General features: G+C 39.0%; 1 protein-coding gene across 4 annotated transcripts; it reads left to right on the top strand.

Moving 5' to 3' along the window:
• The first annotated feature begins 10,535 nt into the window (after positions 1 to 10,535).
• On the top strand, positions 10,536 to 61,051 carry LSM14A (LSM14A mRNA processing body assembly factor). 4 transcript variants are annotated; one of them, XM_045442513.1, is made up of 11 exons: positions 10,536 to 10,875; positions 34,376 to 34,539; positions 37,413 to 37,542; positions 42,407 to 42,529; positions 48,225 to 48,401; positions 48,682 to 48,747; positions 51,204 to 51,386; positions 51,491 to 51,662; positions 53,280 to 53,511; positions 58,688 to 58,746; positions 59,948 to 61,051. In XM_045442513.1, exons 1-10 carry the CDS (start codon positions 10,755 to 10,757, stop codon positions 58,709 to 58,711), a joined length of 1,392 nt encoding a protein of 463 aa, XP_045298469.1. In that variant the 5' UTR covers positions 10,536 to 10,754; the 3' UTR covers positions 58,712 to 58,746; positions 59,948 to 61,051. The 4 variants fall into 4 exon arrangements, with proteins under 4 accessions (XP_045298469.1, XP_045298471.1, XP_045298468.1 ...); XM_045442515.1 differs by lacking the exon at positions 48,225 to 48,401; XM_045442512.1 differs by lacking the exon at positions 58,688 to 58,746.
• Positions 61,052 to 61,659: the final 608 nt, after the last annotated feature.

Here is a 61,659-nt window from a genome sequence, read left to right as displayed (position 1 = left end):
CTGCCATTAGGCCACCCCAAGGATGTCTTTGATTTCTGATAATACTCAACTCTGGGCTTACTTTTGGTTTTCTATAAAAAGATTTGGGAGTTCCTCGAGCCCCTCCTACTTGTCAGGACTTGAACTTCAAACTAGTACAGAAATATCTGCCTAAAATTCTACCTAAAACTTTCACTGGGGTCCCTGAGGTCCTGCCCTGTGCATGTTCCCTTTAGGAGTCAGCCAGAGATTTGGGGGAATTTATATGCACATTTTGTAGTATGACTCTCTCCTTCCTGGGAGGTCACCCCTCAATTCCCAACTGTTTTGGCAGCCCCAAAATCTAAGCTCAGTCTCTTCAGCTACTAAAACCACCTCTTTATATCTTAACCCTACTCTACAAGGTGCCGTGTGTTGCTGAAAGGCGGAATGTCCTCAGAGGAAAAGCCTAATAAATTGGCACTAAACCTATTTCCTTCCCTTCTTACAAGACTCATGTTCCCTTCAATTCCTGCCTGCTCTAGATTGTTTACCAGTGCCTTCAAGCAATAACATTAAAAAATGTTTTTCTTCTAGGTTTAGTAATCGTTATAAACAAGTAAGTGGGTCCAATACAAGATACTGTCATTTCCAGAATTAAAACCCCACCTTCTGTCCTTCCATAATTAAAACCCCACATAAAAATAATAAATGTTTATGTATTATTTTTGAGAGAAAGAGAGAGAAGGCGAGTGGGGAGGAGGCAGAGGATCCGAAGCAGGCTCTGCACTGACAGCAGAGAGCCCGAAGCGAGCTCCATGTAGGGCTTGAACTCACAAACCGAGAGATTATGGCCGAAGCCGAAGTGGGACGCTTAACCGACGGAGCCACCCAGGCACCCCCCTTCCGTAGCATTTTAAAGGAGCTACTTTTCCTCTGACGCTCAATTGTAATAGAATTAAATGCAGTGAAGACAGAAGTCTCAATTATCTCCTTTCTTTAAAGCTTTTGTTGTGATAAAGTATACATAAAATTGACCAATTTCACCATTTTTAACTGTATAGTTTGGTGGCTTTGAGTGTATTCAGACTGTTGTACAACCATCACCACCACCTCTCCCCAAACTGAAAACTCTGCACTCATTAAATAATAACTCCCCATGACCCCTGCCACCAGCCCCTGGTAACCACCATGCTACTTTCTGTCTCCGTGAATTTGGCTATTCCAGGTACCTCATACAAGTGCAATCAAACAATATCTGTCCTTTTGTTGGAATGCCCCCTCTTCCAAATAAGTAAACTCTGGTTAAATGGCTGTTTAACCTCACATTTTTATCTCCGTGCCTTCCCACTACCCTACTGAAAGAACAGTAAAAGAGGTAAAAGGTGCAAATCCACAACCAGAGCTGGGAACTTCAGTAGAAATCGAAGAGATAAGAAATTTCAACAGCCTTATTGATGTAAAATGGAGGGTGGACACAAAGAACATATATTGTATGATTCCCCTGATATGAGGTTCCTGGAGTAGTCAAATCATAGAGACAGAGGGTAGAATAGTGGTTGCCAGGGGCTGCGGGGAGGGGAGAACAGGGGGGTATTGTTTACCAGGTACAAAGTTTCAGTTTGAGTAGATGGGAAAGTTCTGAAGGTAGATGGTGGTGATGGTTGCACAACACTGTGAACGTAGTTAATGCCACCAAACCTTATACACAAAAATGGTGAAAATGATCAATTTTATGTCTATTTTACCAGACATACACACAAAAACCGAGAATGGAGGCAACTGGTAAAGGCAAGTACAGGAGGCCAAGGACTGGAATGCACATGGCGGGGAAGGAAACAGCAGCCAAGCAGAGAGCAAATCATCCCTTTGGACTCCCAAGTGGCTTGTGTCATATAAATACCCAGTACAACAAAGGGTAGGAGTAAGACAAGGGGCTGAACCTTGCCCACTCCCCACCACTCGGAACCAGCAGCCATGTGCTGGCTTGACATACACCATCCCCAGAAATAGGGCAAAGGTTCTTCTCTAAAAGAGAATCGAACATCCCCAAACTTCCACAATCTGTCATCTAGAGGTTCACCAGCTAACTGTCTAAGAGAGTGGCTTCCCACCTGATCACCCTAAGTGAATTCCTTCAATTCGTGAGCCCCCTGCAAGCCCAGAGGTCCCATCCAGAGATTCCCTATGATCCTGTTCTCATATGTGCTCCAATAGTCACCAGACTTTGAGGAAAGCCTCCAAAAGGCAGAGTCACACTAAGATAAGCAAAACGAAACATAGCACCAAGAGGCAAGGGCCATCCTCATACCATGGAACTATGGGTAGAGCAAAGGCTGTGCATGGTCAGAACAGGCACCACCCAGACATGACAAGCCCACCTTACAATGCATACAGCCTGGACCTCAGTCCCGCATGAAGGAAATAAAGGCAACTAGGGAATGGAAAAGAACTTTAAAATATCCCTAAGTACTACCCCTGTAAGATAAACCTTCATTTAACATAGCTAGAAATTAAGATAATGTCTAAAATGGATGAATCAAGAACTGGTGATGTAAGCATATTATTTAGAGAAACCACCAAGAGAAACAGCCGAATGAGTTAAAAGTGGCTGCCTCCGTAGGACCACGGCGGGGGAGACATAGGCTGGAATAATTGCCCTGCAATAGAAGCCCGTCTGCATGATTTGATGGTTTAACCTTGTGCATGTATTAGCAGTACTTTGATTTTTTTTAATTTTTTTTTTTTTTTAAGAAAATGACTGGAAGTTTTGTTGTTGTTTTTTTTTTCCTCATGTAGCATTGTTTCATTCTGGAATTTTCCAATTAAGCTTTTGGCTAAACACATACATATGATAATGATAATTATTCAGGAATCGGGAGGTTTGTAAAAACACTGTGTGCCATTAGAGTAATCAAGCTCAGCTCTAACACATCTTGGCTTTTCAGGATAATTAGACCACACTGGAGGCCCAGATGGGGTGAATGAGAAAGCCATGGGTGTCTGCCATATAGTAACAAGAAAACATCACCCAGAACTACTCAACTGGCAATTGAAATTTGCATGTTAACTTAGTACACAACAAGAAATGAATAAAAATGCCTGGATTGGAGGCAAAACATTTCACTTTAAAAAAAAAAAAAAACCAAACATAGAACACAGGTGCCATAATGAAGCTCCTACACCACTCATTTTAAGGCCTCACGTATTAAAATAGAATCTGTAAAGCTGGAAATCGTTCCTTCCATATCTCCTATTTTTTAAAAAGGTCACCTTCTGGGGCACCTGGGTGGTTCAGTGGGTTAAGCATCCAACTCTTGATTTTGGCTCGGGTCATGATCCCAGGGGCATGGGATCGAGCCACGATTTGGGCTCCATGCTGAGCATGGAGCCTGGTTAAAGATTCTCTCTCCCTCTGCCCCTCATGCTCTGTCTCCTAAAAATAAAAAAATAAAAAATAAAAAAGGTCACCTTCACTGTATCTTTTTTGAAAGTTTACAAAATGCCAAAAAATAATTGGTCTCTTGACAGAGAGAGACCGACCGATATTTTGCAGGTCTGCACATGGTCCTGAGTCAGTACTTGAGAATGCAGTGGTGAAAAGGCACATATACAGTCCCTGCTCTTGGCACAACTTGTGAACTAATGTTGAAAATGGATACATATACAGGCAATTCACCACAATGTGATTAGCTCAATGGCAGAGTTAGCACTGGTTGGATAGGAAGGTTGGATAGGATCGCTTGGACAGAGCAACTATCTCAACAGCTGCTCTCAGGACAGCAATGAGAAGGCCCTTGGACTGGAGTGATATCTAGACTTAGAGCTGCAGTGAGAAGGCTCCAGAGGGGGATTCAGAGAGAAGATTTACGTGGCTTCTGGAATGGAGGACAAAGCCTGGAGGGTGGTGAGAATGAAAGAGGACTTGGGCTGCTTCCAATTTTGATCTCAAACTTCCTAGTTGGGTTCTTTTTTCCAGCTTGGTTCGTGGCTCAGATGAAGACCCTGAGGGCAAAGCATCCCGTGATGGGACCTGAACCTACCCCCTCAAGCAACAAGGACTGCTCTGAGCCAGCAAGACCCTGCCAGTGATTTGAGTCCGAGACATGGATTGACCTGATCTTTACTGACCAGGTGCACAGACCACACTTTCTTTTAAAAACCTGGAAGTAGGGGCGCCTGGGTGGCTCAGTTGGTTGGGCGTCCGACTTCGGCTCAGGTCACGATCTCGCGGTCCGTGAGTTCGAGCCCCGCGTCGGGCTCTGGGCTGACGGCCCAGAGCCTGGAGCCTGCTTCGGATTCCGTGTCTCCCTCTCTCTCTGCCCCTCCCCCGTTCATGCTCTGTCTCTCTCTGTCTCAAAAGTAAATAAACGTTAAAAAAAAAAAAAAAAACAAAAAAAAAAACAGATGTGCGGGGGGGAAAAAAAAAAAAACCTGGAAGTATTTTCTACACTTTGGAGACCATTGAGATACCAGTCTACTGTCTTCCTGGTGTTGGCCTCCCTGAAATAAATTCCTTTCTTGTTTCACCTCCACTCATTTCTCTGCCTTTGGATTTTGTCAGCAGCAAGTGGCTCGACTTGATCTGTTGGGGACTTGCCACACTCCACCCCACCGCCCCACCCCCACCCCTGCCCCTCGCCAGTGCTGCTGCACCAACTGTACCCAGCAACAAGAATGTGGGACAGTAAAGGGGAGTAATAAGAGTTGAGACAGGAGGGGCACCTGGGTGGCTCTGTCAGTTGAGCGTCTGACTTTGGCTCAAGTCATGATCTCACCATTAGTGAGTTCGAGCCCTGCATCGGGCTCTGTGCTGATGGCTTGGAGCCTGCTTCGGATTCTGTGTGTCTCTCTCTCTGCTCCTCCCCTGCTCACACTCTGTCCTTCTCTCTCAAAATAAAAAATAACTAAATATTTAAAAAAAAAAAAAAAAAGAGTTGAGACAGGAGACTTCAAGAGCCAGTTCACACAGGGTTTTGTAAACAGACCCCAGGTTATTCTAAGGTCACAGAGCCACAGGAGTCATTGAAGGTTTTTGAGGTAAGGTTTGAGGGCCAGATCTCACACCCTAAGATTTGCATTTTATAAATCTTTTCCTTGGGGCGTGGTTAAGCGTCATACTCTTGATTTCAGCTCAGGTCATGATCTTGACGTTCGTGAGATCGAGCCCCACATCTGGCTCCATGCACTGTCAGCTGCTTCTCATTCTCTCTCTGTCTCTCTGTCTCTCTGTCTCTCTCTCTGCCCCTCCCCCTCGCACTTGCTGTCTTTCAAATAAGTAAATTTTTAAAAAAGAGAAAGCTTTTCCTCAGACAAATTCATTATAGACTGATTTTTATTACTTTGTTTACTTTCCAATCACACACTTCTTACCCATTTCTGTTGTTTGTCGTGAAGGTCATTAGACAGATATTTGCATGATGATAAGACTATTGTAACTAATTACAGAGTGCTATTAAGTTTACAAAGCACTTTATCATATGCACTCTCACAGAAGGTGCTATAGGCGGAGATTTCCTGGCATCACCATTCTTCCACCTCCTGTCCGTGGAAGCTACTGATAATCGATCATGGCACAAGGTCCTGATGGTTTCAGACACATCCTCAGAACTTGCAACACAAACCTCCAGGCAAACAGTGCTATCTACTTTAGTTGTCACTTGATGAAAAGTTCAACTTGCCATCCTAGAATGGTATAAAGCACACACATTAATGGAATCATACAGATGTGGTTGAAATTCGTGATTTCCCACCTTAATGTTGGATCTAAGTTACTTGACTTCTCTGAGCTTCAGTTTCCTCATTTAAAAATTAGAAATAAAAACATGTTACTCAGAGCTACTATTCATTGAAAGGCAGCAAACAATGAAATTGTATCATCTGTGCATTTACCTATGTAAATTCAGTGATCATGCTCTGAAAGGAAAGAGTAAGAGAGAAATAATTTCACTTTATGTGTCTGCACCTCGGAGCAAACAAGGGACATAGCACCTCCATAGCACCATCAATTAATCTGTTTATTGCATGTCTCATAGAATGAGCATCTCACTGCACTGAGAGTGGTTCTGATGTCTGAAGGAACATATTTTCCCAAAACACAGGCCTTAAATGCAGGCCAACAATGTCATATGTTATTTAACTGAAGTAACAACAGCCTATCCCAAATCTAGAGGAAACACTGACTGGGAGGGCCTCTCTAGGGATAAAATGGGCATATCCTTAATGGATACATATGGAAAAAAAAAAAAATCTTCCAAATTGCACTTCCAATGAGGTTGAAAAGGTCACAATGGATGACCATTTCCCCTGTATTAATGGGGGGGGGGGGGAAGTGAGTGAAGTAAAAATATTTTTACAGATAGCACAAAGTAGTCTACAGAAAGTACATTGTGGAGAAGCGGAACAAGACTTTATAGATGAGAAGAGATTAGTGGCTACTGGGGGCATTTGCCATGGGGGCAGGCAAATGATGGGGCCTGCCACCAGTCAGAGGGCTTTGCTTGGCCAAGAAGAAACCAGTGATACTTTAAACATCCCTATGGGCTAAAGCAACAGACAAGAATACATGAACATTCAGAACACAGAGCCAATCCTCCTCTTGGGTTAAATGTGTGACAGTGCAGAAGGCTGGGGCCTGAACTGAAAGACAGTTCCATCATCTCCCAAAGTTTGGGGCCCAAGTCCTAATAGAAGGGGAAGCCTGTAAGACACATAGATCATATCTTGCCCTCAAGGCATTTGAAGCCCAGGTGAACTTGTTATATCGTCATTTATAATAAAAAAATACATGTTTGGTCTTCATCCTGTTTCTGGAAGAGCGCTCTTAAAATCCTTGAACTTTCCTAAGTAATGATAGTGATAAAGGAATCTTGTTTGTTTATTCTTGCTTTTTTTGTTGTTGTTAATGGGGTAACTTTTAGAAAGTACCTAAGAATTGCGGCTGGTTGCCAGTGCAGTGGACAGGGTAATTACAGGTTAGAACTTTCAGTCCCACTCTCCCACCCTCTACAACCCCCACTCCCAACTTCTGGGAGTCAAGAGGGGCTGGAGATTGAATCAATTGCCAATGGCCAATCATGTCCGTGTAATGAAACTTATATAAAAATCCAAAATGAAGAGGTTCTGAGAATTTCCAGGCTGGTGAAGATGTGGAGATTTGGGGATGGCAGCACACCTAGAGAGAGCATAGGAGCTCCACACCCCTTTCAACATAGCTTGTCCTGTGTATCTCTTCCCTCTGGCTGTTCCTGAGTTGTTTTTTTTTTTTTAATGTTTATTTATTTTTGAGAGAGACAGAGACAGGATACAAGTGGGTTAGGGGCAGAGAGAGAGGGAGACACAGAATCTGAAGCAGGCTCCAGGCTCTGAGCTGTCAGCATAGAGCCCGACGCGGGGCTCGAACTCACGAGCTGTGAGATCATGACCTGAGCCGAAGTTCGACGCTTAACCCCTTGAGCCACCCACTCACCCTTGAGTTCTATCCTTTTATAATAATCCAGTGATCTAGTAGGTAAAATATTTCTCTGGGTTCTGTGAGCCGCTCTAGCAAATTAATTGAACCCAAGAAAGGGGGTTGTGGGAACCTCTGATATAGTCAGTTTGTCAGAAGTATGGTAACCTATACTTGGGGCTGGGTCTGATGTCCAAGGAGGGAATCATTGGAGCCCCCCAGTCTGTAGTTGGTTGGTCAGAGGCACTGGTAACAACCTGGGCTTATGATTGGCATCTGAAGGGGGTAGGGCAGTCTTGTAGGACTGAGCCCTCAACCTGTGGAATCTGGGTAAATAGTGTCAAAATTAAGTTGAATTGTAGGACATCACAGCTGGTGTCCAGGGATTACATGGGAATCTCCCCACACACATTAGAATCGGGATCTTGTTGGGGCGCCTAGGTGGCTCAGTTGTTTGAGTGTCCAACGTTAGCTCAGGTCACGATCTCACGCCTTGTGGTTCGCAGCCCTGCATCAGGCTCTGTGCTGACATCTCAGAGCCTGGAGCCTGCTTTGGATTTTGTGTCTCCCTCTCTGCCCCTCTCCTTTTTTTTTTTTTTTTTTTAATTTTTTTTTTTAATGTTTATTTTTGAGACAGAGAGAGACAGAGCATGAATGGGGGAGGGTCAGAGAGAGGGAGACACAGAATCTGAAACGGGCTCCAGGCTCTGAGCGGTCAGCACAGAGCCCGACGCGGGGCTCGAACTCACGGACGGCGAGATCATGACCTGAGCCAAAGTCGGTCGCTTAACCGACTGAGCCACCCAGGCACCCCATCTCTCTGCCCCTCTCCTGCTTGCACTCTGTCTCTCTCTCAAAAATAAATAAACATTAAAAAATTTAAAAAAGAAAAAAAAGAATCGGGATCTTGTAGCTCTTAAGCAGCGGAGCAACATGCGATTTGGGTTTTTGGAAGCCACAGTAATGAAATGTGTCACAGTTCTCAACCATTTTCTAGCACATAAGTTGGAAATTCATGTGCATAATATACTATGGGCTATCACACAGATCAGCATAGTTGATAATGCCATAGACTACAGGAAACCATGAGTTGCAAAACATTAAGTAAAAGCAACAAAGATTGTTGATTGATTGGGACTAGCTAGATGAGTACTCTTGGTTTCAGTATCTGATACCTGGGGGAGTCCTGCCAGTGATGGGAATGAGGAGCATGGATAAAGGGCAGGTTTATTTTGGGGAAGGAAGGGTATAGATGCAGATAATTTTGAACATGTTGAGTTGGAAGTGCCTGTGAGATACGCCCCAAGCAATTGCATCTAGAAAGTACATAGTTTGTATGACCTGGAAGTCAGGAGATCAGGAATGAAGATGTAAATTTGGGAATCATCAGCTTTGAGATGGAAAAAAGATGAGCTCACTCAGGAAGCATGAGAAGCCAAGCTAGGTTCCAGGGTTCAAAGGGAAAGGAATGAACAGGAGTAAGAGCTCAACTCCCTGGCAGGAAGCTTGTACTGAAGCAGGTATTTCATAACCTTCCTTTGAAGCCATTGTGCATCAGACCCAAAACAACCTCTAGTCTTGTCTCCTGCCTTTCCCTCTCTGCATTGTCAAGCTTCTCGCCATTTGTTCACTTAGCTCACCAGACATCGTGTCTGTGCCCGGCCCTCATCCAACTGCTCGTTCATATAGCAAATTTACTGAGAAGCCACCCTGTGCCAGGAGCTATGTTAGGTCCTGACCATACTGCAGTGACCAAAACATCCCTGCCTCAAAATGTTTACATTCTAGCGAAGGAGACATACACACACACATAATTAAAAAGACATACAGGGGAGAGATAAATGCTATGAAGACAAAGTAAGCAAGTTAAGAGCATATAGTGATGGGGCTGTCCTATTTTAATGAAGACAATAAGGAAAGTCATCTCTAGAAGTCACATTTGAGATCTGAATGAAGTGCAAAAGTTCTGGGTGAAGAAAGGAGAGCTAGAACAGAATGGTGAAATGAGGTAACAAGAAGCTAAATCATATATATTTTTATAAGCCTAAGTAAGGAGTCTGGCTTTCACTCCTGTGTGACAGGGGATAACCGTGGAGAGTTTTGAGTACAGGAAGGACATGATCTGACTTAGGTTTTGACATGATCCCTCTGGCTGCTGTGTCCACAATTAACTACCAGGGGCAAGAAGAGAGGTAGAGGGATGTTTTAGGAGGCTATTACAATAATGCTGGGCAGGGTAAGTGGGGTTTGTTGTGCTAAGAGTAGGGATGGAAATGGCGAGAAGTAATCAGGGTATATTTTATAGGTGGAACGGACAGGATTTGCAGTGAGAACAGATGTGGGGGTGAGGGAGAAGTCAAGAATGACTCCAAGGATGAGCAGGTGAATTAATGATACCAGTTACCTCAGCGGTAAATAATGAGCAAAGGTTAACTTTAGAGGGAAAATCGGGAGTATTACTTTGGATACACAAAGTTAATTAGATGCTGATTAGACATCCAACTAGAGAGGTTGAGAGGACTATGGCTTATATGAATCCAGAGTTCACAGAACCGGTCAAAGCTGCAGACAAATGCTTGGGATTGGTCTGTGTACAGTGGTATTGAAAGCCATGAGTCTAGATGAGACCATCTGAAAGTATTGGACAGAGTCCCAGCTCCAGCAGCTGCGAAAGAGAGAACGGGGGGGGGGGGGGGGGGGAGGGATAGTTGGCTAATGGATGCTGTAATGGGGCCTTGAAAGCTTCAAAAGGGACATAATAGTCTCAAAGGGAAAAGGACCCGGTCATAGAGGGGCTCGCCAGCAGCTTGGAGGCGGATGGGCAACTTTCCAGGCTGAGGTATCTGTATTAGCAAAGATACAGGAGTGAGGACAAAATACGACGGGTCTGGAAATGGCGGAGGCCGCAGATGAGGTTAAGAGCGCCGCGCGCACTTCCACTCCAGCCCACGGCGTCCGAGAGCCACGAGGTACTTCGTCTCTCCCTGAGTCGCCTCTCCGCCCGCGCGGACACGGCAGCCCTGGGCTTCGCCAAGCGGCGCTGTCGGGACCACCGAGGCCGCACGCCGCGGAGGGCTGAGCCGCTCGAAACCGGCCGACTCTCGCGAGAGCGCGGCCTCGCCAGCCCAGCATGCCCCGCGCCGCCGCCGCTGCCGCCGCCGCCGCCGCCGCGCCGCGGCTTGAGGGCGGGAGGCTGGGGGAGGGTAGCGGAGCCGGCGCCGCCGCCATGTTGGGTCTGAGGCGGCTGCTGTAGGCGCCGACGGAGCGAGCGGACTTGAGGAGCGGCGACAGCGACGTGGGATCTGCCTCTCTGCGAGCGGCCGGGAGCGGCGGCGGCGGCGGCGCCATGAGCGGGGGCACCCCTTACATCGGCAGCAAGATCAGCCTTATCTCCAAGGCGGAGATCCGCTACGAGGGCATCCTCTACACCATCGACACCGAGAACTCCACCGTAGCTCTCGCCAAAGGTACGCCGGGGCGGGCCTCGGGGTGGGGTGCTGCGCCCGGCTCTCGGCCCGCGGCCTCCTCGCTCCCTCCCTGCCCCCTCCGTCATCCTCCCGGAGGCCGCTCCCTTCCCTCCCTCCGGGCCCCGGCGTCTCGGGCTGGGCCGCGGCCTCCCCGGGCTTCCCGGCTCCCACCCCGAAGGTCCGCGCCTTCAATCCGGGAACTACAGGACGGTGAGCGGGGCGGGCGGGGCGGCCCTGAAGTCCGAGAACGGGCCGGAGAACACGGAGAGACGTGTCTTCCAACTCCGAAATTCGGTGGTTCTGTCGTCTTACCGCAAAACAAAGCCTAAGTATTCAAAGAATTTTTCCGCCTAGCTTGAGTTTGGTGCTGATTTGTTGAATCTAAGGCACCTATTTTCTCACGTTCTTAATTTCAATTCGTTACGGTATTCATCAGGTGAACTGTAAGTAATGTGCAAAACTTTGGGTTTGCTCAGCGACGCAGACGGTCTCGAAGTGCCATCGGTACCATCCAGCAGATCGCATCCCACTTGTCTCATACGTGGTATTTACCTGTTAAACCGGAATGCTTCTCCAAGGCTGTTGTGCAACCACCTCTTTAAAGCTGCTTGCTGTTGTCGCATCGACCCTGTTTCTGGAAAGCCGGTGCGGAGTACCCTTAATCGGAGTGGTCATTGGGCGCTGACCGATCGTCGGGCAGCCTCCCTGGGCCGGCGGATTCTGGGTGTTGAGGATAGTGCCCTACCCGTAGTAGAGTATGTTATTAAGGGTCGCACAGGCTGAGTGGGTTTTCTTTCCGTTCACACGTCCTGTGCCTTCGCTCCGCCAGAAAACCAGGAAGAAAATAAACTTTAGCTCATTCTCTAGAAAGAAATCTCGCAAGTTAAGAATACTTAGGAGAGGGTAGCAAGATAACCAAGGTAGCTTTCCCAGCACATCTGGTAGAGTTACAGAATGAATACCGTGGTAGAGACAGAGGGCCAAGGGCTAGGAAGAAATTATCTAAATCTGTAAAAAGAAAAGAAAAGAAAGTTAACGTATAACTTACAGGAGAGTCGTTTCACAATATCAAGCAAACGTTTTAGTGACATTTTTTGTGTCCTTTTTAATAACACTTGGGTTGGAACAAATTTCATTACCTGAGTAAGAGGTCTTAAATTTTTTTATCTTAGGTTCCTTGCCACCCCGCTCTCCCCCCATGGATATTTAGCTGTATGTTGTCTTAGTTTTTATGGCTTTATGAAATTATGAAAAAGGCTTCCTAAAGTTCTCGATGAGAGCCACATACAGTACTTTTCACTAAGGGCGTTTAATAATTTTTTAAGGTGTGTTGCCAGCCTAGTGACTTATTGTTGAATTGGCTGTGCCTTTATTCTTCACAGTGAAAAAAAATACGTACATATGTAAGATTTCAAAAAGTCTTTTAAAAATCTTTGAATATGTTCTTTTATGCAGGAAAACTAAAGAGTCTTTATTTTGTTAATGACCAACATTTTAAAAAACTTTTATTTTCAACAGCTTCTAGAGTCCATAAACTAAAATTTTATTATCTTGTAATAATTCATATGCCAGTTTGTCCCTTGTATCAGTCATGACTTCATAAATAGTACAACAGTGAAAAGATTTTTTTAATCATTGAATTTATATCTGTACTTACAGCTTTGATAATCTCATGACACAAAATATATGCTTTTTCTTAAGCAGTAGGAGTTATTTAATGTGTGACAGGTTTGGGAAGTTAATTGTGTTTGTAAAAACTGAAGTTACCAAATTTTGGTAGCTTATTCTACCTACCAGTATCTAATCTAGAACTACTATATAGCTGTCTAGTCAACCCTGGGCACTTAATTCAAATTTTAAAATTAGAAGTGGGGTGTTTGGTCTTCAAATTTTACAATTTACATGCCTTGTGAGTAATTTGATATCTGATATTCCACTTCCACCTTTTTGAAAATTTGGTTGAAGAATGGCAGTCTAACAGATAAAAGCCTAAAGTTTATTTATGGAGTTTAGAATACAATATTTTTTGGATTTAGAGATCCCTTATCTTTGTAAACTATCAATTGAGTTAATCTCTTCAAGTGACATTCTTAGAATTCTCTTTTGGATGTTAATTTTTCCCCCTCTGGGAAGAGTTTTTTCCCCTTTTGTATTGTGAAATAACCACACATTTGAAAATATGCATGCATAAAAATGAAATATTTTTAAACAAACCTCCGTGTAACTACCACCCAGGGCAAGAAAGACATTGCAGAATCTCAGAAGCTTCCCACCCCCTGCATCTTCCCATTATCACTACTACACTCTTAAGCTAGATAGAAACATTTTTCTCACGTTTGTAGATTTATCACTTAAGTTTACATCCCTAAGTAATAGTGTTTATGTTTGTCCTTTTTTGAACTTTATATAAATGGAACCATCTTGTATATTTTTGATTTTGGCTTTTGTTGTAGCATAGTATTCCATCATGAGTATAACACAGCTTTATTCTGCATTTGTTTTTGATATTCTACAGTTAGTGTTTATTAAATTGTTTACAGTTTTTTGCTATTACGAACAATGCCTTTATAAATATTTGTGTTTAAGTACACTGATGGCCTGTGTACCTTTCTTGAGGGTATATACTTGAATTGGAGGACCAAGGGGAAAGTTCGTCTTTATTAGGAAATGCCAAGCAGTTTCCAAAGTGGCTGTTTACTAGTTTTGATTTCAGTTACTAGTATATGAGAATTGTAGTTCCACATCCCTTACTAACAGTAATACTTAGTATCAGATATTTTAATTCTCTCCAATCTGGTGGGTGTGATTGTACCTGGCTTTAATCTTCCTGATTGCTAATGAGGTGAACACTTTTTCATATCTTACTCATTTGGATTTCATCTTTCATGAAATGCCTTTGAAATCTTGTGCCCATTTTACTACTGAAATGCATGTCTCTTTCTAGAGTTCAGCATTTTGATTATGAATCCTTTGCTGGGAATATCTGTTGTAAACATCTTTCTCCATTTAATGGTTTCTTTTGGTGAACAGAAGTTCATTTTAATGTAGACATGTTTATCACTTTTATTTATGGCTAGTGTTTTTCTTTTTTTTTTTTTTTTTTTCCTAAGGAATTTTTCCCTACCCCAAGGTCATGGAGGTACTTTGATTACTTTTACAAAACTTTTTGTTTCACTTTTCACTTAAATTTAGTAAGAGATTCACTTGGTTTATATGGTCCAGATTAAAATTTATGTCCCTTACTTGGATGTTACTTATAATTTAAATTCATGTGGAATTATACAATGCTCTTAAAATTTTAGATTCGTTATGTTTGATGTGGTATATAATTAGGGTGACCGTATGGCTTGTTTTGCCCTGGTGGAAGGTCCTTGTTTGTGCCTGTTTTTCTGGCATGATTATTAAAGTATCCCTTTATTTTCTTGAAAATGTTCCAGTTTGGGTAATAAATTGTATGGTCACACTAAATATAATCAAAAGCCCAATCCCAGAGATCATAACTAAGTGAGTGATGTCCTTTATTTTCTACTAGAGATTTCACAGATTAGCTCTAGTTCCGTGAAGGTAAAATAGAAGTAAGTTTGATGGGCTTTGATACACAGGGTTTTTTGTATGAATGTCAAGAAGTCATAAAAGCAACCTTGATGTCAGTTTCCTAAGTATGCTAATAGATCATCTGTCTGTAGTTTGTCTCTTGGAGTCTTTGTCACATCTCTGAGTTTTTCTTCCTGACACTGATTATGATCTGCACGTAATCTGCTTTGCTTTATTTGCATGTGTTTATTGTCACCTTCCCTCCCCACCATAGTCTGAGCTCCTGGAAGAACGAATGTTTATTTAATGAATAAGTGAAAATGATTTAGCATTTTTGTTTATTAATCTTGTAGAAGTTTCTTGGGGTATCTCCAAATAATGCTTTCCATGTTCACAATTGTATATCTCCCTAAACTTACAATGCCTAAGATATGTTGTCGTCCCCTGCCCCCCGCCAACAGTGAGAGATTTTGGAGAATAGGGATACAAGAGGATAAAAAAAAATCTTATAACAAAATTGACATTGTTAGGAAGACAGAGTTTTACCTTATGACTCAAGCTCAATTATAATTTTCATTTAAAATTTAAGGGAAGAATTAGTTCAAGATGTTTGAGGGAATTACAAAGTGGTGGCATGTTTTCAATTTACTGTATATTCACACCTGTGTCTTGTGAACATGATGCTCAAGCACATACTAGATCCTGGATGCCAAGAGATTGCCCACAGAATGGAAGTTTCGTGAATGCAGGATTTTTGTCTCCTTCACTGCTGTATCCTCAGTGCCTAGAACAGTGCCTGGCACATAGCACGCCCTTGGTAAATATTTGAATAAATGAAAGGATACTTGTAGTTACTGAAGGTTTCTAATTATGGGAATTTCAAAGTTGGAGAAAGTACACATTTACTATAAGCATCATATATGTAGACTTTTACACTATTTAAATAAAATGGGCTAAAATAAGTAAAGTTCTTTTTTGTTTATTTTTGAGAGGGAGTACGGAGGAGGGTTAGAGAGAGGGGGAGGGAAAGAGTCCCAGATAGGCTCCAGCACAGATTGCTTAGCGAGCTTGATCCCTGGAACTGTGAGATCAAGACCCCAGCTGAAATCAAGAGTTAGACATTTAACCGACTAAGCCACCCAGGTGCCCCTAAAAAGAGCAAAATTCTTATCTAACACATTAAGTCAGCCATACCTGGATAATACACTACTCTAATGAAAACCAGGTTGCTGCTGCATTAGGAAAAGAGACTTTGTAAAGAAGAATGATTATAAGCCAGCTGCTTTTATTGATTAAAAAAATTTTTTTTAATGTTTATTTATTTTTGAGAGAGAGAAGGAGAGAGACAGTGCGAGCAGGGGAGGGGCAGGGAGAGAGGGAGACACAGAATCCGAAGCAGGCTCCAGGCTCTGAGCTGTTAGCACAGAGCCCCACCCGGGACTCGAACTCAGGAAGGGCAAGATCATGGCCTAAGCCAAAGTCAGATGCTTAACCAACTGAGCCACTTAGGCGCCCCAAACTAGCTGCTTTTAAAATGATCTGTCCTTAAAATCAGGGCTTTGGTAGAGGGAATATAAAAGTTGGTAATGAATTATTTCCTTAAATCATCTGCTAAGTCTTGCCCACTGGTGTATCTTACCCACTTCCTGATTGTTAATTAGCCACGTACTCATAGATTCGGGTGAGCAAGTAGGAGAGCTTTGTATGGTGGATGAAATACTTGTAAAGTACTTTATTGATTTCTTCCATTCTCACATGAGTTGGGGACCTAAATCTAGCAGTTCACAAAATCACTACTTAGAATGTCAAAGATCTAGTAACACTTAAAGCAGTAGTTTCTTTTGGTTCCTCTGTTTAGTGAGGTTGCCAGAACTGGGAGCCTTGGAAACAGTTTATTGTTGCTGTACAGTCCACAGAAATATTTAGTAATTTTGGGAGTCTGAAGTCAGATGCCAGAAACCAACTGCACTTTCCAGCAGAGTGAGATAAGCTGTGGCCTTCTGAATCAGAAGTAGAGAAAACAGCAGAAAGCGCCCCCCCCCCCCCGAAATAATAATAATAATAGTAGTAGTAGAAAGACGGAAGTAGGAAGAATAAAGAAATATTATCTGTTCTTGACACATAGCAAGAGTTTTTACAATAATAAACTCAGTGCCAAAGTAATAATAGCAGTAACTGCAGATGGTTTAGCTTCAATTTATTACTCCGTGGTAGAAGATGCCCTCTACAGGAACAGTTTACCTTTTACTTTCTCTACGATACTTTACTTAGCTGTATTAAAAGCTAGGTATCACTGAGGTAAGTTTTTTAATGAATAAAGTGTGAGTTCATTTGTAAAATATTTTATTCACAGGGATCTTATTCTAGTTTTGTGAGGTGTTTGTTTCTGGAAGAAAATGTGACCCAGAAGGCCAGTTGGAATGCTTAGGAGCTCTTTCACCTTGGACAAGTTATTGAACCCTTAGCTTTTAACTTCTGCATCTTTTAAATATAGATAATAATGCCCATCTTTCAGTCATTCTGAAAATTAAATGAGATAATGTCAAACGTAACTAGTTTATTGTAGGTGCTTAATAGAGAGTAACTATCTCATTGTTATTTCCAGCTACCATCTCCATCTGTGTCTCTCTAGTACCTGAACTCCATAAGTCATTCGGACCTGCTGTATTCTAAGTCTGTTGATCTTACTACCTTTCACTGTCCCACATCCCCCTCATGACTTTACTTCCTTCTTTATCCTGTTTAAATTCCGTGAGCAGTTGTTACAATCAGTACTTAGCATAAACTCTAACCCCCCCTGCCCTTCTGCTTTCTTGCACAAGCTTAGAGAAACCACCGTCCCGATTATATTAACACAGACATGGTGACCAGTTTCACTCTAAATCTTCATTCACTAACCTCATCAGTCATAGTTACTTCCCAGCAGTCTTAATGCATTTCCATAGTCTATTTGTTCCATTTTTCCTAATGACTCTTTTATTCCTTGTTTTCCTCCAACCTCCAACACCTCCTTCCCATCTTCACTTTCAGCCTGTGAGCCTTGCTTCCTATTTAATTGAGGAAAGAATAGCAAATAGAAATTTTTGATTAACTTATCCCACATGTACCCAGTTCCTCACATCTGTGCTCCACACCTCTACCATTTCTCTGGTCAGTGTAGATAAAGTGTTCTTTTTTCTCTGTCAGACCACCCTTCCCCTTGTGCAGATTTCATCTCCTCTTGATTTGAAGGTATTTCTTTTAGTGATTCTGTACTCTCTTCTGTGTATTCAGTTTTTCCTTCTCTACCAGATCTTTCCTGTCTAAGAGATACGATGCTATTTCACCCATCTTAAAAACAGCAACAAGAAAACACTACTACTCTTAACTGTTTCCTCTTTTCTATCACCCCATTTCTGTCCTTTCCTTTACACCAAAACCCCTTGAAGGAATTGTCTCCATCACTTATCCGTTAATTTTTGAACCCATTTTATTTAGGTTTTTTATTTGCACAGATGACAAACTTATCAAGGTCCCCAAAAACTTGCATGCTGCTGAATCTAGTGGTTGGTGCTTATCCTCAGTCTCCTTGACCCATCACCAATATATGGCATAGTTGGTCTGTTCTCCTTGAAATACTTTCTTCACTTGACTTATCCTGGTTTTCTCTCATACCTCATGGGTTGCATCTCAGTCTCTTTTGTTGATTCTTCTACAAACCTCCATATGTTGGCCAGCTCCAGGGTCTCATTCTCTCTTGTTTCTGTGTGTATGTGTCTTTCACTCTTTATTTATTTTTTTAATGTTTAGTTATTTTTGAGAGAGAGCACAAGCTGGTAAGGGGCAAGGAGCAGGGGGACAGAGGATCCGAAGTGGGTTCTGCACTGACATCAGTGTGTCCAGTGCGGGGCTTGAACTCACGAACTGCAAGATCATGACCTGAGCCAAAGTCCGAAGCTCAACCAACTGAGCCACCCAAGCTCCCCGCTGTTTCTGTCTTTTAAAAATTTACTTTATTTTACCATCTGCACTTTTCTCTTGATAATCTCCTGCAATACCTACCTTTGAATACTCTCTGTACATTACTGACTCCTATCTCCAGCCTGGACCTCTTAGAACTCCTGATGTATATACCACCTGCCTACCTAACACTGCCACCTGGAGGGATATCTAGTAGGGATCTTGCATACCTATTTCTCATTCAGCCTTCTCCATCTATTTGGATGACAATTCATTCTTTTAGTTGGTAAGACCAAAAACCTTTGAGTCATCCTTAATTCCTCTGTTCTCACACACCTCATATGCGTTTTGGATCCTATCGCCTCTATTTTAAAAATATATCCAAAATTTGACCTCTTACTGCCTCTACTGCTCTACTTTGGTTTATTATCTTTCACTAGATTATTCAGAGACACTCAGGGGTTCCTATTTCAGTGTCGGCCTCTTACTTGATTCTCTTTTCACCCTCAGTACTGTTTGAGTGTATCTTTACCATTAAAACAACATGGAATGTGTGGGTAGCAAGTTTTTTTAGTGAGCCTATGTTTTTCTTAATCACTTGACTGTATGATTCTAAATTTAGAATCTTTTCTGTAGAACTTTGAGGGTATGGGTTTGTTGTGTTCTAACATTCTGATTACTGATGTCAGTCTGATTCTCAGTCACTTTTCTCTCTGGAAGCTTTTATTCTTAAGAGTTGAGAAATGTTACCACACTGATTCCTGAATGGTTTCTCTGTAGACCTTACAAATCTGAAGACTCAAAGTCTCTTTAACCTAATAAATTCTGTGTCTATCTCAGATTAGACAGTCTTGTTTCTGTTCCTCCCTTCCTCATCCATGTTTTGTTTTGTTTTGTTTTGTTTGTTTTTTGTTTTGTTTTAATTCCTTTTGGATGCAGTATTGTGTGTGTGTGTGTGCGTGTGTGCGTGTATTTGCTCTTATATTTTCATATCTCTGTCTCTTGGTTTGATAGTTTAGGAGATTAAGATATAAAACTATAACGAAGAATGCACAACTGAAAGCAGCTTACAGGGTGAAGATTAAATTTAGACTGCAAATTGGACAAGCTTTTACTTTTACTTCCTGCTGATAAATCCTACTAAAACTATGTGAGAGGGACTTTTTTATTGTTTTAGGCATAAACCCATAAAGGACAAGGTAGATTTGGAAAGGAGACAACAGCAACAGTCTGAAAAGCAAATGGGTGAATTTAAATGACTTAGAAGAATTGAGAAAGCTGCAACCTAAGTAGACAGTAGGTAAAACCTGATTTACACCCAAACTCCTAAAAGGCTCAGCAATTGACCATCACCAGGTGCAGGGAAACTAGAAGGCTATGAAGTAATTAGGAGTGAAGATGGAGCTAAAAACTAGAAGAGTAATTCATAATTTGTTTCAGCAGTGGTCAGATTTCCAAATCCCCTTTTGCATTTCACACAACCTGGATAGGTACTCTTCTCCAACCCTGGTATTCTCTGGAGAGGGTAAAATAGAGGTTCTGGGGAAACCCAGGCACAGTTGGGAACATAGGTACCTACTACCACACTAAGAACAGTTTGGAGCAAATGGGGCATAGAAGAAGCTTGCATATGCCTGGTGTATTTATTTATTCATTCATTAATTCATTCATTCATTTATGAGAGACAGAGAACAAGTGCAGGGGAGAGGGGCAGAGGAAGAGAGAGAGAGAGAGAATGAATCTTAAGCAGGCTCCGTGCTCAGAGCAGAGCTCAACACGGGGTTCAATCCCACGACCCTGGGATCATGACCTGACCCGAAATCAAGACTCAGAAGCTCAATCGACTGAGCCACCCAGGCACCCCTGGTGCTTATTATTTCATTCAGGAGAATTACTGAGTGCTTACTAGATAGTATACTAGGTGCTAGGAAACAAAAGAGAGCTTACAGACAAGATTCTTGAGAACACAGTGTCTTTTTTTTTTTTTTTTTTCAACGTTTGTTTATTTTTGGGACAGAGAGAGACAGAGCATGAACGGGGGAGGGGCAGAGAGAGAGGGAGACACAGAATCGGAAACAGGCTCCAGGCTCTGAGCCATCAGCCCAGAGCCTGACGTGGGGCTTGAACTCACGAACCGCGAGATCGTGACCTGGCTGAAGTCGTACGCTTAACCGACTGCGCCACCCAGGCGCCCCGAGAACACAGTGTCTTAAGGTGCAGCCTGACAGATAATCACAGTTAACCACAGGAAGAGGATATCTGGGAGGAAGTAAGTGTCTGGTTCCAAGCCACAGGGAGTTTGCAGTCTACCAGGGAAGCAAACACAAAAGCAACTAGAGTCTAAAACTTTCATCCTGACTTGGAACACCTTGCAGCTCACTAAGGGTAGGATTATACTAGGGGTCATTCAGGTCCTCAACTCAGTCAAGTTCCTTCAGATTTGGGGCCTTTTCATAAGCTTCCCTTGAATTGGAATTCTCTTTCCCTACTTCCCTTATATGGCTATTGAAGAAATGAACAACGCACCAGATTAAGAAGTCACAGTGGAAAGAAAAGAACTAACAGCTCTGGAAGCTTAAGTGACAGCGAAGATGTGTCAAATAACAGGCTCAGGCACTCTCCCCTCCCCTTTTATTTTGCTTCCACTGCTAAATTTATCTTAATATATTCAGTTTGTCATCTGAATGACAGGCTAACAAGTCTGAATTTTGTTGGTAGATTGTAGGGAGCCATTGAGAGTTTTTTAACCAGTAAAGTGGCATGTCCGAGTCCAGCTTTAGGAAGCCTTTGCTGCAACTCTGTGCAAAGATTGATGGGGGAGTGAGAGGAGAGGCTGATAGTAGTGAGGTCAGTTGGAGTATTTTTAAGAGTTTGGAAAAGAGGAAATACAGACCTAAACTAGTTAAAATAGAGAAGGAGGAAGAGATACATGAGAAATGAGAAGAATGGCGTGGCTTTTCAAAAGTTGACTGGGCAAGGAACAGGGAGAAATTAAGTGATAGTACGTATAGTGGTTCCTGTCAACAGATTAGGAGTGGATCAGGAGGGAATCAGGTATATCCTTCTAGATTCTGCTTGAGAATCATCAACCCCGCAAAGCCTTCCCTAATTCCCATAAGTCAGGAAATGTTAGATGTACCTTCTGTGTTCTCTTTTTGTCTTTTATTTTCTTGTGCTTATTGCGCCTTTCTTATTATATTTCACTACTAGACCTCAGCATCTTGTCCCCCTTATGTCCCTCGTACATAGCAAATTAACTATTGACTCGTTGTTGGTCACATGAAGGGTTATTATCTGAAAATTTTCCTTCGTTGGAAAACATGTAGTTGAACAGCTTGATATTTAATAGGAAAAGACAGTGTGATAAATGAAGACACTATTAAAGATATTTTATTCTCTCAGATTAATGAGTATAACTCAATTTTCTTTTGCCATCCTGTGCCTGATAGAAATGTTTCAGAGTCTCCTATTTACAGTTTCAAAAAGGTCCTCGTAAATGCGTTTAGCATTATTACTGTTGTCTTGTTATTGCCTCACCATCTAAATTTTTTAATTGCTTTTTGGTTTTACCATTCTCTCTGCATGCCACTCTCCCCAAATTCTTATTCTCACAAGTCATTCTTCCCTTACGCTTAGTCTGAAATTATGTTTGAGGAAAGATGCATCTGAGTAAATCTGCATATATTAGTAATTTGAGGGAAAGAGTCTTGCATAAGAAGTGAAGTTGCAAATGAGAGGAGCTAGTTAACTGAGCAAGGTCTCAAACCTGTAATTGTGGGAGATGACTTTAGGTTAAAGGAAATGTAAGGATCTTTCTTTCCCCCCCAAGTGTGCAAGCAAGAGGGAAGAAAATCAGTGAAGATGATGAAAAGTATTGATGAAAAGGACAAGTTTTTTTACTTTAGCAGTTATTTATTTATTTAAAATTTCTTTTTTCAAAAGTCTTTTATTTTGAGAGAGGGAGAGAGAGAGAAGCCCAAGCAGGCTCCACGCTGTCAGTGCGGAGGAGCCTGATGTGGGACTTGAACTCAGGAACTGCGAGATCATGACCTGAGCCGAAACCCAGAGTCAGATGCTTAATCAGCTGAGCCACCCAAAGTACCCCTATTTTTTTCTTAAGTTTATGTATTTTGAGAGAGAGGGAGAAAGGGAGATAGAATCCCAAGAAGGCTCCACACTGCTACTGTGGAGCCCGATGAGGGGCTCAAACTCACAAGCCGTGAGACCATGACCTGAGCTGAAATCGAGTCAGGCACTTAACCAACTGAGCCATACAGGCTCCCCATCCTTTAGAGGTAAAGTAGTAAGGAGTTGGTTCTAAGAATGTTTGAAAGGTGAGGGGAAAGTCATCTGAGTTGTGAACTCTGGAGGTGGAGGTGGGTTTTTTTTTTGTCTTCGGATCACCAGTGATTGGCATGTGATAAGTGCTGAGGAGATTGGGAATATTGCAGACAAAGATTGGTAGTAAAGTCTGTTAGGGGTGACATGTCTATAGCTGCATATACATACAGGAGAGAGATGATAGAGGCCAGAGACTGATGTTTTCACTCAGTGTAGTAATACCTCCTGACACAAAGTAGTGTGGGCGAGAATGAAGAAGGGGCCAAAGTGCAGATATGTGGAAAGTGAAGCTTTGTGGAGGCAGTTTGTGATGTGATTCACAAGCAGGCCTGTGTCCCTCCCAAATAAAAAATGAAGAGCATGTTTTCAGTGTTTGTACAAGGATACTACATTGTAGAAGAGATGGCTTCTCTTCTACACTACTCTTTTAGTATTTTAAATAATTAAACCATATATAACAGGTAATAAATATTCAGTATTTCATATGCTTTTGACAAGAGTTAGTGTATGATACTGGATGTGCAACAAGAACTGTACTTCTGGATAACTATCAGAGGAGAAAAATACCAAGTGCAACTTTTCACTTTTTTTCCCTTGGTTCGATGCTTTTCCATATATGCTGTTTTTTAAATAATGCTGTTTTTCTGTTTTCCCATCCTATTGATTTCTAATTGTCATTTCTTTTTGATGTAGTCATCCAGTAATTTTGGAAATTGCCTACTTAATAGCTTTTTCCACTGTGGAATTTATTCAGGAAGTATTCAGATGTCAGCAGTATGTAAGGCACTGCGTTGGATACTGGGGGAGTTGCAAAGATTACTTTAATACAGATCTTTCTGAAGATCTTTCAATTCTAGGAAGGGGGAGCTATAGACAGGGGTAGAATGCACTGTCATTTTTAGAGGGAGAATTTGTTACTTCCACCTGGAAATACTACGGATAGAGTTGTGTCACTTTGGCTGGGCCAGGTGCCCAGATATTTGGTAACATATTCTGGATGTTTCTGTGAAGATGTTTTTTCGATGATATTAATTTTTAGATCAGTAGACTTTAAGTAAAGCAGATTACCTTCCATGATGTGAGTGGGCCTCATCCAATCACATGAAGGCCTTGATAGAACAAAGAGTGACTTCCCCTGAGCAAGAAGGAATTTTACCACCAGATCACTTTTGGACTTCAGATTGTGGCTCTTCCCTCAATTTCAGCCTGCCAACCTACTCTGAAGATTTTGGATTTTCACATGAACCAGTTCCTTAATGTAAATAAATGTGTGTGTGCATGCACACACACAAACACATCCTGTTGGTTCTGTTTCTCTGAGAAACCTGATGAATACAAGTAGTATATAAGCTGAAATTTAGGATGGGTTGAATGTGGGGAGAAGCTGTGGTAGAGTACAGAACTGCTCTGTGCATTGAGAATAATGAGCTTGGTTGGAACTTAAGATTCTGTAAGTGGGTTGGGACCAGATCTTCAACTGATACTTCACTACAGTTTAACTTTGAGACTACATCAGAAATCTTATTCTAGACTTCCATTTGAACTTAGTCTTAGATTTCTAACTTAACTTGAATAATTCAGTCTTTTGTTTATTGCTCTCACATTTTGGTATTCAACAGACTTGTGTTTCTTCCTTATCAAATTGGTATTAGAGCCTAATTTATAATTTTTAGTTTGTATCCAAAGGTGAAGTCTTTGGAAAATACTAATGATGTCATTTTGGCATATTGACTATATTTAACTATGTATATGTTTATCAAGCTTTGGTATTTTATAATAGAGATATTGTATTGGGAAGTCGGTCACTATAGCTCTTCCCTCTATGCATGTACTATGACTGTATGTGGAGGTATTAATATACTGGTAACTAGATTTGACATTAGTGTGATGTTTGAACTTGATCTATTAGAAATAGAGATTTTTTTTTTTAGGTAAGTGATTTTGACAGAACCTTGACGCTATTTATGTTTTTTGTTTTAATGTTTGTTTATTTTTGAGAGAGAGAGAGTGCAGACAAGTCAGGGAGAGGCAGAGAGACAGATACAGAGGATCCAAAGTGGGCTCTGTGCTGACAGTAGTGAGCTCAATGAGGGGCTCAAACTCAAAAACCGTGAGATCATGACGTGAGCCAAAATTGGACACTCAACCAACTGAGCCACCTGGTCCCTTCTATTATTTTTTTTTTTTAAAGACAATCATGGGACACATATTTCTTTTCTCTCTCTTTTTTTAAATGTTTATTTATTTTTGACAGAGAGAGAGGCAGAGCATGAGCCAGGGGAGGGGCAGAGAGAGAGGGAGACACAGAATCCGAAGCAGGCTCCAGGCTCCAGGCTCCAAGCTGTCAGCACAGAGCCCGACACGGGGCTCGAACTCACAGACTGCAAGATCATGACCTGAGCCAAAGTCAGACGCTCAACCGACTGAGCCACCCAGGCTCCCCGACACATATTTCTGAATAAATCATTTGTAGCCAGAAATAGGGAATTGATTACATTCTTTTTTTTTTTTTTTTTTTTTTTTTTAAGTTATTTATTTATTTTGAGAGAGAGAGAATCCCGAGCTGGCTCTGCACTGACAGTGCAGATGCAGGGCTCTGATGAACTGTGAGATCATGACTTGAGCCGAAATAGTTGGACACTTAACCAGCTGAGCCACCCGGGCACCCCTACTCCTGTATTCTCTGAATGGTTTTATAGTTTTGGTTTATATTGTTGACTCACTAAAAGAAAAACTGCTTTTCCTCTACTTACCAGTTTACTCAGTAGTTCTGGCTACCACCACATGTGTCAAGTCATCAACCAATTTTCCCAACTCCCTAGACACCAACTGGGTATCCTACAATTTAATTTGTTTTCTGACACTGTCTGAAGTTGATGTCAGAACCCATAGGTTAAGGGCTCAGTCCTACAAGATGACCCATCCCGCCTACTTCACATGCCAGTCTCCAGTCACAACTTGTGAACTGTATTTCTAACCACTTGGCTATAATTTGGGGGTTCCCATGACCCCCTCCTTGGTTTGGTCATTTGATAGAATAGCTTACAAAACTCAGGAAATCAGCTTACTTATTAGATTATTGGTTTATTATAACGGAATACAACTCAGGAACATCCAGATAGAACAGATATATAGGGCAAGATATGTAGGAAGGAATACAGAGATCCTGTGTTTTTTCCAGGTGAGTCGATCTCCCAGCACCTCCACGTGTTCACCAACCCAGGAGCTCTCTAAACCCCATAGTTCAGGGATTTTTTTGGACGTTTCATCACGTGGGCATGGTTATCAACTCAGTCTCCAGCCCTTTCTCCTCCCCAGAGGATGGGCTTTCTGGTGACCAGCCCCTTTTCTGAAGCTGTCCAGGAGCCCACCAAGAGTCTCTTCATTAGAACAAAAGATGCTCTTATTGCCCAGGAAATTCCAAGAGATTTGGGAGTTCTGTATTAAGGAACCGAATATTAGAACAAAAGATGATCGGTGCGCCTTGCTGGTTCAGTCGGAAGAGCGTGAGACTCTTGATCTTGGAGTTGTGAGTTCAAGCACCATGTTGGGTATAGAGATTACTTAAGAGTAAATCTTTAAAAAAAAAAAAGATGCTCTTAGTACCTTTATCTCTTAGGAGATGCAAAGGTTTTAGGAGTTCTGGCCGGGAGCTGCAGACAGAGACCAAATATATATTGTTTATTATATTACAGCATCATACCTGCTTTGAGTTAAATTTTGTTTTGGAATAAGATGGAGTTCTAGTCTCATTCTTTTGTGTATGGTCATTCAGTTGTCCCAAAACCATTGTTTGAAGAGACCATTCTTTTCCCCATTGGATATCCTTGGACCCTTATCTAAAATCAATTGGCCAGAGATGTTTGGGTTTATTTCTGGACTCTGTTCCATTCCATAAATCTGTATGTCTCCCCTTATAGGTCTACCACGTTGTTTTGAGTACTGTAACTTAGTAGTAAGTTTTGAAATTGGGAAGTATGAGTCTTCCAACCTTTTCAGGCTATTCAGGTTCCCTCGAAGTTTCCTATCAATTTGAAGTTTGGCTTTACCTTTTTTGCAGGGTGGGGGAATTGCATTTTCAATAGGGATTGCACTGAATCTTAGCTCACTCTGGGGAGCACTGTAATCTTAATACTTAAGTCTTCCAGTCCATGAACATGGGATGACTTTCCATTTATTCAGCTGCTTTTTAATTTATTTCAGCAATGTTTTGTAGTTGTCAGTGTACAATTCATTTACCTCCTTTGTTAAATTTATTCTTAGGTACTTTATTCATTTGGATGGTACTGTTAAGTGAGATTGGTTTTTTTTTGTTTTGTTTTTACTTTTTAAAAAAAAATTTTAATGTTTATTTATCTTTGAGAGAGAGAGAGCCAGAGTGCACCCAGGGGAGGGGCGGAGAGAGAGGGGGACACAGAATCCGAAGCAATCTCCAGGCTCCGAGCTGTCAGCAGAGCCTGATACAGGGCTTGAACTCACAAACCGCAAAATCATGACCTGAGCTGAAATCAGATGCTCAACCAGCTGAGCCACTCAGGCACCCCCATATTTTTGTATTTTGATATTGTACCTGTAATTTTGCTTAATTCATTTATTAACACTGGTGTTTAGTTTTTTAATGGATTCTGTATATGTAGAATTCCCAAATGGAGTCATATCATCTGCAAGAAAAGAGTTCCTTCTTCTCCAGTTTGGATGCCTTTTATTTCTTTTTCTTGCTAATTGTACTGTCTGGAACTTCTAGTACATTGAATAGCAGTGGTGAAAGTGGACATCTTTGTCTTGTTTCTGATCTTAAGGGAAAGTTTTCAGTCTTTTACCAGTAAATATGATGTTAGCTCTTGGTTTTTCATATATGCCATTTATCCTGTTGGGGAAATAACTTCTATTCCTTGTTCGCTAAGTGTTTTTATCATGAAAGGGTGTTAAATTTTATCACATGTGGTTTTGTTTTGTTTTGTTTTTTTGCGTATATTGAAATGATCGTGTGGGGTATTTTTCCCCTTTGATTTATTAATGTGTATTACATTGGATTTTTTTAAGTTTATTTACTTTGAAAGAGAGAGAGAGAGCATGTGTGCGAGCAGGGAGAGGGAGAGAGAGAATCCTAAGCAGGCTCCATGCTGACAGTGTGGAGCCCAACATGGGGCTGGATCCCTCAAACCATGAGATTGTGACCTGAACTGAAATCAAGAGTTGGACACTTAAACTGAGTCACCCAAGCGCCCTGGATTTTTTGTTGTTGTTGTTCAACTACCCATACCTTCTTAGAATAAAATCCCCATTGGTTGTGATATATAATCCTCTTAATATACTTTTGGATTCTCTTTACTGTTATTTTGTTGAGGACTTATATATCTGTATTCATAAGAGATACTGGTCTTTAGTTTTCTTATGGTATCTTTGTCTGACTTTAGTATTACTTGAGTAACATTGGCCTCAAAGAGTCTATTAGGAAGTGTTCCCTTTTCTCTTTTTTGAAGGAGTTTGAGTAGGATTGGTGTTGTTTCTTCTTTAAATGTTTGGTAAAATTCACCAGTGAAACCATCTGGTCCTAATTCTTTGGAGGTTTTTGATTACTGGTCCAGTCTCTTTGCTTGTTATATAGGTCTGTTAAGATTTTCTGTTCCTTCCTGAGTCAGTTTTGGTAATTTGGTATTTCTGGAGATTTTTCTATTTCATCCAGATTTTCTAGTTAGTTGGCATACAATTGTAGTTTTTTCTTATAAGCCTTTTAAGTTCCATAAGGTTGGTAGCAGTGTCCTTGCTTTCCTTTTTGATTTTAGTTATTTGCATCTTCTCACCTTTTTCCGTTAGTCATTCTAGCTAAAATCTTGTCAATTTTGTTGGTCTTCTCCAAGAACCTACTTTTGGTTTTGTTAGTTCTATTTTTCTGTTCTGTGTTTTTAATCTCAGCTCTAATCTCTCTTATTTCCTTCTTTCTGCTGGATTTGGGGTTAGTTTGCTCTTATTCTAGATTTTTAAGATGTAAAATTGATACGAGATTTTTTTTTAATGTGATTATAGCTATAAATTTCCCTTTTGAGTTCATCATTCTTTATATCGTTAATTTTGGCATGTTGTTTTTTTCTTTTTCATTTGTCTCAATTTTTCTTAATTTCCTTAGTGATTTCTTTGACTCATTGGTTGTTTAAGAGTGTGTTATTTGATTTCCAGGTACTTGTGACCTTTCCAGTTTTCTTTTTATTATTGTTTCCAGCTTTATTCCACTGTGGTCAGAGAAGATATTTTGTAAATCTCAATTTTTTTCAATTTATTGAGAGTTGAATTTGACCTAACATGTGGTCTTTCCTGAAGAATGTTCCATGTGCAATTGAGAATAATGTATATTCTGCTGTTGGTGGTGGTGGGGGGTAGGGGCATAATCTGTTGCTTTTAAATACTTTAAAGACACTATGGGGGAAGTGCTTTTGGCCCTTGAGGGTTGAAACAGTTGTCTCTCAATGAATTGCCAGGTAGTTTCAAATCATACAACCCCAATTTTTGTAGGATATGCTTCCTGTTGTCCCTCTATCACTAGCAAAGCTGCACCAGGAACATGAACCGCCATCCCCATAGCTGCCTTTTGTGGAGTTGGGAGTTAATGAATGGTACAGCCAGCCACTACACAAAATGCTAAAATTTACCTCAAGTTAACAGCCTCTTTCTTCATCAGGTACTCCCACAGATGCTACAAGTGTATGAGTAGACGTCACAGTTCCAAAATGGTTTATTCAGACGTTACGTGCCAACTAAATAGTTGTTTCGGTGTAGGGACTGAATCCTGGATCTTCCTACTTTGCCATCTTTCATTATGGCAGTTGCATCTGTGTTTTTATTTTAGGTAGTTGTAATCTCTTGAAAATTACAGTTTTATAATCTGCCTATATAAGATGTTTAATGTTACTATATATTTACCTGATTTTTTAATGCTACAAATATACCTATCTATTTTGAAAAAAATAATGATCAGAGTTGTAGAATTCTAAGAAATTGCATTCAACAAATCATATTATTTTGGTGAGTTTGAGTCTCTTTTTTTTAAGTATATTTATTTCGAGAGAGAGCATGTGTGAGCAGGGGAGGGTCAGAGAGAGAATCCCAAAAGCTCCCCGCCGGCAGCACAGCAGATCATGACCTAGACCTGAGCCGAGATTAAGAGCTGGATGCTTAACTGACTGAGTCACCCAGGCACCCCAGGCTTGAGTCTCTTTAAGACTGGCCCCTTTCTTTAAGTTCCTGTTCACCATTACTTGCCTGGTAAATTCCAAACTGGTCTTCTTGTTTCTATTTTCACTTTGTTTTCCACGGTCACAGAAGGACATATAATAGTGGTTGCCAGGGGCTAAGAGCAGGGGAAATGAAGAATCGTGGTTTTGTGGGTATAAAGTTTTAGTTCAGCAAGATGATAGAGTTCTAGGGCCACCTGGGTGGCCTAAGCGTCTGACTTCGACTCAGGTCATGATCTCAACGTTTCTGAGTTCGAGCCCCACGTCATGCTCTGTGCTGACAGCTCAGAGCCTGGAGCCTATTTCAGAGTCTGTCTCCCTCTCTGTCCCTGCCCCTTCCCCGCTCGTGCTCACTCGCTCTCTCTCTGTCTCTCTCAAAAATAAAAAATAAACATTAAAATTAAAAAAAAAAAGATGATAGAGTTCTAGATCTCTACTATACAACATTTTGTTATGCAAATACTGTACTGTATGCTTAAAATTTTGTTAAGAGGGTAGGGGCGCCTGGGTGGCGCAGTCGGTTAAGCGTCCGACTTCAGCCAGGTCACGATCTCGCAGTCCGTGAGTTTGAGCCCCGCGTCAGGCTCTGGGCTGATGGCTCAGAGCCTGGAGCCTGTTTCCGATTCTGTGTCTCCCTCTCTCTTTGCCCCTCCCCCGTTCATACTCTGTCTCTCTCTGTCCCAAAAATAAATAAACGTTGAAAAAAAAAATTAAAAAAAAAAAAATTTTGTTAAGAGGGTAGATTTCATGTGTTCTTACTGCAGTTTTTAAAAAAATCAAAATGATAGCATTAACAAAAGTGCTGGTGACGTATACCTAATAAAGTTGTCAGCTTTAAAGAAAAAATTGAAAGCCTGATAGAAGAAGATAAAGAATTCAGGCTTGTTGCTGGAGACGAGTGCATAAAGATCAGGGAGAACCATACAATAAGCACTTTTAAGTCTTCTTTGCATAACCAGATTGAGCCAAGAGGAAACTTGGGGTGAGTGGGTATCATATACTATTCTTCCATGGTTTGTTGTGTTTAGCTGCTGTTACCTCCAAGTGCAAAAATCAAATAACAGGATAAACTGGGGTGAACCAGTGTGATTTGTTAGTGCATTGACATAATTCCCCTGCTTACAAGTTGTACGTGTACATGAGCTAATTCATGTGTTGAATTGTGTTGTAGATGAATGGTAGTGGTGACATTCTACCTTTTCTGTGCTTACCGTTCCTTTCTTTCCACTCACAGTGCCCAGGTCATTTGTATCATCTTCCAGCCATGTGTGTCCTTCTGATGTCTTTTAATTTGTTCTTTATAATGGTACAAGAATTGTCTGTTAGAAACATTAAATCTAATCAAATCAGTTTCTATCATTAGAGCGTGTTTCCCATACTCTTGGTGTGTGCAATTCATTCTCCATGATCTCTATTTTCATTTTCCTCTATGATAAGAGATTTTCTTCACACCACATTTTGGAAAATATGCCCTAAGCTTTAAACTGTATTATTGGTTACCTTTAGAACCTCAAATAACACAATTTTAAGCCTACATATATTAATTTATCAACTTTCTCCAAAATTTTGTCAAGTGATTCCCTGTTATAAAAAGGGAGAGTATTAATTTATGTATTTCCTTTTGTGTTTTCCTGTTTCCACTCATCTTCATCTTCCAATTTTTGTTAGAATACTATGTGATACACTGTCCTGACTGATTTTGTCAGTGTGTAACTTTGTAGCTTTTTTGACAACTATTCAACACATTCTGTTCTAACACCATAGTAAATTGTCATACACATTTATGTGCTTAAATGAATTTATTTTTCATCTCTTGTCTTTTATTTGATACCACTTTTCTGTGAGTTCCTTATTTTGATACAGCAAAAGATAAGTCGCTATGGCTTATAGAGCACTAAGTCTTTTTCTGAAAATACAGTGGAACCTTTTGATCAAATTTAGAGCTTCATTCAGGAAATTTCTGTTATATATTTAAGTATATTTTCTCATTTTGTTGTCTTTCTAACCAGCATCAGTTAACTGTTGGGTCTGCAAGAATAAGCACCTCCACCATTTTATTGCTGTAGTTTTTCTTTACTTGCTTTTTCTCAAAATTATTCTCTATTAATGACTTGGCTTTACTGCTTTGATCTGTTGATGTAATTATTCTGCTAATAACTCTATATTATGTTCTATATTTGTCTTATCTATTTTTTCCTTAACTCTGTATGCTACCTTTTCAGCATCTTTTTTTTTTTTTTTAAGTTTATTTGTTTATTTTGAGAGAGCGTGTGTGCGTGAGCAGGGGAGGAGCAGAGAGAGAGGGGGAAAGAGAGAAAGAATCCCAAGCAGGCTTTGAGCTGTCAATGCAGAGCCCAACAAGGAGCTTGAACATACAAACAGATCATGACCAGAGCCAAAATCAAGAGTCAGACGCTTAACCGACCTAGCCACCCAGCCGCCCCTCAGTATCATTTTGATCATAAGAGTTTTAATTTTCTCAAAAGGTAAAGCAGTATGTTCCTGAAATTTTCTTCTATTTCCTGGGACAAATATTAATCCTGCATGGATTTTTCATCTGTCTAATGGCTACGTGGGTATAGTCTGAATGGTTTTGTTAGGCCTTGGAAAAGCTGATGGGGCTTGTCCATCATTTTTGTGTAAGGAAGACTTTGAACTTTTCCTCCCTCTGCTTCAGATGAACTAGTCTATTACTTCTGAGGCCTGGGACTTTATACATTGTGTGGTGGTTGTGGTGGTGCTGCTGTTACTGAGGTTAGGGATGATACTGATTTATATGCAATTTTCTTAATCCTGATTTTTCTAATTCTTTACCCTTCCTTTTGGATACAGGACAAAATATAGAACCTTGTCACTTCTCTGCTTATAAAGTATTCTTTGGCCATTAGGGAAAGAAGAACTTCAACTAGGGTATTCTGCATCTTTGCCCTTACCACATCAGTGTTTCTGTCCCCATCTACCAATATGGAGGTGCCAGTGAAAATTTCTCAGGGCATGCTGCATGTGGATTCTCAGACTGGCCTTCCAGTTTGGACTAACAAATTCAGTAGCTGAGTGATACTTTTTAATAAAAGTTATGGTATGAATTTGAGATCTTCTCAATAGGGGTATTTTAACTTTTCATTTTCTTTAATTTTAGTGAGGGATATTCTTCTGCCAGCCTACATCTATGCCACCATCTTTCCTGGAAGCAGCATAAGTAATAGAATTTTTAGGATGGGTGGGTCATTATTTAAAAGGAAATAGGGGGGCGCCTGGGTGGCGCAGTCGGTTAAGCGTCCGACTTCAGCCAGGTCACGATCTCGCGGTCTGTGAGTTCGAGCCCCGCGTCAGGCTCTGGGCTGATGGCTCAGAGCCTGGAGCCTGTTTCCGATTCTGTGTCTCCCTCTCTCACTGCCCCTCCCCCGTTCATGCTCTGTCTCTCTCTGTCCCAAAAATAAATAATAAAAAAAAAAAATAAATAAAAAAAAAAAAATAAAAGGAAATAGGATTCATATTTAATCTAGCCCTGAATCAGTTTTGCAGAAAAATGCATACATTCAAAATGTTGCAGTGTTAAAGCGTTTACTCCCTTTAGGTTAGTCTTTAAGTGGATAATATATGATCTTTCAAACTTTCTTATTTGGAACTTACGTATGGATGCAGATATTTTCAGCGGTGTAAGACAGTAAACCTGAAACTTTAGTGTTCATAAGAAACTCTTAAGGAATTGGTTTAAAATACAGATTTCTAGACTCTCCTCAAAGTCTGATTCAATGGATTTGAATAGGATTCCAGAAATCTTTTTAGCCAGCTTACCATTGTGCAGGTGGTCTACAGTTTAACTTTGAGTCATGCTGTCTTAAGTGTTGAAATAATCATATTTAGTTATGAGAAAAATATTTTAGGTAACTAGGTCATTTCAGGCTGTCCCCTGGGGTGAATACCTGACAGCCGCTTGTCTTGGCTTCTAGAGGACCTACTACTCACCAGGATAGATGTTCCCTTCATTGTCTTCTCTTAATCCAAAAGTTCATTTTGGTATTTTGTGGACAGGGAAGTCTTCACTTGCCACTCCCAACAAGAAATCTCACGTAGGCTTGCCAGTTTTTTATGTTGCTGAATGATGACATTCAAAATAAATCAACAATGAAAGGACATTTTTAACACCTCCTCTCACCATAATCACCAAAGATATAAATAAATAAAGACGTAGGAAGAACACGACCTCATGATACAGATTGTTTTTTAAATTGAGTACATTGAGCTCTAGGCAAAACCCACTCTGTTTTCCTCTTTTTTTAAACAAAATTTCTTTAGCTACAGATTAATAGATATTTTCTCACAGCTGACATTTAAGAACTGCTGTATTGGAACAGCAGTTTATTGGAACTGTACTTGGAAGTGTATACTTCTGACAGTCACTACCTGAATATGATGAGTAGACATATATCTCATATCCTCTCTTTTCTCACCAGTTCGATCCTTTGGTACAGAAGACAGACCAACAGATCGTCCAATACCACCTCGTGATGAAGTCTTTGAATACATCATATTCCGTGGGAGTGATATTAAAGACCTCACTGTTTGTGAGCCACCAAAACCACAATGTTCTTTGCCTCAGGACCCAGCTATCGTTCAGGTAACGGATAGTAAATTTGTCTTAGAGTGCAAGAAAACTGCAAGTACATGGCTAGCCTTAGCTCGTACCTCTCTTGGATTTGGGCATGTTTTTTTGGTTTTTTTTTTATTTTCTCAGTTGAATGTTCGTGTACTTACCATTTCCTAGTCACCTAGATACCTAAAATACCTGGATAATGTTTTCACCCAGGTTTTATTCTTTAGATCATAAGTTGGGACTAAATAAAGTAAGCGATAGCAGAGGAATTTATTTTTATCATAAAATATTTTCTAATTTCAGCAATAGTTAAAATAGCTTATATTTATTGAAGTCTAACTGTATGAGAAGCACTATTCAAACCACTGCACATACAATAAATCAATCCTCACAATACTCTCTGAGCTTGGTACTATAATCTTGTTTTTATATTTCTCATTTTTACAAGTGAATAAATTAATATAGAGCCACAATTTGGACAGACCAAGCAGTCTGGCTCTGGAATCCAGAATCCATGCCACTCACTATATTATTCACATTTGGTTCATATTATAAACCAGGGTGGTAATGGCTACTCTTAGGTTAAGATAATTAAGTTCAGTGAAAAAAAGTGATAAATCACATTGGTACTTTATATATGTATATTACATAATATGCATGCAGTGTTATATAATAAGATAGCACAAAAACATAAAAGGATTTTATGTATACTTCTAAAAAGGTATGAAAAAAGAAGACCCTAAGTATTCTCAGTAAAAGAAATAAAAAATTTGTAATTTATTAGAAATAGATATAACATATCTAAGAGATTGTAAATTATGAATTAAAAAGGTTGTTCCTTTCAGTACTTGTTTCCATGTTAATTGGAAGTGTATAGAAACTGCCTGAATTTAGTTATAACAGCAGAGGAAGCAGATTTCATATAGGAATATTTTCATTTTAGGGCATAGCTGATTAAAAGTTTATGACCCCCTAGGTTTTTCTCCTGGACCCATTTTCTTCTCAGCCTTTTTTCTTGTCAGAATTTTTGGTCATTTGCACTAAAATATGCTTGTTGACTTTTTTTAAGGTTATACTTTTAGATTTTTAAAAATTAACTTCCCCTTTTTAATGCTGTACGTGATAAAATCTTAGTTTTCCACAAAACAGATTCTTAGAATAAATATTATCTTGCATAAGGTTTGTCTTACTTCCAGCTATTAAAAGAAAATACCTGATAAACTCTTCTGAAGAAAATAGTAAGTGGTATATAAAATTAAAATGGAAGAAAAAGAGGGGTGCCTGTCTTGCTCAGTGGATGGGGTGTATGATCTCAGGGTTGTAGGTTCAAGCCCCGCATTGGGTATAGAAATTAGTTACAAAAAAAAGGAAAAAAGAGAAAGTACCTTTTAACATTTATTTAGTATTTATTTTTCCTGAATATAAGCTTTAAAACAATTTTTTTTTATTTTAGAAAGCACATGCAAGCATGGGGGAGAGAGAGAGAATCTCTCTCTGTTTTTTTTGTTTGTTTTTGTTTTTGTTTTGAGAGAATGTTAAGCAGGCTCCATCGTGAAGCCTGACACAGGGCTCAGTCCCATGACCCTGGGATATGACCTGAGCCTAAATCAAAAGTCGGATGTTCAATTGACCAAGCTACTAGGCACCCCTGAATATAAGCTTTTTAATAAGAAATAGTTAAATTTATTCTTGTAATATACATAAACTGGAGAAATTCTCTACTCTCATCTCCCCTTCCACTCCCCGCTCCTTTTTAAGTCTTAACTTTTGAGGAAGTAGTCTGAAGGAATCCTGAGAAAATCCTTAAAAGAAAATTTTTTTTTTCTTTTAAGTAGGCTCCACTCCCAGTGCAGGACTTGAACTCATGACCCTGAGATTGAGTTACAAACTCTATTGACTAAGCCAGCCAGACACCCCAAAAATGTGATTTTTTTTTTAATGGAGGGAGAAGAGACACATTTTAATAGAGCTAGCCCTCACCAAATAGTGGTGTTAGCTGATTGTCTTTTGTATATATATCTTCTGATAATTCTCCAGGGAAATAGTTACTTAAGTAATCAGCTTTATGGAATAAGAAGAACCAAAAGAACACAAGTTAAACTGGTGTTGAATTTCTTCCAGCCACCATAAATTTTCACTTTTGATCTTTTGATTCAAATATTCAGTAGTATTTAGTGAGTACCTGCCATGTTCCTCATAGTAGCAGTAAACACACACACACTCACTGCCATCAGTGAGCTTATATTCTTTTGGTCATTATTAGTACACTTCATATTTGTATTATGAGATATTTTATATATTAAGATAAATTAGTGTATAGCATGCATACTTACATATTATAATTATTTTAGGTTTAGTAAGTTAAAGTTTTTAGAAAATGACCTTTAATGTAATGATAAATATATTTAAAAATGTAAATGGTCTTATGTGAGATAGTTTGTTTCTTCATCTCTTTCCTGTAAATTTAATAGTGCATCTCGAATGATTGAAAATATGAGCAAAATCAAAAGTGAGTTGTCTTATTTTTGTCAGCACCAGACTGAAACACAGTATAACCAAATGTAATTTTTCCCATATTTTTTTCTTCAAGCAGAGTTACTTATTCAAGTAACTTTTCTTTCCTAAATCTGCTATAAAACTCTTAACTCAAAGTAGGAGTTTATTGCAGAAAAAATTATTTATAAATCACATCCAGTGTAATTGGCACATTATCTGCAAATATTGAAATCAGAAGGGTATTAAACTGTTTTGATATTAAATGCATGTTGTAAGTTGTTATAATTGGTTTTGTATCTAGTAATTATAATTAAAGTTTTCTTAAAAGTGTAAATACTCAAATTTTTTCCTTCTATACATGTTGTGTAGAGCCTGGAAAAATAACCCCGGTCTTTCTTCAGTCTTCACTAGGCTCATCTACTTCTTCATTCCAGTCAGTGGGTTCCTATGGACCTTTTGGCAGGATGTCGACATACAGTCAGTTCAGTCCAAGTTCATTAGTGGGGCAGCAGTTTGGTGCTGTTGGTGTTGGTATGTTGTGCTTTTGCTTTTTCTTTCTTCCTTTCTTCCTTTCCCTTTCTTTTCTTTTCTTTCTTTTCTTTCTTTCTTTCTTTCTTTTTTTTAATTTACCTGCCTTTACCACAAATTTGCAGACATGTTGTTTGTTGTTCTTTCTGTAACCTATTATTTTAAAGGCTTTATTTAATGCCCTTGATGACTGACTAGTGGTTCTATGAAGGTCATCGCCCAGAATAATCACATTTGTTTTTAAACCTACATATATCCAAGTACCAATTTTCATTGAATGTTACTTTAAATTTATATAAGCTATATCCGTTTAAAATAAGCATTTTTTTTCCTGGGGTGCCTGGCTGGCCCAGTCAGAAGAATATGTGACTCTTGATCTCAGGGTTGTATGTTCGAGCCCCACGTTGGATGTGGAGATTACTAAAATTAAATAAATAAACTTAAAAAAATAAAAATAATAGTAAAATAACCATTTATTCCCAGCAGGTTGGGTTTTCAGAAAGGGATTAGAGATAATGCTGTAATTATTAGGGAATAATAATGCCAGTAAGGAGTATTTATATTATGCAGAATGTGAAAAGATACTCATATATAGCATGTTTCGAGGGTGTGGTGCTTTGTTTATTGTAACAATGTTTTAGAAACATTAACACTGTAAGGAGAAAGCTAGATATAATCAGATCAGCTCAGTGTTGTTTTGTTTTTATAGCTGTTTAGCTCTACACCTTTACTGAAATTCCCACAGTAAGGAATAACTTTTTAAATCTCAAATTCTAGCCCTTAATCTTTGTTCGTTCAATTGATGAAATAACCATTTATCAGTTTACTTTGTTTCTCTGAATCACAAATCCAGTTTCAGATGTATCTTAAAACTCATCAGTATGTTAACAGGTTTTATTAAAATTAATTTCTTTTTATAAATATACTTTTTTATATAGTTGTGATTTCAAGTATGTTGAATGTTTGGCTTTCACAAAATCAAAAAGGATGGGAAAAAATAAATCCTAAAGTTGAATGGATACAACTGGTATCCACAACTGGTGCTAAGTGTATATCAAATTGATAATATAACCACAGAGAAAAAAAGAATTCAAGTAACTTTTACACTTGTAGTAGGGATATATTGTAAGAATAAATAGCAATGTAAAAAAACCTTGACTTAGGGTTTGTAATTGGTAGTCGTATTGATGTTAATTTTTAAACTATTTTGTATGTATTACAGGATAGGGCAAATGACTAGTATATTAATATTGTTGGCAAATGCTGTTCTTTCCATGGAGAAGGGAGATAGAAATATAGGGATGATGCAGAACCCTGTGGTGTTGAATATGAATTGGAAGTATGAATGTGAACTTATTTTTTTAAAACTGGTTATTTCTTGATTCTGTTCATAGAAAGGGCCTAGAAGCAATGATGCCCAGTGGCAGAGAATATGTGTAGACTAGTGAGTTTCAAGATACACCTGAAATTGGTTTCTAAATACTGTTCCCCACTAAAAGGAACTGGAACCCTTGAAAAAAGAAGATGGGGAAACAATGCTCTTTTTTCTTTTTAAGTTTGTTTGTTTCTTTGTTTAAGTAATCTCTACACCCAGCATGGGGCTTGAACTAATGACCCCAAGATCAAGAGTTGCATACTCTTCCAACTGAGCCAGCTAGGCACCCCAACAGTAAATAAAATAAAAGTTCTTTATTTTATTTACTTATTTTTTTTTTACCAAAAAAATGCTGGCTAATAAATAGAAGGAATGGTAGATGTAGAAAATCATCATTTTTGTAATCTCCAGTATACTAATTAGCAAGGATTATTAGTGGATGCGAAAATCATTGGGTGAACAGTGCTGGGCAGAATATTAAAATGGTCCTAAAGTATCATCTCACAGTTAACTTATTAATTACAGAGGGAAGACATCATGCCTTTGTAAGTGAGAGATCTGGTGCTCACCATTTTAATCAAGTCATACAGTTTGGCATTGCCATAGTTAACTAATTAAATGTCTCCTAATGTGATGATATAGGGAGGAGGTAAATCAAGATTTACTCTGTTAGCTATAACTGTTAGAATCCTATTCTGAGGTTTTAAATAAGGGACAGTTGCAAATTAGCCTTTTGACATTCCTTTGATTAAATTGAATAGTTGGCTAACACAGATTTTTATTGTACTTACCTCCTACATTACTGTGATGTTTGTATGATTTAATATGTATAAAGCATTTGAATAGGGTCTAGCACATGGTGTTACATAGTAAATACTGCTTCTACCATTCTTCAGAGCCTGGTCTTCTAACCAAGAAATATTTTGTGGTGGTGAAATATCTCTTCCTTATAAATGCTTTTGTCTAGTTTTAATATTACTGGGAGTTGCTAGTTCAATGTTCTTTGGGTGTCACAAAGGTAGAGGGTGTTGTTTGTATTTTCTATGTCAGTTGAGTAATTTTTGCAGATTATTTTTGATTTTTTGATTTCTGTATTTGTAGGATAATTTATGGAGTGGCTAGAGAGCTATAATAATATTTAGAAGTTGTTAAATGAGGAAGAGGAAAATTGTAGCATTGATTAAGGTGGCAGGCATTTTTTGGAAAAAGAATTAACTCAGATATGGTTTGTGTTGGCACCAACGAAGCCATTTTAATCTAAACCTCTTGTTTTCATTTTCAATTCCTAGTGCAATTGACCCTTGAACAATATGGGTTTGAACTGCATAAGTCCACTTAAACGTGGGTTTTTTCCTGATAAATACAGTACTAAATGTATTTTTTCTACCATGTGATTTTGTTAATAACATTTTCTTTTCTCCAGCTTATTGTCAGAATATAGTACAGTATTCTGACTTAAAAAGGAAGGTTAGGGATGCCTAGGTGGTTCAGTGAGTTAATTATTGGACTATTGATTTCAGCCTAGGTCTTGATCTCAGGGTCATGAGTTCAAGCCTCACGTTAGGCTCCGCACTGGGCATGAAGCCTACTTTAAAAAAAAAAAAAAAAGGCTTAAATAAGGAAAACACTATTGCTATTTTGGAGAAATTTTTTCCTTTTTAATTTTTATATATTATAGTCTTTACAGTTTTATTTGGAATTTATATCATGAAGAATTAATATCCATAACATCTGTAGGGCTTCCAGAAATGAGGACCTACAACCCAACAGAAAAAGAGGCAGGTGTTAGGAACTACTTTGCCTTTTTCAGAAAGGAATACGAATGTCCCCTAAACATGGAAAAATGCTTAAATTTTGCTTCTAATAGATATAAAAATTAAATCTGTACTGAGGCATCGTTTCTCACTATCAATTTGGCAAAAACCCAAAAGTTTGAGTATATATATATATATATATATATATACTATCTTTATAAGATAGTGGGGAAACAGATACATTGAAAGGGGTGATGCACCAGACAGAATTAAAGCACTCTTTTTTTTAAACTGATGCTAAAGTAATTCTTATGTGCAAAGATTTTCAGTCTTTATTCACTTTAATGAGTGGATCCTTAGGAAAAAATAACGATCCCACGATAAAGGAAGCAGCAGAACAGCCATGGCAAGCTTAAGTCTCACAGTACCTTTGTGGAGAGGATGGAGGGGTACTGGCTGAAGAGACAGACAAATGGATACATTTTAGCTGGTTAAGTAGTCAAACCATATTAGACAATGATTCTCTTATGTCTCCAGTGTTTCATACAGATTAATTTTTAATCACTGAGTTTGATGAACATTAGAAGGCATGCTTATGAACTTTATAGTGAGCATAAAGCCAGGAGGCTATTTCATACGTTGGGACTGACAGGCTAAGTAAGGATTGTTAAGGATCCACTTCGGTAAAGTGAAAGGAATTAAACATTCCAGTTAAAAAGCAGAGAGCATCAAAATGAATTTAAAAAAAAAAGCAAGATCCAACTATATGATGTCTATAAGAAATACCCTGAAAGAGGTAAAAGAATAAGAAACAGCATGATGTACCATACAAACACTAATAACAAAACTATGTTAGACAAATTAATATCAGACAGATGGGGGCACTACCAGAAGAGAACATAGCATGTGAAAAGTAAATGATCCACAAGTGCTGTAGAAACTTAGAGAAGATTGACATAACCTTGTATAGCAAAGAATTTGGGTTCTTTCTAGGGATTTGTTATTCACATCACAAAAGCAGAACTTTTTGTGGTTGCTTTAGGCAGAATGCAGCCCCTCAGTGCCATCCTGGGGGAAAGCATTAAAATTAGGAGCCAACTGGCTGTTGCCTTAGAAATGCTGGACAAGCTCTTCATAGACCTGACTGCCCGTTTGGCTATTTGTGCAGATACTTGGTATTAAAGTAATTAAATCTTAATATTGGTGTAGAATGTGCCTTTTCCTGCTACTTCTCTGTCTGACATGGGTCCTTGCTGTCCCATACATGTAACTGCCTAGGACAGTGTTGCTGTTACAAAAATTGTTTGGGGGGCGCCTGTGTGGCTTGAGTTGGTTGAGTGTCCCACTCTTGGTTTCAGCTCATGTCATGATCTCATGGTTTGTGAGTTCAAGTCCTGTGTCAGGCTCTGCACTGGCAATGGGGAGCCTACCTGAGATTCTCTCTCCTTCTCTCTGCCCCTCCCCTGCTCATACTCTCTCTCTTAAAATAAAACTTTAAAAATAAAAATAAAAATTGTTTGCATCCAAGGATGCTGGAGTATGTATGTGTTGGCTTGCTTTTTTCATATAGTGTGAAAGATTTCTCAAATTATTTTTGATGCACTTCCACAAGTGTTCCAAAAGGGGAAGGGTGGCAACAGTTATCATCATTAAAATGGAATATTGCTTTATATAATTGAAAAGTTTAAATTAATACTTTTTTTTTTTTTTTTTTTGTCATTAAAAAAATCTCTTAAAGCTGGAAGCTCTTTGACATCCTTTGGAACAGAAACATCAAACAGTGGTACCCTATCCCAAAGTAGTGCAGTTGGTTCTGCCTTTACACAGGATACAAGATCTCTAAAAACACAGTTATCTCAAGGTAAGCTGGGGTTTTTTTTCTTCATATGTTTCCATTCCTAACATCTATAGTGGTTTTGTCTTTCTCTGAATGTAAGAGCTTTTGCAGCTTGCAAATTACATGTGTAATTTGTTTTTTTTTTTTAATTTTTCTCCTGCTTGCTCTTGCAATAGGTGTATTATTGAATGGCATCCACCATTTATACTCTACAATTCTTAGATCACTGTGAACCAGTGAACACTCTCTAAATTTGACACTTTTTTTTGCAAGGCAATTATATAACTTATATATAATACTTAAATATATCAAATTAGTCCCGGACTCACCATCGAAGATGAACTATTCTTAATGAATTTGAAATAGCAGCTAAGGGAAGCCTGGGTCACCTCAGTCAGTTGAACATATGACTTTGGCTCAGGTCATGATCTCGCGGTTCGTGAGTTCGAGCCCTGTGTCGGGCTCTCTGCTGTCATTACAGAGCCTGCTTAGGATCCTCTGTCCCCCTCTCTCTCTTTACCCCTCCCCCGCCTGCACTCTCTCAAAAATAATAAACATTAACAACAAAAAGAAATACCTTAAAAAAAAGAAAAAGGCAAGCTTTGCTTTATACTGTTGGATCTTTCTTAGCATCCTCACAGGATCTAAAGCAGTGGTTCTCAGTGTAGACCACACACAACCAAATCATCTGGAGTGCTTTTTTTTTTTTTTTTTTTTTTTTTTTAACATTTATTTATTTTTGAGAGACCTAGTGAGACAGCACGAGTAGGGGAGGGGCAGAGAGAAGGGGAAACACAGAATCTAAAGCAGGCTCCAAGCTTTGAGCTGTCAGCACAGATCCTGATGCGGGGCTTGAACCCACATATCGCAAGATCATGACCTGAGCTGAAGTCGGACACCTAACGAGACAACGACAGAGCCACCCAGGCACCCCTGGAGTGCTTCTTAAAGATGTAGATGCTAAGGGACGCCTGGGTGGCCCCCTGCTGGGCTCTGCACTGATAGCATGAAGCCTGATTGAGATTCTCTGTCTCTCTCTCCTACCCCTCCTCTGCCCACATTTGCATGCACACGCTCGCGCTCTCTCTCTCTCTAAATAAATAAATTTTAAAAACTTAAAAAAATGTCGATTCTGAAAAAGAAAGAAAAGAATAACTTTAAAAAGTATATGTAGATCCTGAAAACTGCTGTATTAGACTCCTTGGAATTTGGGGATGTGCATTCTAATTAGCTTCTTAAAAGATCTTTTAATTTTTTTTTAATCTATTTTTTTTAATCTTTATCTTTTTTTTTTATTTTGCTTTTTATTTTTTTTAATTTACATCCAAATTAGCATATAGTGCAACAGTGATTTCAGGAGTAGATTCCTTAGTGCCCCTTACCCATTTAGCCCATCCCCCCTCCCACAACCCTTCCAGTAACCCTCAGTTTGTTCTCCATATTTATGAGTCTCTTATGTTTTGTCCCCCTCCCTGTTTTTTATATTATTTTTGTTTCCCTTCCCTTCTGTTCATCTATTTTGTCTCTTAAAGTCTTCATATGAGTGAAGTCATATGATTTTTGTCTTTCTCTGACTAATTTCACTTAGCATGATACCCTCCAGTTACATTCACGTAGTTGCAAATGGCAAGATTACATTCATTTTGATTGCCGAGTAATACTCCATCGTATATATATACCACATCTTTGTCCATTCATCCATCGATGGACATTTGGGCTCTTTCCATACTTTGTCTATTGTTGATAGTGCTGCTATAAACATGGGGGTGCACGTGTCCCTTCGAAACAGCACACCTGTATCCTGTGGATAAATGCCTAGAAGTGCAATTGCTGGGTCATAGGGTAGTTCTATTTTTAGTTTTTTGAGGAACCTCCATACTGTTTTCCAGAGTGGCTGCACCAGCTTGCATTCCCATTTAATCTGTTTTGCCACCAGCCAGTCTTATAATCTTCGGTGGTCCCAAGATTCTGTATCTGTTTTTATCTGTAGCTAAAATGGTTGTTTTTAAGAATTCTTTCTTAGATAAAATACTTCATGTTTTTAAGCATTAGTTTTCTGAACTATAAAATGGGAGTTTAGGGGGCACGTGGCTGGCTCAGTCAGTAGAAGATGCAACTCTTGATCTCCAGATTGTGAATTCAAGCCCCCCATGGGGTGTAGACATTAATTACTTAAAAATAAAATCTTTTAAAAAATTTAAAATGGGCACCTGCATGGCTCAGACCTTTAAGCATCTGGCTCTTGATTTCAGCTCATATCATGATCTCAGTTTGTGGATTTGATCCCCACTTCAGGCTCCCACAGTGACAGTGCAGAGCCTGTTTGGGATTCTTTCTCTCTCCCTCTCTCTGTGTCTCTCCCCCATTCACTCTTTCTCTGTCAGAAATAAAGTTTAAAAAAAATTAAAATGGACTTCCTTGGTAACTAACATTTATCGCGAGAATTACATTTCTTAAAACGTGTGCAGTGCCTTTAGCATAGTGCCTAACACATAGTGTGCTTAGATGTTAAATATCTTAATAGCGAACATTAACCTTAATATTGAAGCATTTATTAAAATCGTAAATAAGGGGGCGCCTGGGTGGCGCAGTCGGTTAAGCGTCCGACTTCAGCCGGGTCACGATCTCGCAGTCCGTGAGTTCGAGTCCCGCGTCAGGCTCTGGGCTGATGGCTCAGAGCCTGGAGCCTGTTTCCGATTCTGTGTCTCCCTCTCTCTCTGCCCCTCCCCCGTTCATGCTCTGTCTCTCTCTGTCCCAAAAATAAATAAACATTGAAAAAAATTAAAAAAAAAAAAATCATAAATAAGGAAGCCTGTTACCACTGCTACTCAGCATTGTTCTGGAAGCTTTAGCCAAATCAGGAACACATGAAAAAGAAATAAGCATAAATGATTAGAATTAGTATTATTTGACAGTGCTGTGACTTTGTACTTGGAATTGAGAATTCACTGAAAAACCTAGAACTAATAAAGGACTAAATTCGAGGTCAGCTGTAAAGTCAGACATGTGAAAAACCAACAGTGGTCCTAAAACCTACCCACTGATTATGTAATGGAGATAAAAGGTGTTCACAATAATGAGAAATAAAAATTATATATAAAATACATAATAAATATGGCCAGTTTCTGTAGAAGATATAAAATGTACATATAATTGAAGAAACAGATCTTGTTCCTAGATAGATGTAGTATTAGAAAGACTTTATGTCTCATATAATTAAATTTATGATACTTCTAATAAATCTAAATAAAATAGTAGGAGAACTTAATAAAACATACACAGTCTTAAAAATAAACATGGAAGTATAATTAGACATATTTTTAGAATAAAAGTAATGACATGGGCTTACCTAATTGATAATAGTACACCTAAAATAAAGCAATGCAGGAATAAAAGAAATAGTTCCAAATATTGGGGCACCTGGGTGGCTCAGGCAGTTGGACATCCGACTTCGGCTCAGGTCATGATCTTATGGTTCATGGGTTCGAGCCCTGTGTCGGGCTCTGTGCTGACAGTTCAGAACCTAGAGCCTGCTTCAGTTTCTGTGTCTCCCGCTCTCTCTGTCCCTCCCCCACTCATGCTCTGTCTCTCTCCCTCAAAAAAGAAAAAAGGGGGGCGCCTGGGTGGCGCAGTCGGTTAAGCGTCCGACTTCAGCCAGGTCACGATCTCGCAGTCCGTGAGCTCGAGCCCCGCGTCGGGCTCTGGGCTGATGGCTCAGAGCCTGGAGCCTGTTTCCGATTCTGTGTCTCCCTCTCTCTCTGCCCCTCCCCTGTTCGTGCTCTGTCTCTCTCTGTCCCAAAAATAAATAAACGTTGAAAAAAAAAAAATTAAAAAAAGAAAAAAGGAATTAACATTAAAAAAAAAAAAAAGATACTGTTCTAAATATAAATAAGTGATTAATATATCATAAAGATATTTTTTAATTAGTAGAGGAAAACTGGCTATCCAGTAAGTGATGTTGGGAGAGACAACTGCCTGATCATTTGGGAGAAATAAATCTGGATTCTTTCTTGCATGCTTAGAAAATAAATTATAAATAGATTAATGTATTTTAAGATTTTTTCAAGTACATATTTATTAGAAGAGAGGGATGTATTTCTATAAAGCAGTGATGGAGAAAGCCTGGGATTCTGCATTATTAAGTTTCATCAATTAAAACTTCTGAATTTTACAAAATTAAAATACCAAGAATATTCTTTGAACTGATAAGAATGTGACGCTAGGTGAAGGGGTGTGTTTTTACTATGCTAAAACCACCTTCTGATCTTATTCCTAATGGTATGTCCAGCATTACGTGTCTTTCCCTCCGATAACGAAATTGCTGTGACTAGAAGACTAGACTTGGTTGCTTTGATTGCCCCATCACTTGTAGTTCTGTAACACTTGGGAGTCACAGGATTTTTTCTCAAAAGCCTTGATGAGACAAGTCTTGTATATTTATAAGATTATTTAATTTAGTATTGTAAAATTAAACAATAGGCTTTTCAAAAAAAACCTTAGCACTTGTTTTGTAAATAAGGCCCTTTGTAAGGTGGTAAGTGATTATAGAATGTTTTCTCACAGGCCAAAACTTACACAGACTGCCATGGTTTCCCATTATAATCAGTGGGAACATTGTACTGTTCCTCTTAATGGTAAACTTTGGCATTAATGGCTGGAAATGGTGATACACATTTATGAATGCATACTTTAGATAACCATAAACTTGGGAAGTGTTACTAATAAATGGTCCCTGAAGCATCTGGTACACAGTAACCAGTGCATTGTCAGCACTCACCGCAGTTTACCAGTGGTTGGAGCCTATGCAGATATGCACAGGTGGGTAGTAACATGTGCAGCATACTTGGAATTTTTTTTTTTTTTTTTTTACATGAAATGAGCATAATTTCCTTAGAACATTTTGGTGCAATATCATGGGATATGAGGGCACCTGGAGCAGAGATTTATAGAAAACATTATAGGGACAAAAAGCACGATGGGAGCATCTGATGTTACAGTCTTCTGTTCATACTGTGACCAGACTCTGACCTCATAAAAGGAAAAATGGAAGTTGTAAGTATAAAACCCATATTAAACAAAAACTTCCAAGAGATGTTTCAAATGGCCAGAAATGAATACAGCTGCTGTGTAATTATGTGAAGGTTGTATCTGTTGCTGGCCTGAGTATTGATGTATAATTTACCTAAGGTATTAGAGGACTTCACCTGTCTAATTTTCTAATCCTTTACTTCCTTTATAATGGATTGTAATGGAGATATAAAACCTTAGGTTACAGCCTTTGGAAATAATGGCTGAGGTGTCAGTATAATCTTGTGGCTGTCATTACTGGGGAAAGCCTGCATCTGACTGCCTACAACATGATCTTTGATAGTATTCTTCAGAAATCTTGCCCAGGCAGTACTTTTTTAAAAACTTACTTAAATCTTATTCCACCAGTTAAAATACAAATAAAGTTCCAAAGGTTGGTTGGTTGGTCGGTCGTTGGGTGGTTTTGTTTTTTTGTTTTGTTTTGTTTTTCCAATGTTTCTTTACTAGCCTACTGACCAGCCCACTAAAGATAACCAGGTTTAAACTCTGGTCTAATAAGTAGGTGAATTCAAATTTGTGCTAAAGATTTAAATTGGTAGAAATAAAACTGTAGACATTTTTGTTGAGGGTCTAGATTATTTTGAAATCCCCAGAGGATAGGGTAGTTTCTTATCTTTTGGTTACGTTTTAGGTCGTTCAAGCCCTCAGTTAGACCCTTTGAGAAAAAGCCCAACCATGGAACAAGCAGTACAGACCGCCTCGGCCCACTTACCTGCTCCAGCACCTGTTGGGAGGAGGAGCCCTGTATCAACCAGGCCTTTACCATCTACCAGCCAAAAAGCAATAGAGAATCAAGAGCACAGGCGAGGTAGAACTTTAGCTATTTACTATTCATTAATTGATCCACATTTTCCATTCACCTGATTTTTCATTAAAAAGATTTACTTTATACAAATGATCCTAGAAGGTTTAAACTGAACTTGATAGATGTTCAGTCTTTCAAATTTGACTCAAAGTAGTGATGGTGGTGGGGGTATAGAGTTTTTGCTTTTTGTTTTGGGTTTCTTTGTTTTTCCCATTTTTGAACTTTACAGAAGTGTTTGATTTTGTGTACTGAGCTGATTTGTGACTTTGTGTATCTTTTGTAGCTGAAGTACACAAAGTTTCAAGACCAGAAAATGAGCAACTCAGAAATGATAGCAAGAGACAAATCGGTAAGTTACTTTATTCTGAAAGCCATATTCTGTGCTGCTCAGTTAGAAGGAACATTTGATGCATACTTTTAAAAAATGAAAGCCTGGAGTTGGTAGCTATGAAGGAGTAGCACTGGGGAGTTTTATTGGGGAAACAAAACATTTCTTAATCTTGATTAGGGCACTAGTTGTGCAGATGTATGCATGTAGCAGAATGTTACAGAATTATAAAGATACACCAAAAAGTGAGTATGCACAAAAAACTGTTGAAATCGGAGTGAGATTGGTAGTATAATTATATTGTGCCAGCGTCAGTTTCCTGGGTTTTGTAAAGTAAAATAGTTAAATAAGATTTTACCATTAGATGGGAGACTAGGTAATGAGCATATAGGATTGCTCTGTACTATATTTTCAATTTTTTTGTGTCTAATTGTTTTAAATTACAAGTTTTGTTTTTTTTTTTTTTTTTAATGACCATTACATTTCTGGAATAAACTCTACTGGATGGTAGGCAGTTGTCTTAAAGTATATTGACTTTATCTGTCAGTAAGATTTGTATACTTACATTGTTGTATGGTTTCCTCATTTGTACTTTTGTATTCTTTTTTTACATTTTTGTGTCAGTTTCACATTAGCATTATAAAATTATTTTCAATGTTTTCTATGCTGTTAGGAGTAAAATTATCTGTACCTTGAAGGTTTGAGGCTTTCTTAATATAATTATTTAAGCCCTGAGCTTTTTTTCTATAATTGTTGAAGAACTTTAATTTTCTTTCATGATTTTTGACTTCATATGATTGTACTCTTCTGTTTTGTAATCTATAACATTTATCCCCAGATTCATTCATTTTATTAATACTTTCAAATATATTATTAGAAGATAAAGTATTATTTTAAATGTCCAAATTAAAAAATAAAAGGCAAGTTTTAACCACCTTGTTTAGATAATAATAAGAAAGTGATTTTTCACTTCAGAAAACGTATACTGTATTTCTCTTGTACGTTGCTGTATGTATTTTTGTATGTGCTATGTGCCATAGAATACAGAAGTTTTGGTTTGATTTACTACATTTCAGGGTTTTTTTTATCTTGAAAGAGAGAGAACTTCTCTCTCAAAATAAGATAAATGCCACGGTGCAACTTCGGGTCAGGTCATAAATTCATAGTTTGTGAGTTTGAGACCTGCGTCGGGCTCTGGGCTCTGCACTGACAGTGCAGGGTCTGCTTGGGACTCTTGCTTTGTCCCTCCCCCACTCATGTGTTCTCTCTCTCAAAAATAAATAAATAAATCTAAATAAAAGAAAAAAAGAAGATAATTGCCATACTACCATCATTTAAAAATCATATAAAGTAATAAATAAAAGGACCTTTTACTGCCCTTAAATTCATCCCTCAAAGGTTCATTAACAGAACAGTGAATATTCTTTCAGATTGTTTTTCTTATGGTTTTACAAACAGACTACACTTAAACTTTTTTTTAACACGGAAAGATTGTGCTATACTTACTTCCTGGCTTGTGGCCAAAGTGTTTTTAATAGTGAAGTTGAATGTTTTAAACATCCTGCTTATCTAGATCTAAGTGTCTGGATATGCCGCTGTGGCTTTTTGTGGTTTGTTTTCTCAAACATGGGCAATTTGCCAAACTTCAGCAAACACTGATCACAAACCTATTACTGTGCAGCCACTTTCTGATCTTTGTCAGTATTAAACATTTCACATAATTATAATCCTTGAATTCATACTGCTTTGTGTTGTTTCTGTTAACTCACATCAATTACTGCTCCATATTCCTCTTTTATTTTTTCTTAACTTTTCCTCTTGTGTTGTGTATTTGGGTTCTCAACTTTTCACTGTCATTTATGCTACTTTGGTATTTCATTATCATATCTCATAAATCCTGTTATAATAGAGAAAGAATAGGTGCTAGAAGACTTGAATAATATGAAGACATTTAGAGGGAGAAAAGAAAGGTGAAAGAGGAAGTGGTTGGAGTGGTTGAGACCTGGTGTTTCTTTTGTGATCTGTGATGTGGAAAGAATACCTCCTACCTTGCAATTTGTGTTTATTAGTGTTCATTTATTTTTCTCATTCTAAATGTTGATTCTTATGATCCTTTCATAGAAGACTTCCTAAATTTTGAGAATTCACTATACGTTTGGCACATTGTAGGAATTAAAACTATAAGCAGAGCAAAGCCCCTCCCTCAAAGAGTATTAGCGTAATTTGGTACAGGAGCCTCCAAAATTGTTTCGTTGTACACTCTGTAAATAACATATATGAGTGTGGACCCCATAAAAATAAATTTCATGTGCGTGGTTCTCAGCCTGCTATATATTAAGTGTTAGTGAAACTCCTTTTTTTTTACATATAAAAACTACAAGTACAGTGATGTGTATAGAGACTTGTAAGCATTTTTGTTGTTGACTACAATAATAGTTTCTGTCCTAAACCAGCTTATTCTTTCTTTATTGACCTAGTTCCAGGTGCTCCTTCAGCTCCAAGAAGAGGACGTGGGGGTCATCGAGGTGGCAGGGGACGATTTGGTATCCGACGAGATGGTCCAATGAAGTTTGAGAAAGACTTTGACTTTGAAAGTGCGAATGCACAATTTAACAAGGAGGAAATTGACAGAGAGTTTCATAATAAACTTAAATTGAAAGGTGAGTTTTCGTTTTTCTATTCAGAAAATGTTCTGATTTGACTTGTGAATCATGGATGTTTAATAGAAGTCTTGACTTTCTGGTATGTGCTTGTTTTTCATTAGAAGATAAACTTGAGAAGCAGGAAAAGCCTGTAAATGGTGAAGATAAAGGAGACTCAGGAGTTGATACCCAAAACAGTGAAGGAAATGCAGATGAAGAAGATCCACTCGGACCTAATTGCTACTATGATAAAACCAAATCCTTCTTTGATAATATTTCTTGTGATGATAATAGGTACAGTCTTTTAAGCTGCTCTTATATTCTTAGCTTGAAATATGAAATGATTTCTTAGAAATTCACAAACTTTAATGAATACTTAAAGATATCTAATGACTATAATTTTTTAATGTTTTATTTTGCTAGAAGAAAATAATCCATACTAAAATTTTCAGTGATATTACTCCTTGTGAAGAAGAAATAACCATATACTTTTGTTTAGGGATGCATTCACATTTGAAAATTGGTAATTAAACCAAAAGCTAACATCTGACATCTAAGTAAGACCTTTTATTTTACTCCTCTTCAGTGTGGTTCAAATGAAGCCAGCGCCAAAAGCACTAATGTTACTTTGAAGTTTGTTGATACAGTAAAACTTTGTCATATCACAACAAATGTGGATCCAGAAAATTGTCAGGTTAATTGAAAGATCCAGCATCACGAGTTCCAGAGTTTCTGCTACCCAAGCCACATTTTCGTTCTCCTGACTATAGTTTGGTGCCACCTGGTGGCAGTTGTCTACTTCAGTGTAAACACGGATGGAGATGTGGTGATCAAAGTCCTGCGATTTTCTGGCCTGGAGCAATTTACTACAGCAGCAGTAGCAATTTAATTTTTTTTGTTGTTTATTTATTTATTTATTTTGAGAGTGAGACAGAGAGCGAGCATGAGCAGAGGAGGGACAGAGAGAGGGAGAGAGAATCCCAAGCAGGTTCCACACTGTCGGAGCAGAGCCTGATGCAGGGCTCGATCCCACGAACCATGAGATCATGACCTGAGCTGACGCCAAGAGTTGGACACTTAACTGACTGAGCCACCCAGGCACCCCTGCAGCAGTAGCAATTTAAACACTTGCTTCAGACACCAGGTCCGGGGACTGGGCCAGGAGCATACTAGGAACTTGGGGACTTAGCTTCCTTCTTCCACCTTCCTGAGACAGAGTCCCCTTTCCTGGCTTTGCCCTCTCTTACACTGGGCCAAAGGGAGAGTGGAGTCAGTTGCCAATCCTATATTTGAATTCCCATTATATTGGGGGCTATTACCATGTTTGTTTTATATACTGTATTTGAAAAAAACTAATACTGGGGCGCCTGGGTGGCTCAGTCGGTTGAGCGTCCGACTTCGGCTCAGGTCATGATCTCGCGGTCCATGAGTTCGAGCCCCGCGTCAGGCTCTGTGCTGACCGCTCAGAGCCTGGAGCCTGTTTCGGATTCTGTGTCTCCCTCTCTCTCTGACCCTCCCCTGTTCATGCTCTGTCTCTCTCTGTCTCAAAAATAAATAAATGTTAAAAAAAAATTTTTTAAAAAGAAAAAAACTAATACTGGTCATATTTGCACATGAAATTTAAGAGAATATCATGAGGACATTTTGCCATGGATGGCTTGTGATGACTTACATAAGGTGCTTGGTTTTTTATTTTTTATTTTTTTAATGTTTATTTTTGAGAGTGCACGGGGGAGGGGCAGAGAGAGGAGACAGAATCCCAAGCAGGCTCCACACTGTCAGCGCAGATAAGGTGCTTATTTTTATTTGATCTTTAGGAATTACTTATCCGTAATTTGGGAATTAGTGTCACATAGTTTTGCCAGAAAATGTTCTTACGACCTGATACAGTAGAGTTTATTCTTATAACAGAGAACGGAGACCAACCTGGGCTGAGGAAAGAAGATTAAATGCCGAAACATTTGGAATCCCACTTCGTCCAAACCGTGGCCGTGGCGGTTACAGAGGCAGAGGAGGTCTTGGTTTCCGTGGTGGCCGAGGGCGTGGTGGTGGCAGAGGTGGTACCTTCACTACCCCTCGAGGATTTCGTGGTGGATTCAGAGGAGGTCGTGGGGGCAGGGAGTTTGCAGATTTTGAATACAGAGTAAGTATTGTCTGCTTTGGGGTTGGCAGGCAGTTTTATGAAATTTGGAATGTTTTTACTTTATATTGGGTGAATATTTTTAAGACATTGTATAACTTCCATTTTGACCCTTCATTGGGGAATGAGGTTGTTTATATAATTATAAGGAGCAGTAATTTCTTGGCTAATGAGTCTAAGTTTTTTTTAACGGTTTCCATTTGGAGGAAGCAAAAGATAGAAATGAGATTGGGGTGGAGGGGTCTTTTTTATTATAGAACCATGGTTTTAGATTTCATGGATAGTAAAATTTCCCCCCAAAATAAAAAATGTATTAGAGATAGGCTTAGGATTTTTTTTTTTTTTTTTTTTTTTTTTGGAGGCATGGGGGATTGCTAAAGAAATTATACCAAAAAAAGACTGTATAATGTCACCTTTATTTCATATTATGGAGTGTGCTTTAACACCAAAAGAGTCTAGGAAGCACATACTCCAGAGTGGAAAGCATTCATAGCAGCCAACATTTATATAGAATTTTGCATGTACTAGGCATTGTTCTAAATGTTTTTTGTGTATTAACTCGCTTAAACCTGACATGAACTCTGTAAGATAGTACTATTCTTATCGCCATTTTACAGATGAAGAAATAGGTATTGAGATAGTAAATACCTTGTCCAAGGTCAGCTAGTAAGCGATGCTTCAGGGTCTCAAGCCTTGTAAGTTTGTTTCTGAGTCAGTACCCTTAATTTAGTTTTGTGGAAAATTCAACTATGTTTTCCCTGGTTTTCTTATTTTACCTTGGTCTTGAAAATACTGTGATATGTTGGTATTTGCAAACTGCTGCTAGAAAACTATATAGCTCTGTATGGTATTGTTTATATATATAATTAATTTCTTTAAAAGAGTCTGTCAATTAAGTCGGTGTCACTTCCTAGTTTATTGATTTTTAGGTTTAGTAGAGAGGAACTTTATATAATCACAGAAGGGATCAAAATCACCTTATAAAGAGATCTAAGAGTTGCACAGGGCAGCTGGAAACAAAAAGACCTACTGGCAGGAGTTTCACTGTCCATTATTTGAACTGGACATTGTTGAGATCCTTCTTGAAGGATCAGTGTTAGTGGCTTTTGGGTCTGGTCTGTTAACTTTGACACCTCTGATACTGTATCATCCAGCCAAGACTGCTGAAAATTAGCCTCAGTTCATTAGCTCAGGCTATCCAGCACTGGTGACCTGGTGCATCTACAGGACTTGTAACTTGGAAAGTTGCCATTCTGGCTGGGGAGACTGTGTCTTAGGAGTTATAGAATGCCTTTTGCTTGTCACTATTAAGGTTCTTGCCAGTGACCTTTTGCTTATAGAGGTCAGTAGCCTTTTCACAAATATTTGCCCTGAACTCCTCTGCAATATTTGACACTAACAACCACTGACCCAACTTAGAAACTTTCTTCCTAGTTTTTTTTTAAATACTGTTATTTGGGGTCTTTTTGTTTTGTTTTTTTCTTTTTAAAAAATAACACATATTCCAGGGCACCTGGCTGGTCAGTCAGTGGAGTATGAGTCTTGCCCTCGGGGTTGTGAATTTAAGCCCTACATTGAGTGTAGATATTACTTTTTTCTTTTTGTTTTAATCTTTAAAAACAATTTTTTTTTTTTTTTTTTGCTTTTCAATATCTTAGAAAAGATTATAAGCATTGAGGCAAGTTTTCGTTTTAAAATGGAATACAATGTAAAAAAATTTTTTTTTAATGTTTATTTTTTGAGAGAGAGACAGAGACAGAGCATGAGCGGGGGAGGGGCAGAGAGAAGGAGACACAGAATCTGAAGCAGGCTCCAGGCTCTGATCTGGCAGCACACGGCCTGACGTGGAGCTCAAACTCACGAACCGGGAGATCATGACCTGAGCTGAAGTTGGACGCTTAACCGACTGAGCCACCCAGGCACCCCAAGTGTAGCTATTACTTAAAAATAAAATATTATTTAATAAAATCTTTAGAAAATAATAATAACATGTGTTCCTCACCACAGCCAGGCACTTCATGATCTGACTGCTTCTTCAGGTCATAAGTCTTATACTGGCTCTGGTCTTTTTTGCCAGTGGGACTCACCTTTTCTTTATTCACTCTGCTGCAGATATGTGGACCTTCTTGCTCTTGTTCAGTGCCAAACATACAACTATCTCAGGACCTTTTCACCCATTCCTTCTGCCCAGAATGTTCATTTGGCTCCTTGTAAGCATTTGTGCTCATGCTTGGGCTCCTGCTTCCTCTCCCTTCTTTCTTTTTCCTCTCCCTTCCCCTTTCTTTCCTCCTCTCCTTTGTGAACGTGTTGATTCATCGCTTTTAATTGGTTTTTCACTTAGGACCTTCTGTGCTTCTACCTGCATTTCTCTGTCTTTATGTGCTTTATGTCCTGTGACCAACTTAAACTTAACCTTCCTCAAATGACCTTATCATCTTCTAGCCTTTCCATCGTCTCCGCACAGCCTCCTCCCATGTCTGCATTGGCTAATGGCGTGTCACTCTTTTCATCTCCCAGGCAGTATAGCCCATGTCCGCATTACCACATTCATTCCTGTGAGATGTCCCTGCCAGCTACCATAATAACTCACTGATTGGTCTTCAGACATTCAGTCTCTTCTTTACCTCACTTCAGGCATGTCAGTTACCTGTTGAAGAACCTATGACACCTTCTTGTTGAAGACCACATTGAGTCAGCTTGGTTTGAGAAAAAGTACATTTAAATTAAACTTGGATCCCAATGAGGATTTTAGTGATTGTTGCTAGTGTGACTTCAGTTGAGTCGTCAAACCTTTCAGGCCCTCAGTTTTCACATTGTGGAAAGAGAGTTAACACAGTTTTATCTCCTATACACCTTCTAAAGATCATTAAAGTTTCAGATTTGGAAAACATTTGAGAGGTCTGAGCTCTTGGCCAAGCCATGAGTCCTGAAGTATCCCTGTTAAGGAGCTGGCAGCTTACTTTTTCTAAGAGCATCCATCCTACCTCAGGAATGGTCTTAATTGTTACAATTTCACAATGTGAGTGAAGATTTTTTTCCCCTGTATCCTCACCCTATTAGTTTAACTCTACCCTTGTAAAAGTACAGAATATACATAATTGTCTTAATAATTTTGCAGATATTTGAAAAAAGAGCTGCCATGTTGTCTGTAAGATTGAACTATTATTTCCCTTTATCTGAATAGTCATCCATAAACTGTTGATTAACTGCTGGGTGCACAGTACATACATTTATGAATACAAACATTTTTTGAAGCTCTGTCTCACTCTTTGGTCACTTTGAGCCTTCAGTTAAATCTCCTGTCACATACATTGCAGAATTAGAATGCACTGTAGAAGTTATCTGCATGAGTCTTTATCCACATTAGTGTATCCTTGACAAATAGTCCAGCCTCTGCTTGAGTGTTTCAAGGGGTGATAGATTGACCGGACCCTAGGTATTGCCCTGATGACAAGAAGGTTCAAATGTGACCTTGTACTGCCTGCTCTTCGTACTCTGTGAGGGTCCTGCTAATGTATCCAGCCCCATTTCTCATTACCCTTTAAGCTGTCTGGTTCAAGTAGTTTGACTCGTGGTCATCACTTGTATACACTGTCCTTGATTCCAACACTGACCTCATTCCTTGACCAAATACATTGAATTCATATATGCCATGCACTAGCCTGGATGTTAGTGTAAGCAAAACAGATGCAGTCCTAGCCTTCTTGTGTTTTAGTCCAATGTAGAGATAGACACAGCTGAAAGTCAAGGGGTCCCTTTCACACCCTTCACAGTCTTGTCCAAGGTATGCTCTGTCTTCGGAAACTTCTCTTCCTTCCTCCACAGATTTCTTCCTTTTCTGACCTCTTGTGGTATCTGCTTTCATTGGCACACATTTTAACACTCATTTTCCATATTTCATGTGTTTGGTTCTGCATCGCCAGCTAGATGGGAGTCTCTTGGCAATTAGTGAATATGTATTTTACTTTCATTTCCACCAATGGACATGGAACCATAGTGGGCTTGAAGTAAATGCTCAGCATGCTGATTAGGAATACACTATTTCAGCCTTCAGTAAGGCAGAAGATCCATCAGTGTGGCTAGCCCTTGATTGCCCATTCCAAAGTTGCATGACCCTTATGTCTGCCACTAGAGCAGTGACCTTCTCTGCCTTCTATGCCTTCTAAATCATATCACCTGGCAGAAATAGTGATCACTATTACATAAAGGAGATTTACTTTCAAGGATTAAACTTGTTTCTAAAACAACATCTAATACTTCTCATAAATGGATGTCAGTGGCATTTGCAGCAGCCTTTATGTAATGGGTTGGCTTTGTTCTTTGTGCTCTATTGGCATGAATCATTAGTTTTGAGGTGTACATAAGCAAGTGGTTGTTTAATGAAAACATGGGCAAAGCAGAATTGTAGATTTTTAGAACTCCTTTAAAGTATCAGCTGAACTGTAGGCTCTCTCTCACCCTACCCCCAATAGATAGTTAGGAAACCAAGGACCCAGGGAGGTTAACCCTTTTTTTTTTTTTTTTTTTTTTTATGTTTTTAATGTTTATTTTTGAGAGACAGAGGACAAGTTGGAGAGGGGCAGAGAGAGAGGGAGACACAGAATCTGAATCTGGCTCCAGGCTCCAAGCTGTCAGCACAGAGCCTGACACGGGGCTCGAACTCACAAACTGTAAGATCATGACCTGAGCTGAAGTCAGTCGCTTAACGGACTGAGCCACCCAGGCGCCCCAAGGTTAACTCTCTTGATATGGATACAAGCTAATAAAGCCAAAACTTCCTCTCGTTGACTTCTAGCCCAGTTTTCCTCAAGGATAATGTTAGAAACATAAACTTGTGCTGAGCTTGGTCGTTGATGCTTTGTGGGGGTGGAGGGCGAGGAGATCAGGTTGGGTGTAATAAGAGTATAGTCTGCTCTTATTTTATATGCTGCTTCTAAGATGGTTAAGCCACCATGGCAGGTAAGACAGATTACTTTCCATTTGAGTCTGTTTTTTCAGATAGGGTCCAGAGACAAAGAGGTAACCAAAATGACTCAGCATGGTACTCTCTCTCCCTTCCCCCCTTTTATTTTCTCCCCTCCCTCTCTCTATTTCTCTGTATCCCCCTCCTCTTCCCTTCTCTCTCTCCCTCTCTCTCTCTCTCTCTCTCTTTTGCTTTCTTTTTTTTTTTACCTTTCAGAAAACCACAGCTTTTGGACCCTAAAATAGGTCTGGATTGATCGTACAGCTTTCTGAAAGGTAAAAAAAAAAAAAAAAAAATGGGGGCGTGTGAAGGTTGGCTTTGGTGGGGGACAGTGGGGTGGGATTATCTTCAGTTTATTTCTTTCTGTACCAGTTTACACCATGCCATATGTATTCCAGTTTAATGACGTTGTACAAATGGTTTGGTGCCCGTATACACAGACAAAGTTAAATCTTTAACATAGGAAATGGTGTATTTCTAACAGGATGAAAATCAGCAGTTAAAATCAGGTATGTGGTAACACAACTAGTCCTGAGGAAGACAGGCCCCTGGCTCTGATGTTATATACAAGACTTTAGATTAGGATTCGTCTCACTAGAAAGCTAGAGAGTCTCTGACATTTTTGTTTTTTCCGTGGTTACTTTTTAAAAATTACCCTGTCAGCTTGCTGATTTGCAGAACTTATTTGAAATTTAAAAGTTACCGTTTTTTTTGTGTGTTTTTTTTTGTTGTTGTTTTTTTTTCAACGTTTTTATTTTTTATTTTTGGGACAGAGAGAGACAGAGCATGAATGGGGGAGGGGCAGAGAGAGAGGGAGACACAGAATCGGAAACAGGCTCCAGCCTCTGAGCCATCAGCCCAGAGCCCAACGCGGGGCTCGAACTCACGGACCGCGAGATCGTGACCTGGCTGAAGTCGGACGCTTAACCGACTGCGCCACCCAGGCGCCCCTAAAAGTTATCGTTTTAAAATGAATTTCTAAATCACTGCTTTCTCCTTGCATGAAACTTTGGAGAGAAATGTTATTTTACTGACTGGATATTTTATTGCTTAGTAAGGACATCAGAGACTTACGGATTTTATTAATCTTTTTCCAGAGTATGTTGTCAGTTATATTCGATGACCTTGGCTAACTGTGTTGAAAGTTTAAGTTCTATCATTGTGTTTAAAAATAATTAGGATGCAAACAAAGATAGTAAGGTATGCCTATATCTTAGGGGGCCTTCTTGTGGAACCAGCCCACACCATGACTGCTTTAACCTCCACTAACTGGAAAATGCAGTTAACAAATAATGAGCTACTGCTGGGTGTGTGGAAGTTATAAAATGTTTTCTGGAAATTAGTGAAAAGATTTATACATGAAAGGAAAAGGAGGGTATATTTAAAAGTAATGGGAAATATACTTAAGTAAATTAGAAAGAAATACTAATAAACCAATCATGTGAAACATGAGCTAATTTTTTTTTTCCTTTTTAGAAAGACAACAAAGTTGCTGCGTAGTCTACAGACAAGTCTTTGAAAGTAGGTGAATTTCTAGCTCTTCATGGTCCTGAGAATTGGTTCCGGTCTTTGAGAAGAAGGAAGAGGTGAATCCGCTGTATATTTGTCACCAGCACTGGGTGTTTGTTTGTGTGTTTTTTTCTGCTTAATTTCAAAGATCCAATGCAGTTACTTTGGGGGGGGAGGGGGGGGGCGGGAAGGCTCATCTTAAAAAATGAGCATTAAATATATTTGGAATAGCAGAAGGTTAAGTAATTTCTTATGTATAGTTAAACTACAACAGTACTTCAATGGGACTTATAAGTATTTTTTCATCACTGAAAGGATTTTTCTTATCACTAAATTGTATTTGGCAATGATTGTAAGTTGCCTGCAGATAGGGCCGTGATACTGTGTTTTGAGCCACAGAAGGTTGTGTGTGTGTGTGTGTGTGTGTGTGTGTGTGTATCTTTCTCTCTTTGTTTCTTTCTTTTTGGAAATCCTGTAATATCTATCCCTTTTGAGGTAGCTTATTTCGTCAATTAATTAGGGTGCTGGATGGTAGAGAATTTTGTCAGTCAACTATGTAAACACAGTAAATACTGTTTCTTAGGCAAAGGTAACTTTTTTATATAGTTGTAAAATTCCATTATATTCCATTGCCAAAGAAACATTAAGAACTTTGTATAGCTGTATAAAAAGCAACTAATTTTTTAAAGAATAAACATTTTAAAGTCAGCAAACAAACTGTGTCCTTGCAGAAGTTGATGTGCTGAGGAGCAGAGCTATGGGTGGTGGGTCTTTTTTCATAGTTTTCCAGGCTTGAGATTTCTGATTTTGATTTTTTTTTTTTTTTTAATGTTTGGAACACAAATGAAGATTTGATACATTTCTTCCATTACCTGAAAAGGATAAATTGCTCATACTCATTGTAAGAACTTCATTTTATAACAAATGGCATATCACAGGATTTGTCCAAATAATAAATATTTTCAGTATATGAATGTAAATAATCATAGATAAGAATGTACTTAGCTGTATTTTCAAATAAGCACCCTCCCCTTTTTTAAGACAATAAAACTGGGCATCAATTAACCTGTTCTTCCAGATATGCCTGGAATTTTGTTGTAATACCTTGATTCATTCCATTATATTTCAAGAGGATTCAGAGTGTTAGATATTATTTTGGCAACCTATAAGATATCCTAACACTGGTCCTTGGGCCCGTGGCCCACAAATGACTTAGTAATAGAGTTCATTGCTAATTATAAATCACTAGTAAATCTTTTTGATATTTTAAGCTATAGTGGGGGAAAAAATCTGGCCATTTTTGTGTTTTTATGAAGGCCATAGAATAAAGGGATCCAAAGATTTAAATATTTTTATCTATTTTGATTTTTGTTAACTTTGTCCTTAAAGTATTCAATAGTGATAAAGATGTGGAAAACTGCACTGTAGGAGAATTGGAATATTTAAAGATGGTTGATATTTTTAATTTTATATCTTTTGTATAGCTACACGGAAATGTTTTGTAATTTGGTTTCATTACTGAGGTCCAGTTCTTGCCAGCCATAGTTTAGGTAATATTGCTTAATACTGTTTGCTTGCATGTTAACAACAAAACCTTTTGGAGGACCCACAAATCATGATATTGAACACATTTCTGAAGCATTCTGAACATCAAAGCAAATGCTATGACAGTACCTATG

Source organism: Leopardus geoffroyi, chromosome E2 (assembly GCF_018350155.1).
Source record: "Leopardus geoffroyi isolate Oge1 chromosome E2, O.geoffroyi_Oge1_pat1.0, whole genome shotgun sequence".
NCBI classification, from domain to species: Eukaryota; Metazoa; Chordata; class Mammalia; order Carnivora; family Felidae; genus Leopardus; species Leopardus geoffroyi.
Note: the sequence above shows the minus strand (reverse complement) of the source record. Positions and strands in the feature narration are given on the sequence as shown.

Excerpts from the sequence above, each read along its gene's own strand:
- LSM14A (XM_045442512.1), top strand. The coding sequence starts at position 10,755 with ATGAGCGGGGGCACCCCTTACATCGGCAGCAAGATCAGCCTTATCTCC. Across the intron at positions 42,530-48,224 it reads AAAAACACAGTTATCTCAAG|GTCGTTCAAGCCCTCAGTTA; the intron begins GTAAGCTGGGGT and ends GTTACGTTTTAG. Across the intron at positions 51,663-53,279 it reads ATTTCTTGTGATGATAATAG|AGAACGGAGACCAACCTGGG; the intron begins GTACAGTCTTTT and ends TTCTTATAACAG.